This window comes from Pinus tabuliformis, chromosome 2_1 (genome assembly GCF_031772625.1).
Source record: "Pinus tabuliformis cultivar Carrire ecotype Pingquan chromosome 2_1, CPIR1, whole genome shotgun sequence".
Classification (NCBI taxonomy): Eukaryota; Viridiplantae; Streptophyta; class Pinopsida; order Pinales; family Pinaceae; genus Pinus; species Pinus tabuliformis.
Genome location: NC_142299.1, coordinates 97,305,898 through 97,377,986, shown reverse-complemented (window position 1 = coordinate 97,377,986; position 72,089 = coordinate 97,305,898). Strand labels below are relative to the sequence as shown.

The window sequence follows — 72,089 nt, the reverse complement described above, 5'->3', positions numbered from 1 at the left end:
ATCCTGCAAAGTCTGCATCATCCAAAGGAGTTGGGTGCAACAAGATGCAGCAGCAACATATTCCGCTTCAGCTGTAGACAAGGCAATCGAACTCTGTTTCTTACTGAACCAAGATACCAGTCTGGAACCCATAAAGAACGCACCACCGCTTGTGCTTTTCCTATCATCCACGCTTCTAGCCCAATCTGCATCTGTATAAGCATGAAGTGTAAGATCTGTATCTCTAGGATACCATAAGCCATAATTTTGAGTCCCTTGAAGATATTTGAAAATTCTCTTCACTGCCTGAAGATGAGTCTCCTTCGGATTTGCCTGAAATCTTCCAACTATTCCAACTGCATGCATGATGTCCGGTCGGGTACCTGTCAAATAAAGTAAACTTCCAATCATAGATCTGTAGGTTGGTTGATGTACTGCTGCAGATTCATCATTTGCACTGAGGCTACATCCTGTGACCATGGGTGTACATACTGGTTTTGCATCTCCCATGCCATATTTCTTCAAAATCTGTTTGAGATACTTGGTTTGAGATAAAAAGATTCCTCCTTCTTTTTTATGGATTTGCAAACCAAGGAAATATGTCAGTTCTCCTAGCAAGGACATTTCAAATTTTTTCTGCATGACCAAGGCAAAGCTTTGACTCATAGCTTCTTCATTGCTGCCAAAAATAATGTCATCTACATACACAACAAGTATTAGCAATTTGTCATTTTCAACTTTTATATAAAGATTTCTATCTTCTGATCCTTTTGAAAAGCCTTGTTGATGAAGATATTTGTCCAAACGGTAGTACCAAGCCCTTGGAGCTTGTTTGAGACCATAGAGAGCCTTTTTCAATCTGCATACAAGATTTGGATCATTTCCACGAATGAACCCATCTGGTTGTTCAATGTATACTTCTTCTTCCAAGTCTCCATTCAAAAAGGCTGATTTCACGTCCATTTGAAATACTTTGAAGTTTTGAAAACTTGAGAGAGCAAGGAACATTCGGATGGCCTCAAGTCTTGCAACAGGAGAAAAGGTTTCTTCAATGTCTATTCCTTCTTGCTGCGCATACCCTTTACAAACAAGTCTGGCTTTGTTTCTAATTACTTCTCCATTTTCATTCAATTTATTTTTGAAGACCCATTTTGTTCCGATAACATTCTTATCCTTTGGTCTAGGAACCAGCTCCCAAGTGTTGTTCTTTTCGATCTGCTCAAGTTCTTCATCCATTGCTTTCACCCAACATTCATCTTTGCATGCCTCTTTCACATTTTGTGGTTCAGTAGAGGAGAGTAATGCCAAATAGCTTGAAGCTTCTACAACTGTTCTTCTTGTTTGTACACCTGCTTCTTTCTGCCCCATAATCTGAGATTCTGGATGATTCTTCTGAACATATCTGGATGGAGTCTTTTCTTCTATTCTTGTTTGCTCCTCTGGTTCTTCTTGAGGTTCTTCTTCTTCATCATTCTGTCGTTGAGGGTAGCCTTCATCTTCTTCGATGTCTTCATGATGTACTTGCCTAGGAATGTATCCCTTCTCATCAACCACTACATCAATGTTGTCAACAATTCTGCCAAGTCTTTTATTGTAGCATTTGTATGCTTTGCTATGTGGAGAGTAACCAAGAAGAATGCCTTCATCTGCTCTAGGTTCAAGTTTGCCAAGCTGCTCATCAGTATTCTTGATATAGCATTTGCTCCCAAAGATTTTGAAGTGCTTTACCGAAGGAGTCCTACCACTCCAGAGCTCATGAGGAGTTTGAGTGCTGTTCACCCGGACATTTGTTTTGTTGAGAATAACAACCGCAGCATGTGCAGCTTCACCCCAGAAAGTTGCGGGAGTTCCTGACTCATCAAGCATAGCACGAGCCATTTGTTGGACTGTTCTGTTCATTCTTTCCACAACTCCATTTTGCTGAGGAGTTCTAGCTGTAGAGAATTCTCTTCTTATCCCATGTTCTTCACAGAAATCGAAAAATTCATTTGAGGTAAATTCCCCACCTCTGTCGGATCTGAGGCACTTAATTTTGTGACCTGATTCATTTTCAACCAAGGCTTTGAAGGATTTGAATTTTTCGAATGCTTCATCTTTGTGCTTCATAAGTCCTAACCAGACAAGCCTGGAGAAATCGTCAATGAATAATATCAAGTATTCTTCTCCTCGAGGTGTTCTTTTCCTGAAAGGACCACATGTATCTGTATGTACTAGCTCAAGAGGCATGCTAGCTGATCCTTCTTTCTCTGGAAAGTTAGTTCTGGTTTGTTTTCTAAACTGACATGATTTGCATATGGTGTTGTCAGGAATTTTGATATCTGGAAGATCGCGAACTGCCTGATATTTGCATGCTTTCCTTATTTGTGAAAAGCTTAGATGTCCCAACCTCCGATGCCATAACCAGTGCTCATCATCCTTGCTCAGATAGCATTGTTGTTGTCCTTCTTCAAATATGTACAGATTATTTGGAGTTCTTTTGCCTTTGATCACTGTTTTACCTGTATCAAGATCACGAACAAGACATCCATTTGATCTGAATATAACCTCGGTTCTTTGATCACACATCTGGCTGACGCTTAGAAGATTATGCTTCAATCCATCAACATACAAAACATTTCTAGCCTTGACCTTTTCTTTTAACTGAGCAATGCCTTTTCCTTTTATAGTTGCAGGAGTATCATTTCCAAAAGAAACTTTCTTTCCTTTTTCTAGAGCAGAATATGACTCAAGTTTTTCTTTATCACCTGTCATATGCTTCGAACATCCACTGTCAATGTACCATAAATTTTCCTGTCCCTCTGCATAAAATGCTATCCCACATCTTTCTGTTTGTGGTTCCTTTATTCTCCATGTTTTGGTGCTTGAGGCTTGTTCCTTTTTCTGCTGAAACCTGCTCCTGCATTCAGAGTCTTCATGACCAAAGTTATTGCAAATAGAACATTCAACTTCATTTTCAAGAACTGAAAAGTTGTTATAGGTCCTTTTTGTAATCCTGGTCATACTTCTTTGTTTTTGAGCTTCCCTAGTCATGATCGTTTTATATGCAACACATTGAGCTGCTTTGTGACCAAAGTTATGGCAAGAAAAGCATTGTCCATTGAATAAACTTCTGCGGTTATCGAATCTACCAGCCAATTGATTGTAATTTCTATTGTCATCTATTCTTGAACCAAATTGAGAAGATTTTACCTGTGGCTGGTTGTAGCTTTTGTTCACCCTTAAGATGGATTGCCCCTGATAGTTTCTGTTTGCAATTCGTCCCTGCTTTACCTGATGGTCTTCATTGTTCTTTTGCTCATTTCTTCTTGCTGCATCAAGATAACTTCTTGAGGTGGATGCTTGAGAAGTTTCTCCATTATAGCCCATACCTGTTTTGTTTAGTGGAGACCGCTGCACATTGATAATCTCATCCAAAGTTTCAGATCCTTTGACAAACTTAAGATTAATAGCTTTTGTTTTCTCAATCTCTTTTCTAAGACCAACAATTTCACCTTCTAATTTTTCAAGATGTTTTTCCTTTTCATCAATTTGAAATTGTAGAGTATCAATGATCATATTCTTTTCTTCTATACATCTCTTGAGTCTAGTAATTTCTTCATAAAGGTTATCCACATCTATAGCATCCATATAATCAACATCTTCAGATGCCATTAACAATTTATATTCATTACCTCGTTCATCTTCATCACTGTTTGATAGACCATCACTATCTTCATGAGTGTAGTAGCTTTTCTTATTTGCACTCTGTTTCTTGTTCCATCTAGCAGGTTCCTTTCCTTTATCCTTATAAGGACATTCTGCAGCATAATGACCTACTCTTCCACAAGAAAAGCATTTAAAAGGTAACTTACCTCTGAACCTTCCAGAACCCCTTTGAAGATTTCTGACAAAATTTGATTCTTCTTCCTCTTCTTCTGGGACGTGGCTTGCTTCATAATAATCTCCTTTGCCTGATGCCTTGAAAGCAGCTTCTCTTCTGTTTGATGGACCTCCCTTTCTCATTTCATAAGCAGTTAGAATTCCATGTAGCTGAGACATAGTAAGAATTCGTAGATTTTCTTTTTCTTCTATTGCAAATACTTTAGATTCAAACTTGGGGGACAATGATCTTAGAACCTTTTCAACCACAATAGCCTCTTTTATTTCTTCACCCAAATTTTTCATACAATTAACAATCTCATCTACTCGAAGAAAATAGTTAGCCACACTTTCATCATTATACATCTTGAGAGTCTCATACTAAATCCTGAGAGTTTGAAGTTTAGCACGCTTTACCTGTTCATCTCCTTCTTAGCTTGTGACAATTTTGTCCCATATTTCTTTTCCGGATTTATAGTGCATTACCTTCATGAATTCCAATTGGGATATACATCCTAATAGGGTACTAACTTCTTTCGCATTTGTTTCATACTTCTTTTTCTCGGCTACATCTGTAGGAGTAGCTGAAGGAAAAGTGTAGCCTGTCTCTACGATGTCCCAAACTTCTGTACCAAGAGATTGAAGATAGGCAGTAACTCTTACCTTCCAATAATTGAAGTTTGTCCCATCAAAAACCGGTGGCCTGATTGATGCTTCTCTCTCGTACTTGCTCATGATGAACGATCTACCTTCAAGCGATCAAGCTTCTCTGAAGGACCTGCTCTGATACCAATTGTTGGAAATAATACTGAGAGGGGGGGTGAATCAGTATTATCTAATTCTTTTAATAAATATTCCTTATTTGTTCTTTGAATTATTTTTGCATGTCAGTACCATAAAATAATGAACATGAACAAAGAAAACGGATAGTCACACCAAAGAACACAAGATGTAAGGTGGAAACCCAATGTGGGTGAAAACCACCTGCTGCAATATGTCTCTATCTTCTTTGAAATTAGAAACTCCTTTTACAATGGTTTTGTACTGGTGCAGTCCTTTACCAGTACGCAGGCTGCAACCTGTAGAGAGCTACAACTCTCTCTCTCGTTTTCCAGTCTCTCCTGGAAGGGAGCTACAACCCCCTACTTCTTTTCTTACAAGGACCACTTTTCATAAATTTTCAAACTGGATCCATAAGCATCAAATGATCATCAACTATAAGAAAATCACCCAGTCAACTGTAGTAACCAGATCAACAATAAAAGAATCAAACCCAGAACACCTTATCAACAGAAAAATACAGCCAAACAAAATGTCTTAAGACATATACGCAGTTCTTCTTTCTCTGGTCTGCGTGCGTACGCACTTCACCTTCTGCTCCCCTGTGTATACCCGCAGAGACCCTTCTGCCACACTGCGTGTCCACGCACTGTTTCTTCAACTGCGTTGCTTACTGTTACTGTAGGTACGCACCCAGAGACACTATTACGCTGCGTACTATTGCTGCAGGTACGCGCCCAGAGATACTATCGCGCTGCGTACAGTTACTGTGCATACACACCTGAACCTTCGTCGCTCTGCGTACCCACACAGTTCTCCTGTTTCTGCTCTGCATACCCACGCAGATCTCCTATTTCTTCTCTGCGTACCCATGCAGATCTTCTGTTTCTGCTCTGCGTACCCACGCTACTCTCCTGTTAAACACCTGTGTACTTCTGATTAGGGCCGAATAGGCAGTCCACCAGAGTGGCACAGATGCTCAAATGCCCAGATCTGATCATGCGCTCGAGAGATCACCCTTCACAGATTCACTTTTAACTTCATATAGATCAAGCTTTTAAGACCATAACCCAATATTTCAGATCTTAAGATATTCAATTGCAAAAGATACTTAGCCAAGAGATCTCCTTTGCTTTATATAGGCAAGTTCCTCCTAAAATCATGGATCAATACCACGAGCCAAAACCATAATAACACAAATACCGTCGGCTAAATACCAAGGGTTAAACATAAGAAACCCCACGTGTGCTTTTCTCTGCCTTGAAATGAATGCACTGGGGGTACGCACCTCCTGAATGGCTGACCTGCGTGTCTGGCCGCGGTCCCTTCACGGTGTATTGCGGGTACGCACCTTCTGAACTGTTCTCCTGCGTACTTCTTAATTTTTCAACATATTGAGAGCCTTGCCACGGGAGTTGCCATCAAGTACAACATCTGTAACATATAGCCATACCAGAAACATAATGCCAACAAGTTCTAGTGTCAATATTTACCCAGGACAACCTCCTGCTATCAAATATGACTATGCCACTTTCATTGTCGACAAAATCCATAATCAATTCTTAAATTTGGATAGAGAAGGAGTATTCTAGTATACATCTTTCATATACCACCTTCTATTATATTTAACTAAGAAACTCAAAGTTCAACTTAGCATTTCTCATAAAATGGAGTGAAGTAGGACTATTGGGCAGATCCCAAGGTCCTTGAGGGGATGTCAGTAAATGATTTCTGGGAGAATGAAAGGGGAAGTTAGTCATGCTTCCACTGTTCTACAACCAAACAACTGCCATGGTACTTGTGTTATTGATGAGATGAGTCTTTCTTGACAAGACAAAAAAGGTGACCACAAACTTGCTTCTACAACCTCAAACTGCCTACCCAGCCTAATACACACAGCATTTTTTCTTCCTTTTGATTGGGTGCATTTGGACTAGCAAACCCTAATTTTCCTCTTTTTCTTTGAATGCCTTCCTATCTAAGTCTACCCTTATCTCTTCCAAGGGCCCAGATTAAGTAGTTGGGCTCCTTTGTTTCTCTACCTATTTACTCATCTGCCAAGCTTGAACTGTTTGGACAGATCTTTATTCTCTATTCTAAAGACAAGTAAATTCAAACATGATCTAGCCAGGATTGGACTGTCTGGCTATTCATCAACTGTATGCAGAATCAACCACCTGTACACAATGAAATTCTGCAACAATGGAACAGTAGTGGCATTTAAACTAGCACACTTTCTTGGTCTCTTGGTTTGGGGTTCATTTTTATCATTTTTTTGACCAATCCATTCTTTTTGCCCTTTGATTTTTCTTTTAGGGCATACCCTCTTTTCATTTTTTAATTTCCTTCATTTGTTTACAAAATATGGAACCTTTGCAGCATGAAAGGATGAACATATTTGGCTCTTCTATAGTCAATCATGAAAAATGAAACCTATTGGTATAGGAACCTAACAGGCTCAACACTAACCTCCGGTTTGGAAGATATTGACTGCCCTAGTTTTGATGCTGATGTCGCTGATGCTGATGTCACTGATCTAGGGTTTCCTGCTGCTGATATAAATTAGATTTTTATACTATTTCTCTTTGCTGAATTATTGAAGATAAAAGAATATTTGATCAAAGGGTTTCCCCATATTGGGGTTTGTCCCTGGCTAGCCGCCACATCTTGTGTCTCTTGTCTTGGCTTGTATTCTGTTGATCGTTTAATGTTCTATTTGCACTTTACTTATATACATGTGATTGCTAATTTGTGGATAATAATAAGAAAGATAAGTAAACTTCTCTAAGCATAGAACATACCTAATCTTAACATGGTATTAGAGCTGAGGTGAAGACAAATCCTAAGCAAGAGCAAGAGAAATCGCCGAATAGAAGATTGGCAAGGCTATCCAAAGAAACCATGCGTTCCTCAATGCACTTCTCTGCTAAAGACAAACTCCTAGAGAAGTCTGACTACCATAGATGGAAGATGTCTCTCGATCTAACATTAGAAGAAAAAGAAGTGTTGGATCATGTGAGTGGCAGAATTCTTGAACCTCCATCAAATGCATTTGCTGCTGCTAGGAACAAATGGACAAAGGGGAAAGTAAAGCTAAGAATATCATCTAGGACTTTATCGACAAGCATTTGGTGGCCTACATCTCCAACCTGAACACCTCCAAGGAAATCTACGATAGACTGGTGAGTTTATTTAAAGTTAATGATGCAAATCATGTTTTGTTCCTTAGAAATAAGCTGAAGGAAATTAAGAAAGGCAAATATGAAAGTATGCAAGCATATTTCCTAAGGATCACCGAGATCAAGAACGATCTCCTATCTATGGTGGAAATAATTCCTAACAGGGAAATCGCACTTGTAGGTTTTAACCTCGTACAGAAATTACGTGCATACGAATTCTAAAACACAGAAAATAAACAATGTGAGAGCATAACACATAAAACACATATACACAGAGATTTTCCCTTGGACCCAAAACCGAGACTACCAGCTTGATTTTTCATTATGTTCCTTTCAATGTTATAATACATATTTATAAATGTTGAAGCATCCAATACGATGGACCGAAAACCATCACGTCCAAAAAACATGTGAGCAAATCATGCACAAAACATAGGTGGGTCCGCCCAACCTAACATAGGGTCCAAAAGACCCCATAAAGTGGGGTTACGAGTACACCTCAAACCCCCTGTGACCCCCCCTTCCCCGGCTACACAATCGACGCAATGAAGGGGGGCTCCGCCCCCCCTCTAACCCCCCGGTTAACTATGTGGGCTAGTCATGGAAAGAATATAACACAACCCAACATTCTCCCACTTGTTGTTTTCTTTCCAGAGGGCACCACAAGAGAGCTTAGTCATTTTTCCAACCCTGAAACGCCTATTGTCTCTCTACACCAAGAGAACTTCTCAGAGCTCACAGATTTTGTCAATGCATCTGCAGTATTCTTCAAAGTGTCCACCTTTACCAGCAACACCTTTTTGCCTTCTATCATATCCCTCACAAAGTGATACTGAACATCAGTGTGCTTTGTCTTTGAATGATATGCAGGGTTCTTTGCCAAGAAAATTGCACTTTGGTTGTCACAGTCTATCCTTATAGCTCCCTGTACTAACCCCATACTTGAACACAATCTCTGCAACCAAACTGCTTCCTTGCTTGCATGAGTGGCTGCCATGTATTCTGCCTCTGTAGTTGATAGTCCCACTACAGATTGTTTCTTACTCATCCAACTCACTACACCTCCAAATAAGTTAAACACATACCCACTTGTAGATCTTCTCTGATCCAGATCTCCAGCCCAGTCTGCATCAACAAAGCCATGAATATCCAACATTTTGTCCAATCCTGATCTTCCATGGTAACGCAAACCATAATCACTAGTGCCATGCAAATACCTGAAAACCCGCTTCACTACTATCCAATGCTCCTTCTCTGGTTAAACCTGCTCAATACTCCCACTGCATGTGCAATGTCTGGTCTAGTACAGACCATTGCATACATCAGGCTACCGACTACACTTGCATATGGAACATGGGACATGTCCTCTTCCTTTTCTTGTGTCTTGGGGCACTATTCAGTTGATAACCTCACACCTACAGGAATAGGAACCTTCACCGGTTTACTATCCTGCATATTAAATCTCTGCAGTATTGTCTCGACATACTTCCTCTAGTTTAACCAGAGCTTCCTCTTTGCCCGATCTCTTTTAATTTCCATGCCCAAAATATAGTTTGTAGCACCAAGATCTTTCATGTCGAATTTGGAGAAAAATTGGGTCTTCAAATCTTGGATAATTTCTTTGTCATTTCCAACCAGCAACATATCATTTACATACAAGACCAGATAAATAACACGGTCACCAGTTAATTTAAAATACACACAGTGATCTACTTTGCTTCTGGTGAAGCCAAGTCCCCATATAAATGTATCAAATTTCTGATACCACATCCTTGGTGACTATTTTAACCCATACAGAGACTTCTTTAACTTGCATACCAGTTCTTTCTTACCCTTCACCGCAAAGCCTTTAGGTTGCTTCATGTATATTTCCTCTTCCAGATCCCTGTGAAGAAATGTTGTCTTCAGTTCCATCTGTTCTACCTCAAAATAAAAAGCAGCAGCAACAGATAAAAGTAATCTAATAGAAGTTACCTTGGCAAGAGGAGAAAAAATATCAGCAAAATCAATTCCCGGCACCTGGGAATAATCTTTTGCTACCAACCGAGCTTTGCATTTCTCCACCTTTCCTTCTGCATTTGTCTTCCTCTTGAACACCCATTTGCTGCCAATGGGTTTCCTTCCAGCCGACAACTCCACCAGATCCCAAGCCTCATTTTTGTGCAAAGATGCCATTTCATCAACCATGGCCTCTTTCCAGAGTTTTCCATCCTCTGAATCTATTGCTTCCTTCACAGTTCTGGGATCATCATTAGTAATAGATAAAGCAAAATTTGAACAAAAAACCGATGGACTATACCTTTCTGGCTGCCTTCTTTCTCGAACTGATCTTCTCACACCCGGAGTTTGTGGCTCCTCATCTTCTAATTCCTCCTCTGTTGTAGAGTCTGATTCTTCCTCCTTAAGCTCAAACTCTATCTTGTCAGGTTCCTTTGGTTGGACTTTGTCATGTAGAAAGAGTCAATTTTGCGGACAAAACCGACCTCCCTAGAAGCTAAGGCTTTCTAGTGACAAACAAGACAATTAAACACTACCTTTCTCTAAATATGCATTTAGAATACAAGTAATCAGGTGTTTATAACATACCTTTATTCCAATGCTTTGTAGTAGTCCAACCTCGCCGATTCGGATGAGCTCCTCCTTCTCTTCGAAACCTGCATTCACTAACAAACAAACGATTACATAGCACCTGAATAACTTATAAAATAAAACATATTCATCATGCAGACCAAGGAGTATATGAAACAAATCATGTATAACAATCTGTTGAGAAAAGTGAGCTTAATTGTATTAAGTGGAAACAAAAGAAACCATTACAACCTGAGCCTTGGTGTTGTGCAGGTCCCTCCCAGGGTCCAGCAAGAGTTCTCCTTTACTTTGATCAGCTCACCCACTTCCAAATGAGGCTAAGAAAGGATGGGAATCTCTCCTCTCAATCTCTATAAGGGAGTCCTAATTCCAGCAGCATCTACCCTTAGGAATGTTCAGCTTTCAACCTCTCCTCCCTCTGGCCCAATGCCTGTATTTATAGTGCTTTAGAGGAAGTTAATCAGGTCCACCATCAATGGGATAAGCCCCTCTTTGAATGGGATAGCTCCCCTCTTGATGGGATAAGTTCCTCTTTCATAGGGATACATGAACCATCTGGAGGCGCTCAATACACATCAAACAAACTTCTAGAATGCTCTAGAAATGACCACAAGTAACTTTTTGAAGTGAAACTTGCGCCTTTTGACCTTTACAGGAGTACGCACCCACCCCTTTAAAGACAGAGCATACAAGTACGCAGGTATTGTGAACTTGAGGTGCGTACACGCAGGTAAGGCTAAGAGAAACTGCGTACCCAGAGTTATATAGATTTTTAAAGGCCTTCTCTCTTTCTTGGAGTTTGACATGAAGAGCAGAGGTATAAGACTTGCCAAGGAGGATAGTATGACAGTTGATGGAGGCATACTAACTGCAAATAGTCATGGTGACAAATTTTAGTGTAACAGATTTCCCCCTAAAGTGCGAAGCCTGTAGTATATTAGGGTTTCATATCATCTAGGAAGGGTGAAGTACTTTATCATTTCAAGGATTATCTTGTGGAGAGCCCAGTCGGAACCTGCAAGTATTCAACACAAAATACATATGTAAGATTATATCATCGCTGAGGTAGGCATTCCCATACTCAGATCAAAAACTTTAACTAACAAACTAACTACTGCTCTGATATAGGAATGATTTCGCAATACATCATAATCATAGACTCTTGTAGACACAGTATGGACGCAGCCATCTGTTTATGATTAGTCTACTGTATAATGAATACAAAACTCCTCGCAGCCTGGATGGTGGAAACTAGATCCAGGGTCTTCATTTCTACTTCCCGAAAAGGTACGATTCTATCCATGCGAATAAATGAGTTGATGTCGAACATGGTAGAAACCACTTGATTACCAGTCGATGATGTAAATTGTTAACAAGTGTGAGAGAGACCACTAGTGATGTCAATGGTTCTCAAAGTACCCAGTACAATCCATGAGATGTGAATGAATGAGTTGATGTCGAACATTTCATGGAATCCTTCGATCGAAAGTCAATGATGTAAACCGTCGTCAAAGGCGAGAAACCTGCCATTGATGCATGCAGATTTCAAGGTACTGACGATTTCTAGGTCATCTTTCTAGATAATGTGCTAATGTCGATAGAAAGCGACCCGTTGCAGGCAAGCCCACAACACGAAATCATAGATCAAGTTGAAGAAATGTAGCTGTAAGGACTGACTCAGGGATGGTCAAGATGGATGACAGGTATTTTACAGATGAATGGTTTATTTGCAGTGACCTATTGAACACATAATGACACGACAGATGGATTGGTGACAATTGACCCAAAGTTAATACCCGGAACCGGTTGAAGATTTTCAATGTGGTTTGATCAACTGTTAGGCAAAGGATTTCCCAACCCAGGTGAATGAAAAGTGTCGTGTTCAAGAGTGGTGATAAGGCTTCTTCTGAGACAAAGGATAACAAATAGGCTCATTTTTCTCTCTTTTCCCCCACCATTTCTGGCAAGTACCTCTTTATTTTTTACAAGCTTGAGGAGGATAACATATGCTTGATTATAAGCTCATCCTTCGGATGATTCCAACTTAGTTTTGATTTGAACCCTAAGAAGGAGTGGTCCGTTCCTGTTTGTAATCGAACGGGTCCTTTACTGTGAAATTTTAATGAGTCCAGTATAGGAGAAACTCGACGTTTTTCAATTTTAGAGAGTCTGAAAAACTTAAGAAGACTCCAGGGTTGAACTTTTTCGTAAATTTGTGTCCCTCAAGCCCGAAAAAGTATAAAATAATACTTGAGAGAACCGCTTGGTTTTTTTACGACCAAGGAGTACTTTCATAGTTACTGTCTTTGACCTGAAAAGTAAAAAGCGATCAAGGACACGTCGTTTCATTTCCAATACCGAGTTTGAAACGACAAAAACCCGACAATCTTTTCCTGTTTTTACGGTGAGAAAAGAGCTATAAGGGGACCGTATTTTAATTCCGTTTTAACGAGTGTAAAAGAAACGCTCGACAATCTTTTCATGTTTTAGGAGTCAGAAAAGGGCTTAAAAGATGACTCTGATGTTTTTGTTTGTGAAAAAATGACAATTTTCCCTGAAAATCCTTTTATCCTACACAAAAACCAACACATTACTCATACCTGTTTAAGATAGATAAAAATACTTTGAAAAATACCTTTTTATGGTGAAAAATAAACAAATTTAACATTTATTTACCCAAAAAACCTATAAAAAGGGCTTTTACCATTTCATTTTTACCATTTTACTGTTGAGGAGAGAAAAAGGGCTTTTGGCAAGAAACTTCCCGTGGTCATTGCGGAGAATCCGACCATCGAAATCGAACGTCGTCTCATCAAGTATTCGACAACATCCTCCCTTGCATTTTCATCCGTTTAGAATTTGTTTTTAAGCTTTAGTTTCATTTTTTGGAGGCCTTGGGGTTTCAAGGTCCGCTTTTCGGGGTACGCAGGTGCTCCACTGGTGACCTGCGTACCCCGACATTTTCTCAGTTGGGAAAATGTCGGGTGTACGTAGCTTGCCTTAAGAGAGCCTGCGTACACACGCTCTGTCTCTAAAGGCGGGCTGTGTACACCGCGGAGAGGATTTTCAAACCCCCATTTCTCCAAAATGAACCAAAATTTTTTAATTTTATGGACTCTAACAGATGTTTTATGGTGTGTAAATTTCCCACCATGCTTGATTGGCACGAGAGAGAACACGAAGATGTTGATTTGGCCGCCATTAATCATCAACCTTCCATTGATGCTTTGAAGGCATGCGGCCTTTACAAATACTGGGCCATACCTAGCATGAGGGCCCAGGTGCGCCTTCTAGAGTGGCTGGTTGAAAGGTGGAATGTTCAGGATCAGTGCTTTTACATTGGAGGGCACTAGCTCGAGATAGAGCCCTCAAACATTTATTTTCTCACTGGTTTGCCCAAAAGGGGCGAACAACTGACTCTGTCCGGGACTAGGCCAGGTGGCCAGTCCATTGCTAGTCTCCGACTAGAGTGGTGCAGAACGCAGAACCAGGAGAAGGGGATAGAGATCAAAACTATATCCCGACCTGAACTTATGGTAATTGCCTTTACAGTTACTAGACGTTGCGGGGTTGCCGCTTTTCACATTGCCACTGGATCCCAGATGCGGATGGCGATTGACTGCTATCGGGGCATCATTTTCGACTGGTGCGATGCTGTGTTGGCCAATTTAAAGGGCCAACTGACTAGGACCAAAAACGGACAGCTGAAGACTTTTGGTTATGGGCCTTTAGTTATGAGTTTTGCCCTAGAGAGGGTTCCGATGTTGATCCCACAGTAGCTCACTGTTGAGGTTGGGCCTCCCCAAGAGCCTAAGTTGACGCGATGGGTTGCGGTGATGGCCCGTCATCCTGACGAGGGCACGGAGGTTGTCCGATTTAGACCGGAGTATTTTCACTGGTTGGAGAACCAGATCTTCTCGATACAGGATTTTCCTTATGCCGGAGTTGATTTTCGTGGAGATCCGGACATGTTTCTTCCACCGGGAGAATAATGGGACGACACAGGTACTTCATTTTTCATAAGTTTTTAAATTATCTAATTTTTTTGTTTTTATATCGTCTCAAAACTAATAGTGACAATTTTCAAAATGCAGATGTAGGCCCACGACGTCCAGCTAATCTCCGGCCTTTCGAGAGGAGAGTACCTGTTGCACCGGCACTGGCCCCACAGGATGCGGCCGCAGAGACCTTAGCTGAGTTGGAACAAGACCTAGAGCGTCTTACGGCAGACATACCAGAGACTACTATAGACGATATTCCTATCAGACTTCAGCGCTATGTAGTCGCAATCCCAGGACCTTTTAGGAGGTTCTTGTGTAGGGTGGCGCATGCAATGGTGTCGTATAGAGAGCATCACCAGTGATTGTATGGACGTTTTTGTAGACACATGTGACATTTTGGTTTTTTGTACTTATCATTTTTGCCGATCATAAGGTGTTTTTCAACCTATGATCGAAGACGATGTATTTTTTGACACACTCCTATCTATATATATCATTATTACCGGCTTATCTTGTTAAACATGTGTGATGAAATGTTTTTAAATTTACATGTATGATTATCGCAAATGTCTGTCTAACATTCGAGAAGCAATTGCATCTGCTAATGTATTTAAAGACCTTGGAATATGCTGATATTCAATGTAATCAAATTCACGTTCCAAGAGACGCATTCTCAAAAATAACTTTAATAACACTGGATTTCTAATGGCATACACTCTATTAAGCTGTAATACAACGAGTTCAAAATCTAACCTCACTATCGAACTCCGAATCCCAAATGAAATAGATTCAGACAATAATTCAATCACTGCACTGTATTCTGCAATGTTGTTTGTTGTTTGACCGAGGCTCACCCCATGCATAGAAACTAACTTGTCAGAGGGCGAATAAATAACCCAAGCTGCGGAAGAGATATTCCGTGTACTATGACAAGCACCATCAGCAAATCCGATGTATGTTTGGAGAGGCATCGACATCTGCAAACATTAAGCGTAAAACCAAGATAAGCAGAATAACAACGAAAAACACATTTTCTAAGCTAAGCACACTGTCTAAACTAACAAACACACCAGCTAGAAAGAAAAACCTAACCTAACTAAAATCTCCATACCCATTATTTAAGCATAATACCTCTTTAGGTAAAGTCCATTTCTGGGTTTACCCAAAGAGTCCCCGTCAAAATCTACCAGCTCATAGGCCCCTTTTGCTAGCTTTCGCTTGACAATGTAGGGCCCATGCCACATAGGAACGAATTTTCCAGCACCTAATTTATCGTTAGCTTGATCATATAATAGCACTAGGTCTCCTTCCGAAAAATTTCGAGGGGTCACATTTCGATCGTATTGAGCTTTCATACGTTTTGTGTGAGTCTCGATCGCCAATGCAGCATCACGTCGAGTCTCATCTAATTGAGCTAAGTATAATAAACGCTTCTCCTCTTCGAAAGTAGCTAGAAGTAATTCGACAGCCATCTGAAGTGACGGGATTTCGCATTCAATGGGGAGCACAGCTTCCAAACCATAAACTAGTTGGAAAGGAGTGAACCCTGTTGATGTTTTCACTGAGGTTCGGTACGCCCAAAGCGCGGAAAATAACATGTTATGCCAATTCGACCGATGAATACCAATGATTCGTCGGATCATGATAACTAAAACTTTGTTGATGGACTCAACCAGACCGTTCGCTTGTGGATAATAAGGAGTTGAGCTATCGTGACGCTGTTGTGGGGGAAAGTATCCAACTCGGAATGACCCTAACCCACTCTAAGGGTGATAGTTCCTTAGCAACAGCTGAAAGCAAAGCTATCTAAAGTTTCTTCTTTATGACATGCAAGAGATAAAAGGGAGAGATCCACTTACCGATGTCTTGCGCAAATGGTCGATCCAATCTCCTTCGTTTGCCACTTGCTCCCAGCTCCAAGTCTTTTCACGGGCCCAGCTACACGAGGTCCTGCGAATAAGACAAGAAAAGGAAACTACAAGAAGCATGCATTCATAATCGATTCAAGGATTAGCATAAATCAAAGACGCAAGTAAGACAATACACCATTGAAACACATGCGAATAGAAGAACCTCAAATGCTTTATTGATATATGGAAGTAAGGTTCAGGCGGTGATACAACCATGAGAGGTCCAATCCAGCATCACCTTCCCGACGGAGAGAAATCTCTTCTTCACCTCCCTCAAGCAATCACCCAATGCTCACAATTGTAAACCAACAGCAATTCTTCGCACTAAATTCCGCCCTCCAGATCCCATGGGATGAGATCCTTATATAGAGTTTTGGAGTGAAGATAAGTCAGCTTGATGTGTGACTTGTTGTCCTCTTCAACCCCAGTTGTTCTTCAGTTCTTCACTCGGAGTTTCTACCTTCCACTTGGAGTTTTAGAAGCTCTTAACTCATCATTAGGCGAATCTTATGATCAAGTGTCTTTTTGGAAGCTTCCTGGGCACTGGCACATTGAGAAAAAGATTCCTCCACATGTCAAAGTACGCCCAACGCAGGTAGCCTTTGTTGCACTTGCAATGTAGCGCAGGTACACCATAGAGCTCTTGACATTCAGCGCAGATGCCTAGTGGAGCAGCTGCTTTGATCCAAAATTGACCTGTTTTTGAGTGTTTTTCAGTGGAGAACTGATTTGCAGTGCTGTGGTTTGCTGACCTTGTTCCTCTAAGGGTAAGAACAACTTGTTTAGGGACTTTGGATCCCTTAGATTATTGACATTTCATGCTCTATGCTGTAAGGCACAAAAATGTCTATAATAGTTTCCCCCTAAAGTATGAGGTCGTTTATCGGGTGAAATGCTTTATTAGGAGGATCCGAAGTTCATTCAATCGTCGGGAGGTGACCTGTAACAAAATACAATACAATACATTATCTTTTCATACTTTCTTTTCATGATCTAGCTGATGCGGGCATTTCCCATGCTCAGCTTTATAAATACATTTGTTGTACATACACAGACGATCGTCTGATAATAGACTGATAATTCTCTGCTTTTAATTATCATCCTTTTAGTAGGATGATCATCTACTGCACATGTTTATGTTTTTATCTCCTGAATACATATCGCAGCCCGGATAGATGAAACTAGATCCGGGGTCTTCAAACTTGTCCGATCTTCACTCTAGTACAAGTCGATCCATGTGAGAATTTCTTGAAGTCGAACATGGAAAGACATTGCTTGATTACCAGTCAATAATGTAAACTGTTAACAAGCGCGAGAGGAATCACCGATAATGATGATGACCCTCAAGGTACTGCAGCACAATTCACGTGGTGTGAATATAGGATCTGACGTCGAACACCACGCAAAGTCTCCTGGTCGAAGGTCATTAATGTATACCTATCGCCGGGAGTGAGAAACTTGCCATTGAGGCATGCAAGCTTCAAAGTACTGAGGGGGTGTTCCTAGATCAACTTCTTGGATAATGAGCTGATGTCGACAAGAAGTGATCCGTCAAAGGAGGGCCTTAATGACTCCCACATCAGTGACACGTAACGGAGCTAGTGATGATGGTGAAAACGATCTGTGAAATATGATTCAGGGTGGCGGTCATGGAAGCATGAAAGATGATGTACGGTAGTGGATGGGACCCGGTTGACACTTTCTGAATGACATCTCTTGAACATATAACGACACTGATGTGATGGATCAGTAGCATTACCCCATGTATGGATGGTATGGCGAGACCATGGTGAAGGGACCGGTGAATGATAATAACCCAACCCGATATTTACGGAGGCAAAAGTGTCATGTTCAAGAGCGACTTGCTACCATTAAGCTTTGAGGTTCTTCCTAATTTTTCCCCAGTCATTTCTGACCAGTACCTCTTTATTTTTGTCAAGCTTGAGGAGGATAACATATGCTTGTTCTATAACCCGCCCTTCGGGCAAGCCCATCGCTATGTTTTAATGAGCCTAGCGATAGGGAAACTCGTTCTCGTCTAAAGACAAGTTTGTCGCTATCTAATATTTTTAACGAGCCCAGCGACAAAGACAACTCGGTCCTTTTCATTTTTAGAGAGTCTGAAAAGGGTACATAAAGTGGACTCCAGTGGTCCTTTTTCGTCATCTAATCCCTTAAGTCCGAAAAAGTATAAAACAATACAGAAGGGATGAATGTTCGATATCTTTATCGAGCCGAACTAGACAAGCGCTCGATCTTTTTGTGTAATAATCCCTCAGGTCCAAAAAGATTAAAATCTAGAGGAGGGATAGCTCTTCCGGTCCTTTTAACGAGCTGGAAGGCCAAAACTCGGCAAACTTTTCATTTTTTACGAGTCAGTGAAAAGATCTCAAAGAAGACTCATATTTTGAGGAACGAGTGATAAACAGGGATAGCAGCAGATTCCAGGTACAGGTTGGAATTTTCCAATCATGGTAGTATTACAAGGATGGCTAGGTGGGATCACTCTTCGCAGCTATTCCTCAAAATAGGTAAACAATCAAGTGGATGTGAATGATCGGCCAAATGAAAAGTGGAGGTGACGGTGCACAAACATGACCAAGGCTTTTATGGCTGATGAATTTACGGTCTCAAATGGTTATTTACCCGTTCATTTTTTCTGGATGAGCTTGAACTCTGGGGGGAAGCTTGCTCACATGCTTATGTTTATTCTTTTTAACGAGCATGAAGTCCGCGTTAAAACTGCTCGGTTTTGCGTTTATTTTTTAACGAGCATGAACTTTGCCAAAACTGCTCGTTCTTTTGCATGCCCCCAGCATCATAATAACGCATGTCAAAGGAGGGTGCCCCCCAAGCTTCATTGCATTCAACGTGGTGGTTGGAATGAAGGTTTACCTTTGAATTTTGAAAAGGGGATTTGTTTCATTTTTTAATGATGTTGACACAGTAAAGGAACTATCCTCATGACTCCTTGTTTCATTTTTTAACGAGGTTGACACGAGATAAGAACCGTCCTCGGAGCCCACTGTATTTACAGTATTTCCATTAGGGCAATGATCCATGCTGACAAAATATTTAGGAATCTTCCGAATCCGTTAGACATAGAAGATTTCACATTGTAGGTTTCCACTGTGGCTACTTCCGCCAGATTACTCGCCGGCGGTAGGGAAAAAGTACCCATTAAGGTAGGGTCTTTTAGGAGACCTACTCCGATATTTTGGAGTGATTGATTACTTTCATGGATCATTGTGTTGCTTCCCGTAACTTGAGAACTGTTGGGGAGAAATGTTTGTTGGTCGACGATTGTAATTTTTCCTTGAAAAGGAAATACAATCCTCCTGAAGTAGGTCGACACAACTGCAGCCATGGCATATATCCAAGGCCTTCCCAGTAGGATGTTGTAATCGAGGTTTCCGTCGATTACTTCAACATCAACTTCTACTGTTTTTCCCCCCAGTTCAACTTGCAAGTTATTTAAAATCCCGTATGGAGTGTATGATCGTCCATCAAATGCTTTTAATGTCGTTGATGATTTTGACAAGGGTGGTGAGCCTAAATTTTTTCAGCAACTCATCGACATAAGACATGTAGATGCCCCCTCATCAATAATTGTTCGATGAACAGTTTTGTTGAGGGCTTTCACTTGAATAAGGAAAGCTAGTTGAGCTGGTAACTGAGGGTCATATCCTTTATGATCAAAGGCCACAAGATTGGAATCCATTGGGCCGACCCCACCTATTGCTGATAATAAAGTTTGCTCTTGGGAGGGGCAATTTTGCGCTACCTCAGGCGTCGACATAGCAGACGACGATTGAGCCAGGTCCTCTATTATATTATAATCCTGTGTTATTTTTTCACGAGGATTAAATGTAGATTTGTGTACTACTCCCTTTGGCGACTTTATCATTCATTCAGGAATGATGGGTGGCACGACTTTGGTCAAAGTTGTTGTTGAACTACTAGGTTGTTTATTTGCCTTGTTGTTCAACTGCTTTGGATTCCTGTAATCTTTATTCCTTGTCAAAGCATTATTCTGCTGCTTTGAGGTAGACAACATAAGCACTTGGGATCGGGAAGCATTTCGATTAGCAACCAGATTTTGACCTGGGTTAGGAAACGGATCAGTCAATACTGCTGGGGTTTTCGAACTCTTAAAGAGTTTCTTAACTTCAGCTATATGTGGACAATCTTTCGTCCAATGATCCTCATCGCATATATGACACCCTGTCGGGGGTTTCCCTTTCCTTTTCTTTTTCTTCTTGCCCCCTGGTTGCTTCAGTTGTTTGCCCTTGTCGGTCGACATGGCATTTACTTCTGAGGCAAGAAGTTCCTCATTTGCATTTTGACTAGAAATTTTGCGTTTGCCAGTCACGCCATTACTGGCGTGAGAGTCAGTATTCGATTTAGGAGGGGGAGGAATTGAAAATTCAGGTCTGGGGGCGTCAGGTATTTTGTCGTAGAGCGTGCCAGACTGAGTATATACTAAGTCCAGATATTGAGCACGAGCAATGACCTGCTCCTCTGTTACGACTCCCCCCTTGGCCACATCTTCCATTATAGCCGGAAGTAACGACTTTATAAACCATTCAGCTAACAGCTGATCGGGAACGTAAGTTTTCACCATCCTACGACGACATCGCCACTCATGTATATGATCAGATATGTGAGTGGCCGTTGTCTGTTTGAAGTTGGTAAGGAGTTCTGTTCTCGTTTCATACCTTATCGGTAATTGAAAATGGGTTAAGAAAGTCGTGGCTAAGGAGATGAAATTGTCGAAAGAGGCTCTTGGCAATTCAATGTACCATTTAGCCGCTGGACCTGTCAATGTCCTCTGGAAGAGGCGAAGTCTTATTGAATCATCGTTTAGAGTGTTCGATGAACACCACAGATGAAAAGTCATGACGTGATTCGACGGGTCTTCACCTGGATTTCCATTGAATTTAGGAATGTTCGATGGAAGTTTATGCAGAATCACTGGCCACCAAGGGGCATAAGCAATTGGATCATTCGTCAGCCGGTTTAGATCTGGCAATTCTAGAGTTGCTACAAAGGGCAACTGTTGGTTCAGGTTAGGCGAAAAATATCCAGGATAAGATGGTATCGCTTGAGCAATGGGCCTTTGCAGACCAGCATAATGCTGACAACTTTGACAAAGTTGATGGGCATAACCATCATAGCACGGTTGCCCATTACTCACAAAGACTTGTTGCTCAGGTCCTTGATATGATTGCTGGAATGGCGGTTGTTGAGATTGAACCAGCTCTGGTTGTTGGACCATTTGCTGTTGACCAATATTGGATGATTGACCAAGATGAGGAGTCACAGTACTTGTTTGAGCCTGAGCCGCTCCAGATAAGGAGGCACTACCCTGAGATTGTGATTGAGCCGCTGAGACAAGAGGTTGTTGTATTACAACAGGTAGCGCTTGTACTTGCCACGCATTCGCCATAGCAGGTGTGGTGGGAATATTCGACACAGGGTGCACTGGTTGCACTGAATATGCAACTCCTGATCGTTGAGGCAGTATTGGTACCCAACCGCTGGATGTAATTCCAGTTTGACCTGATCCTTGTTGTAAACTCTCATATGGTTGTTCTCTAGGAGGGAACAATGAAAGAGCATACTGCCCTCCACATGGTGGAAATCCAGTACTTAAAGGGTAAATTGGCCCTTGAAGACACATTGGATCAATTTGTTGAGTTTCAACATAAGAAGTACCAGATGATAATCCAGACGAAGAAATAGGAACTAACCATATTGTCATCCCTGATTGGACTCTGGCTTGTTGTTGACAATTTGCCGGGACAGATGGTATACCAGCGAACATCGTTGGAGTAGTAGCAGGAGGTTCTGCTACTGCTGTGTCAGACGACACAGTCCTAGATGTCGACGGTTGTTCAGACATATCTAGTCCATCCAAAAGATTTCTTAGCGATTCTACAAGAACTTACGATGCCAAAAGACTAACTTCGAAGATCAACGCAGGAATAGGGGTGATTATGTTCCGTTTAGAATGAATTTTATATGACGACGCTTTAGACACAACTTGCTTTTTCACTTTTTAAGAGTCGAGAAAAAGCTAAAGATGACTCTAGTCTCCTTCGATGTATTAACGAGCCCGAAGTGAAAAATGCTCGGATGGACTTTTCAATTATAGAGTTTGAAAAAGGCCAAAAGAAACTACTCTGGAGTTCTAGGCAGAGGGTGTGCCAAACCTTTCGCGAAACCACAGAATATGTTTTACGGTACGAGTGGTCGATCTTCGTGAATGCTGTGTTCACTGCATCGCGATCAGTAGGGCGCCGACACGGCTTCCTATGGATAAAGGCTTTGTTCCTATAGGGGTCCCCCAATATACGCGACGGTACGCGGGGGCACAAGTCCGTATTAGTGCTATCGTCCCTCAGGAGGAATCACCCACCTTCGTAGAGATCGACAGTCACTATGTTTAACGATGCCGGTTCACGTCTCTACCTAGACCTCTACTGTGTTTCGTTATGTTTCAAAGCGTTGTTATATAAATTCAGTTCGTTTTAGGTTGATCTTGCTTAGCAGTTTGCCTTTATGGATCACCACGTGATGTATGATACAACTCCTAAATGCAGTCTAAGAATGATAAGCAAGCTTTTTCAATTCTTTCAACTTATGAAAATCTTAACTACTGAAGGGAAAGAAAGACATCATCTTTTCAAACAGATCATAGAGCACACACTGATGCACTTTTCCTAAATCGACATGCAAACTGTCAAAATGCACATGCACAATGCAAGTATTTCTTTTCTTCTTCCTTAATGTTGATGTATTACAAAAAGAAAGCTGTTGTATAATTTCGAATTCAATTTCAAGCTAAAGCAAACAAGTGTTTGTCCAATAATCAAAAGAACACCTTAATATTCACTCGTTTCAACACAAGAAATACTGAAATTCGAACCATATAACGAAAGAAAATGCTCAAGCAGCTACGAACAACAATAAACTAGCTCTTAGAATCACAACGACACTTTCTCATAGGTCTAGATCCAAGAGGTCATAGCAAGACTAGTTCACTTTCGCTATGGGAAACTGTGAATGACAGCAAGAAATACAATAAGAACAATCACGGTTTCTTCATACAACTGAGGCAGAATGAAGGCAAAGAGAAGTGGTTTCAGCTGGGTATACAGGTTGACAACAGGCTGCAAAAACAATACTGAAAACTGGGCAACAGACAGTGGGGAATCCCAGTTGCACAAGGCAAAACTGGATCAGCGCAGGTGCTGCACTGTCAATCTGAGATGCATCGCAGGTAGCCCCTTCAGGACCTGCGTTGCAGTGCAGGTAGCCTTTGTTGCAGCTGCACTGATGAGACAACTCTCGTCTCTCTCAGATTCCGGGTCACGGTTTGCTCAAAAATCAACGGTTTTTGGCCAAATCAGAGGCTATCAGTCAAGTATACACTAGAGGATGATTAAAGGAAGATGAACACTATCACAAAGAGCTTAAAAGAGTCCTTGTGGATCAGCTCTTCAAATCATAAACATGCCCAGCACTGGGCTAGAGTAGCTGCCCTCTACTTTGCATTCGAAGGACTCGAATGCAGTTCGACTCGGTACTCTTTTGTTTAAGAAATGAATAGCAAGAAATACAAGCTACCAACCAGACACGCTCCCCAGCGGAGTCGCCAGTCTGTTGTGGGGGAAAGTATCCAACTCGGAATGACCCTAACCCACTCTAAGGGTGACAGTTCCTTAGCAACAGCTAAAAGCAAAGCTATCTAAAGTTTCTTCTTTATGACATGCAAGAGATAAAAGGGAGAGATCCACTTACCGATGTCTTGCGCAAATGGTCGATCCAATCTCCTTCGTTTGCCGCTTGCTCCCAGCTCCAAGTCTTTTCACGGGCCCAGCTACACGAGGTCCTGCGAATAAGACAAGAAAAGGAAACTACAAGAAGCATGCATTCATAATCGATTCAAGGATTAGCATAAATCAAAGACGCAAGTAAGACAATACACCATTGAAACACATGCGAATAGAAGAACCTCAAATGCTTTATTGATATATGGAAGTAAGGTTTAGGCGGTGATACAACCATGAGAGGTCCAATCCAGCATCACCTTCCCGACGGAGAGAAATCTCTTCTTCACCTCCCTCAAGCAATCACCCAATGCTCACAACTGTAAACCAACAGCAATTCTTCGCACTAAATTCCGCCCTCCAGATCCCATGGGATGAGATCCTTATATAGAGTTTTGGAGTGAAGATAAGTCAGCTTGATGTGTGACTTGTTGTCCTCTTCAACCCCAGTTGTTCTTCAGTTCTTCACTCGGAGTTTCTACCTTCCACTTGGAGTTTTAGAAGCTCTTAACTCATCATTAGGCGAATCTTATGATCAAGTGTCTTTTTGGAAGCTTCCTGGGCACTGGCACATTGAGAAAAAGATTCCTCCACATGTCAAAGTATGCCCAGCGCAGGTAGCCTTTATTGCACTTGCAATGCAGCGTAGGTACACCATAGAGCTCTTGACATTCAGCGCAGATGCCTAGTGGAGCAGCTGCTTTGATCCAAAATTGACCTGTTTTTGAGTGTTTTTCAGTGGAGAACTGATTTGCAGTGCTGTGGTTTGCTGACCTTGTTCCTCTAAGGGTAAGAACAACTTGTTTAGGGACTTTGGATCCCTTAGATTATTGACATTTCATGCTCTATGCTGTAAGGCACAAAAATGTCTATAACAGACGCAAACCAAGCTGGCCTGTAAGTTTTGTCATCATAACGTTTCGAAAATGGCGCCCATGGTCAGTGATTATCGCTCGTGGGACACCAAACCTAGCAATAATGTGATTGAATACGAAAATTGCAGCTGTCTTGCCGTCTGCCTCGAATGTAGGCATCGCCTCGGCCCATTTAGTAAAATAATCAACCGCAAGGATGATATACGCATGCCCCCCGGCCGAGTGAGGGTTAGATGTAATAAAATAGATACCCCATTTGGCAAAAGGACCAACGGCAATTATAGGGTGGAGAGGAGCAGGTGGTGCGCACATCTTGCGATCAAACACTTAACAGTTGTGGCATTTCCGGATCGCAATAATACAGTCTTTAAACAAGGATGGCCAGAAGTAGCCAGCGCGCAATATCTTTTGGGCTGTGGCATACCCAGACATATGACCGCCACATGCTCCAGAGTGACAGTCATTCAAAACCCTTTCAGCTTCCTCATGAGTTAAGCAACGTCGGAAAACCAAGTCTGCCCCACGATGATAAAGAGTATCTCCAATAATTTTGTACTGTTGGGACTGGAATCGAATTTTACGACGTTCCGACTTTGAAACTTCGGGCCGAAAGGATTGGGTTTGGAGATAGACGATTATATCTCCATACCACGGATCTAAAGTGCTGATGAGAAACAAAGATTCGTCCGCAATGGGATCCTCTACCACAGTTTCTGTGTCAGCACGCGGGAAGTCACACATTAACTCTGTAAAAACTAAAGATTTCTTAGACTTAGATTTTTCAAACTCCAAGTCGAACTCTTGCAGGATAACGATCCATTTAGAGTACTTGCCCCCTAGCAATTGTTTAGTCAAAATGTAGATCATAGGGTTGCAGTCTGAAATGACTGTAGTTTTGCGGAGTAGAATGTAGTGACGAAAACGTTGGACAGCTTGAACGGCTGCCAATGCCAATTTCTCCACATGTGAATACATGAGCTCAGTTGGATTTAAGGTCCAACTAAGGTAATATATCACATGTTCCGTTCCGAATTCGTCTTCCTGTACTAAGACATTCCAATGGTGGAATGAGCGGTGGCGAGGTACAAAAAGTAATCCTGGTTGTAGTTGGGAGGATGCAGCAACGGTGCATGGGTCAACGCGTGCTTGAGTGTGTCAAAAGATTTCTGAGCTATCTCATCCCAAGAGAATTGAGCGTTCTGTTTCAACAACCGGGTAAAACCCTTGGTAATCTCGGCATAGTTAGGAATGAATCGACGTAAAAAGTTTGCTTTCCCCTGCAAACTTTGGAGTTGGCGAAGACTCGAAGGAGGAGGCAATTTGATGATAGCTTCTACCTTTGAGGGATCGACGCGAATGCCGGCTTTTGAAACTACAAATCCCAGCAATCGTCCCACTTCTATACAGAAGACACATTTGTGTGGGTTCAACCGTATACGATAATGCCTACACCTCATGAAGATTGCTCGTAAATGGACAAGGTGATCAACTCGATGTAATGAATGAGCGGGCAAATCATCGAGATACGGTTGCACAATGTGTTTGATGTCATGAAAGGCATAAGACATCGCCCTTTGAAAATTGGCTCTGGCATTCTTAAGTCCAAAAGGTAATTTGCAATAAGAAAATGTCCCCCATGGACAAATGAAAGCCGTTTTTGGTTGATCGGCAGGTAGAATATTGATTTGGTTGTAACCGGAAAAACCGTCCATAAAGGAAAATATTTCACTGCTGGCACAATCATCAATTATTTGATCGATATAGGGTGTTGGGTAGCTATCCTTGGGACAAGCACGATTGATATCCCTATAGTCGATGCATATTCTTATTGTTCCCTGTTTTTTGTTAACCGGAACAATATTCGATACCCAATCTGTTAACGGGATCGGATAAATGAAACCTGCTTTCAACAGCTTCTCGACTTCTGCTTTAATCGCAGCCGCTTTTCGTGGGTGAATCTGACGCAAACGTTGCCGGACGGGTTTAGAGTCCGGGTAAGTCTTGATCGCATGGACAACAATCGCGGGATCAATTCCTGGCATTTCCTCATAGGACCAGGCAAACACGTTGCGAAATTCTTGAAATAGGGCCTTGTATGTCTGAATTTCGTCATCTGAACACGAGGCACCTATATGAATGTGCTCAACAATTCTGGGCTTGACTGAAATGTCAATGGGAATAGTGCGAGAAATGTTTCCCAAATTCAGCTCTGAATCAGGATGTTTCATTGGACTCTGAGCTTCTTTGACATATTCAGCTGTAAAGATTGATGAGAAATCGTTTTCAAAACGATCATCCTCAGGTAAAAACGAAGATCTATGATGAAGATCTTCCCATGGTAAATCGTCTACGCACAGGACTTCACAAAGTTGTTCGTCAGATGACACAACTTCGGGAAACGTTATTAACTACGAGGTTGACGTGAAAAGCGATTCCTCACGGACCACATTCATTTGGTCGATTTTGGTTGAACTCGGGTCGGTAAAAGACTGCACGGCTTCATAGGCAATTTCATATGGACTCAAAGGCATTGCATCACCAAATGAGTCTATCTCAGATTTAGAAGGAACGATCCAAGGATTGTCATAAACAATGGTGTCTGAAGTAATCATATGAATAGATGCAAATGAAGATACAGCGTTGATTGGAGGAAAAGGAAAAGTTCCCAGTAAACCGGAATCTTTAACTAATCCTACGCCAACATCCTTATAAGGGATAGTCGTTTTACCGACATGCTGGATACTTTCTGAAGAGGCTGGGTCGGATGAAAAGTAAGCCAGCTGGTCTATGGTTACGATCTTGCCATTATGTGGAAACTTTATTACTCTGAAGACCGATGAAACGACCGCTGTCACAGCGTAAGACCAACTTCGACCCAAAAGAAGGTTGTAGTCTAGAGGGGCATCAACCACCTCCACATCTAGACTAACGGTTTTTCCTTCAACCCCTATAGGCAAATCCTGTAGAATGCCAAACGGATGGAACCCACGACCATCAAAGGCCTTAAGAATGGTCGGGGATTGATTTAGTGAAGGAGAACCAAGCGATCTCCAACACTGTATCGACATAATACACGTGGAAGCTCCCTCATCAATTACAGTCCAATGAATAGGCCTGTTTTTTACTATCACTGGAATCTGGAAAGCCATTTGATGAGGTAAACGCGGTGTACTATTTTCTAGATCAAAGATTATTAGGTTCGGGTCCTGAACATCAACAGCTCCTATAGCCGACAAAAGTAATTTTCGCTGTGCTGGGCATGATGGCAGCACTTCTAAAGCCGACATTGCTGAGGGTGAAACAGCTAAATCCTCAACAATGTTGTAATTCTGGGCCGCTCTCGCATGTGGATTGAAAGCAGACCTTTGAAGTACACCCTTGGTGGGTGGTTTGATTACTAAGTCAGGGTTAGGTTTCTCGATCTGTAGTGGATCGGAACCGGGAGCTGAGGTTGATGGATTTGAATGAGAAGATTCTGCTTCTTTCGATCCATCAACAGGACTTTTACTACCATAATCTTGCGATCGAGTCGCAATCCTTACATGAGACATCATCAATATGGGTTCTTCACTGGCACTCGAGGAAGAACCTATCATCTTACTCTCCTGCTTTGGAAATGGATCTTTCAAAACAGCAGGAGTTGGGGAACCCTTGACGATTTTCACAACCTCGGCCCGATGAGGGCAATCTCTTGTAAAATGATCCACTTCACAAATAAGACAAGGATATCGAGGTTTGCGCTTTTCGTCATTGGTTTCCGACTTTTCTGTTTTCTCCTTTGGAGTCTTGTCTGATTTATTCTTCTTCTTACCTTTATTCTTCCCATCGTTTTTTGATTTAGCCGTAGATGACTCTACAGCGTGAATATCAGCGGAAACTTCAGCAGAAGATTCTCCTGTTGGGGAGTCTGGTAAGGTTATAATGGGCGAAGAATTCTTTGAAGATTTCTTCTTGCTTTTAGTATTTACCGTACCAATCATGCCATTAGCAGCATGAGATCTCGAAGGAGCAGCAGCAATTTGATTCGTCTTAGGAAGATCTGGGATCCTTTCGTGTAACGTACCTAACTGAGTGTAAACTAAGTCAAGGTACTGAGCTAGAGCAATCACTTTCTCCTCAGTAACTACGCCGGCCTTAGCTATGTCTTCAGTAATCTTCGGTAATAATGATTTAACAAACCATTCAGCTAAGATTTGGTCTGGGATAAAAGCTTTCACTAATCGCCTTCGACGTCTCCATTCATGTATATGATCGGAAATATAAGTGGACGTCGACTATTTTAATGAAGTTAGTAATTCCGTGCCATTATCATATCTGACCGGCAACTGAAAATGAGTTAGGAACGAGGTAGCTAACTGACTAAAATTATAAAAAGAGGCACGTGGTAACTCAATGTACCACTTGGTCGCGAGACCGATGAGCGTACGCTGGAAAAGACGTAAGTGGATCGAATCATCCGAGATGGAATTTGAAGCACACCAGAGGTGGTAAGTCATCACATGATTTGACGGATCCTCTCCAGACTTACCCTCGAACTTGGGAATGTCATTGGGCAACTTATTCGGCATTGGCGGCCAAAACGGAAGATAATTGATCAGATCGTTCGTTAGGCGCGTCAAGTCTGGTAAATCCAAAGTTGCGATAAACGGTAATTGCCTATTAGGATCCCTAAAACTCTGGATCACAAGACCAGTCCCAGGAGGAGGATATCCAAGATAACTTGGAATAGGAATCGCATTCGGGATATTGTATCCTCCTGGAAAACCAGGATTAACTAGACCGTACTAGGGTTGTTGAGGTTGTTGATAAGTGTACCCAGGATACGGTTGATACTGGTAAACTGGTTGTTGGACAGTAGGTCCGTATTGGTACTGTCCCTGGTACGATTGATAAGTGAATTGTGGTTGACTAGTGACAACCGTACTTAAACCAGGTTGTCCTACAGGCATCTAAACCGTAGTTTGAATCGTGGATCCAGACAATGGTAAAGATTTCTGAGGAGTAGTTGCAGAGACAGTAGAAACCGGAGCTGTCGATACTCCAGAAGTAAGTGTGGTGGATGGAACAGATGTTGCGGTAGTTGCAGCAGTCATTTGAGATGGAGTACTAGGCGCAATGGGCGACTGAGTAACTACCGAAGGTACATAAGTTTGAACATTAGACTGGATTGGTTGCTGGGGTGAACTAGAAACTAAAAGTTGTCCAGTTTGAGATGAAAACTGTACGCTTGGCTGCAACACCTGTTGAACTTGCGATGGATCCCACACTATGTTCATTCCGGGGTATTGACCCATGACAGGTTGAGGATATTGAGATCCATAACCGGATTGAGGGTAGGATTGATAATTGAAAGGTACATTTCCCGTACCTTGAACATAAGATTGACCTTGGGGTGGTTGATAACCTTGACTCGAGTACTGACCTTGAGGTAGATACCCTTGAGGTAAGTACTGATACTGGGGTTGACTTTGAGGCATAAATTGATACTGAGGTTGACCTTGGGGTACATATTGAGGCTGGGGTTGACCTTGAGGAATGTATTGCACTATGGGTACATACTGTCCTTGAGGTTTCCCCCCAGACGCAATTTGTGTACCTTGAGGTTGCCCCCCAGGCATTAATTGAGGCTGCCCCCCAGGCGATAACTGGCCACCTTGAGGTTGAGAACTGGGAATTGAACCTGACATCATGTAAATGTCTCCTACACCCAACGGTTTATTACCATTGTTTCCAGTTAATAACCCATGTTCAATGGGTTGAGGAGATGCTCCCGCAAAAGTACCAGAAAGTGACTGATACCCAGAGGGAACAGAAGGACCGCCATACAAGAAAGATTCAGGAGATTGAGTGAACATGGATGACTGACCAGACATATTTACAGGAGTATAAATACCTCCGGGTGGATAAGGAGTACGAGGTGGAGAAAAACTTGACCCTGAGTTGTCCAAATAATTGGTTAACGAAAGATACCAAGTAGTACTTCTAGGAGGACTGTAAAAAATGGATTCATGCTCTCTTAGATCAATAGTAGGTTGATCTTCAAGGATAGAGATGCCTATTTCTTCTTCTGGAGCAAGTTCTTCAATAGCTATCAAACCTGAAGGAAGATTTTCGGTGATGACTCTTTCTACCCTAGGTGAATCAGGAGCACTAGAAGTTGGAGTAACAGGTTCAGATATTTCAGGCTCTTCGCCTATATCACTAGTAGATGAAAAACTACCAGCAAGCTCGGAAACTGCAACAGCTTCGGGATTATAACCTGTTTCTAGACCTTGGTAATCTGGATGGACTACCAACGACGACTCTCCTTCTTCAGGTGAACCTACTTTACTGCCACTAGGAGTTACAAGGACTTTCAAACCTTCGTAATGACTCGGGATGTCTTCAGGAGGTTCGCCCCGAAGTCTACGGGACTTCCTCAACAAATCGACCACGGTAACAATCTCAAGAGACTGGCCCCGAAGTCTACGGGACTGTCTCGGTAATTCAGCCACAGTTAAAAACTTTTAACTACTGCACACGCAAACAAAGTAAAATCTCAAAGCAAACCACCTAAAGTCTCTAAAGAACCAAACAAATTCAAATCAAACGCCTAAAGAATCTAGGGCGTCAAACCATACACAAACAGTAGCCTTCCGGACCGAAAACACTAGTTGGTGACGAAACCCAACCTCGCCGAATTCAGTACAGAAGTGGTGGGTGGAACAGTTACCCCGGCAACCTGCTTAATGAATGGACCGGCACAAGTTCCTCCACTTTAACCATCTCGAGTGAAGTGAACCCCCCGAAAAATCCAAGTGAGTCTAGCCGACGTCTGCTCCAGGTATAGTGGGATCTTCCCTCCACCGTCACCTTGGGTAGAATCCTAAAGATAATGGTCACTAAGGTTACCAACAGCAACAAATATACCTGGGGGAACAGTCTACGACCCGATAGCACGCAAGGGCAGAGTAACAAGCTCAATCCCCTTGCCGGTTCCTTGACAATAATCCAAGGTTTACCGACAAGTGACCCCAGGCTCCTCGACAATAATCCGAGGTTTACCATTTGTAGTACGTGCATATCTGGCGTCTTTCCCAATGAAGGAGGATTGATCCCCTCACTGGTTCGGACACGGTCTCGTGCTTCTCCTTTAAGAGGAGCTTTCCCAGAGTACAAATGAAACAGTTGGATTTATCCTACCACAAGATGAGCTACTTTTTTGGTTTTACTGTCTTCGAGAGTTAATTACTCTCCTACTCCAAGACACTAGCCTGATCTATATTGGTGTTTCAGAGCCCTAGTAAATAAAAAGTTACTAAGTAAATTTTACTTTAAGCATTAATTTTTTATGGCTTTTCTTTAGGACAAAAGGTAGTGGAGATGAAACTGATGATATGTAGACTCGACTCAAATCCACTAAAAAGATGCACCTAGGATGATTTAAACTATTTTTCCTTTTCAATGAATTTCCTAGCTAAGAGAGTTGGAGAATGCAAAATTGATATAAAGACAACTTTCTTGGCAATGAAAATCAAAGAAACAATCTCTTTATCTTTTCCAAAGCATACAACACATGACCACTAATTATTTCACGAAAATTCCTTTTCTTTTCAAAGACTCAAATGCTACTAAAGCAAACTTTTCTTCAAAAGAGAGTTTTTTGTATTTTTCCCTATATTAACAAAGCATATAAAAATCAAAAATCAAATTTTAAAAATCTATGACAATCAAAACAACTCAATTTCACCCAAAAGCAAATCTAAGAGAAAATTCACCTAAAAGTAAATCTAATGAGGCAAAAGCCTACCAAGTATAATTCCAAGATGTTTTACTCAGTCACAATTCAACCAAGGACTCGTTCATGCAGAATCATAAACCAGTCAAAAACAAAAATCAAAATCTTTTGCTCTTTTTCTTAAGAATGAAATTCACAACTTTAACCAGCAAGATTTCTCGAAATTCCGCAAAGAGACAACACAAAGGTAGGTTTCTCACACGGGTAGATTTTATGAAAGGTCTGACTCCTAAGAAGACTGAAAAGACCAAGGAGATCCAAGGTTTTACAACTTCTAAAGCCAAAGTCACTACAGGACCAATGCAAAAATCAAACCCTAGGGCTAGAATTTCTATGAATTTCACTAAAACCCTTGACACTACTGAAACAAGCTTAGGTGAAGATTTCTGGCAGGTAACCAATGGATCTGGGCAGAAAAAACAAATTAAAAACAAAATCTAAGAGACAAAAAAAGGAAAAATTGAAATTTTCTCAATTTTGACAGGGTACGCACGCAACCTGTTTGGACAGGTGCATGTACGCTCTGTGTACAAAGCTGCAGTGCGTACAGGTACCCACTGTGCTCAACGCAGAGGCTGCGTACTTCTAGCAAAACCAAGAAAAACTAAAATCTAATTTAACCCTAAGCTAACCCACCCAAATGCACAGTCAAACAGCCAAAAACCAGAAAAGAAACGACTTTTCTCAAATCAAAGTTTCACACAAAGGAAAAATCATTCACATCAATGGAGTTCCCCAGTGGAGTCGCCATTTTGTCATGCGGAAAGAGTCAATTTTGCGGACAAAACCGACCTCCCTAGAAGCTAAGGCTTTCTAGTGACAAACAAGACAATTAAACACTACCTTTCTCTAAATATGCATTTAGAATACAAGTAATCAGGTGTTTATAACATACCTTTAGTCCAACGCTTTGTAGTAGTCCAGCCTCGCCGATCTGGATGAGCTCCTCCTTCTCTTCAAAACCTGCATTCACTAACAAAAAAACGATTACATAGCACCTGAATAACTTATAAAATAAAACATATTCATCATGCAGACCAAGGAGTATATGAAACAAATCATGTATAACAATCTGTTGAAAAAAGTGAGCTTAATTGTATTAAGTGGAAACAAAAGAAACCATTACAACCTGAGCCTTGGTGTTGTGCAGGTCCCTCCCAAATTCTAGTAGCATCTACCCTTAGGAATGTTCAGCTTTCAACCTCTCCTCCCTCTGGCCCAATGCCTGTATTTATAGTGCTTTAGAGGAAGTTAATCAGGTCTACCATCAATGGGATAAGCCCCTCTTTGAATGGGATAGCTCCCCTCTTGATGGGATAAGTTCCTCTTTCATAGGGATACATGAACCATCTGGAGGCACTCAATACACGTCAAACAAACTTCTAGAATGCTCTAGAAATCTACCCTTAGGAATGTTTAGCTTTCAACCTCTCCTCCCTCTGGCCCAATGCCTGTATTTATAGTGCTTTAGAGGAAGTTAATCAGGTCCACCATCAATGGGATAAGCCCCTCTTTGAATGGGATAGGTCCCCTCTTGATGGGATAAGTTCCTCTTTCATAGGGATACATGAACCATCTGGAGGCGCTCAATACACGTCAAACAAACTTCTAGAATGCTCTAGAAATGACCACAAGTAACTTTTTGAAGTGAAACTTGCACCTTTTGACCTTTACAGGAGTACGCACCCACCCCTTTAAAGACAGAGCGTACAAGTACACAGGTATTGTGAACTTGAGGTGCGTACACGCAGGTAAGGCTAAGAGAAACTGCGTACCCAGAGTTATATAGATTTTTAAAGACTTTCTCTCTTTCTTGGAGTTTGACATGAAGAGCAGAGGTATAAGACTTGCCAAGGAGGATAGTATGACAGTTGATGGAGCCATACTAACTGAAAATAGTCATGGCGACAAATTTTAGTGTAACAGACTTCATGTTTAATAACATCTTTTACCTCTTTGAACATCACATCTCGGTTGTACACAACCTTCAGTGTGACTAGGTTCCAAAGCTTATAACCCTTTAAACCATCCTTATACCCAATAAAGGTGCACTTTTCATATTTACTATCCAACTTGGTTCGTTTCTCCTTTGGAACATGTACATATGCATCACATCCAAATACCCTCAGATGTGAAAGAGAGGGTTGCTCACCAATCCATACTTGTTGTGGAGTCTTATCCTCCAACGCTGATGAAGGTGACCTATTGACCAGGTAACATGCAGTATCCATCGCCTCTGCCCAGAATTCCTGTCCTAACCTAACACCACTGAGCATGCTTCTTGCCCTTTCCACTGAGCATGCTTCTTGCCCTTTCCATCAACGTCTTATTCATTCTTTCTGCAACTCCATTTTGCTGAGGTGCATATGGAGTAGTCTTCTCTCATGCTATACCACACTTCTTATAGAATTCTTCAAATTCCTTGCTACAAAACTCTCCACCATTATCTATCCTCATCACCTTTATCTTCTTCTCTATCTGATTTTCCACGAGAGGCTTAAATTCTTTAAACCTATCAAAGGCTTCAGATTTCTTTTTAAGGAAATATATCCATGTATTCCTTGAAAAGTCATCTATAAATGATACATAGTACACAGACTTACCCAGTGATGGAACCTTCACAGGTCCAAACACATCACTGTGCACAAGTTCTAATATCTGTTTCGCCCTCTTACTACCAGAGGGGAAACTCACTTGATTCTGCTTCCCATATACACAATTTTCATAGAAATCAAAATCCAGAGAGCTATTACTCATACCTTCTACCATTTACCATGAAGTATTCGAAGGCCCTTCTCTCCAATATGTCCAAGCCTTTGATGCCACAACATGGTCTTCTCTCCAGAGACCACTAGATTTTCTACTCCACTTTCAGGAACCACAGAACTGTTGCACCCATCAATAACAGTGCTACCTTGCAGCTTGTACAGAGTTCCAATTCAAACTCCCCGCATCAATACCAGTGCTCCCCAAACCATTTTGTAGGTATCCTTCTCGAACACTGTTTTTACACCTGCATCATCTAGCTTGCTTACAGAAATCAGATTTTTGGCCAATGCAAGAATATGCAGAACACCCAGAAGTGTTCTAACCGTTCCACCTTGCAACTTCAATTTTACTTTTCCATGACCAATGATTCTAGCCTTCCTATCATCCCCTAAGAAGACATAACCACCATCGTATTTCTCATACTTGCAGAACCACTCTCTATGGGGAGTGAAGTGAAAGGATGCACTTGAGTCAATCATCCATGCCTCATGATCTACATGTGTACTTGAAGAATCCAAGTACACATCCCCACCTTCATCTGAGGTGGTTTTGGCCTCTACATAAGGAGCATCATCAGATCCCCTTCCTTTATCAGGAGCTTTAGATTTACAGTCCCTTTTGTAGTGCCCTTCCTTTCCACATTTCCAGCACACCACCTTTACAGGTTTTCCTGGAGATTTAGATCTCCCACTTGATGACTTATTTTTGTTTCTGTTCTGGGACTCTCCTCGTACAGACAAGGCATCACCATTTTGGCTCTCCCATTTTTCCGTCTCATCTCCTCCGTCAGCAAGGATGAGACTATTTCATCAAAATGCAAGGCAGTTGCATTGCTACCTATTGCAATAACTAGACTATCCCACGAATCTGGTAGAGAACATAACAAACTGATGCACTTATCTTCATCTGAAATTTTAATATCAATAGATGCTAACTGACTTACCATAGTATTAAATGTGTTCTGATGCTCTGCCACCGAGTCTCCATCTTTCATCCTTAGGTTATACAACTTTTTCCGCAGGAACAGTTTATTCACTAGAGACTTAGATTGGTACAAAGTCCCTAACTTGTCCCACAAAGCCTTTGCCGTAGCTTCCCCTAATACATTCAGAAATACTGAATCTGAGACACACAATCGTATTGTACCCTTTGTCTTCCGATCTAACTTCTTCCATTCTTCATCGGACACTCCCGTTGGTTTAGCACCCGGATCTACCGTGATCCACTGATCTTTATCCACCAACAGATCCTCCATCTTGAATTTCCACAGCTCAAAACTCTGACCATTAAATTTCTCGATCTCTATCTTTCCACTGCTCGCCATCTTATTTCACCACCAAAATCGATCTCGTAGATCTCCCACTAAACAAGGTCTACCATAGGCCCGAGCGAAACCCCTTAGCAACAAAGGCATCCCCTTGAAGCCAAAACAGCTCTGATACCAATTGTAGGTTTTAACCCCGTAAAGAAATTACCTGCATACGAATTCTAAAACACAGAAAATAAACAATGTGAGAGCATAACACATAAAACACGTATACACAGAGATTTTCCCCTGGATCCCAAAACCGGGACTACCAGCTTAATTTTTCATTATGTTCCTTTCAATGTTATAATACATATTTATACATGCCGAAGCATCCAATACCATGGACCGAAAACCATTGCGTCCAATACCATGGACCGAAAACCATCGCATCAAAAAAACATGTGTGAAAATCATGCACAAAACCATAGGTGGGTCCGCCCAACCTAACATAGGTTCCAAAACCAAAATTTTCCGGGGCACTGCCTCAGACCCCATAAAGTGGAGTTACAGGTACACCTCAAACCCCCTGTGACCCCCCCCCCCGGCTACACAATCGGCGCAACGAAGGGGGGCTCCACCCCCCCTCTAACCCCCTAGTTAACTACGTGGGCTAGTCGTGGAAAGAATATAACACAACCCAACAACACTCACAACTCTTGCAGGATTACCATCTAAAAGGTACGTGTTCAGGAATACTCTTCTCAACAATAACCTAATTCCTAGATTTAAGGAATTGATGGCAAGATGCATTCAAGAAGAAACAAGGATGGAAGAGCAAGAAATGCCAATACCTAAAGTTCCTCCTGCTGCCTTTTCTTCTCATGCTAAGAAAAGAAATAATTTTGGGGCTAAATCCAAAGGAAAGGTCGGACCTAAGGGTGGAAAGAAAGGACAATGTTATATCTGCAATAAAGCAGGTCACTACACAAGGGAGTGCCCTGATAGAAGGGACTCACACTAGGACGATGATCAAAATCCCTATCATGACAATCAAAGGAATGGTAGATCTTATAGAAAAGGCAAGAGAAGTGATGGAAATCAAGGAAAAGGACAACCATTCAAAAGGGCAAGAAATTCCAGGTATGAATCTAACACTGTTAACAATAAGCAAGATGAATATTATCTACCAGATGCTTTATCTACCTCTGCCCCTCCAGACTCTTTGGGAAATTGGCTTATTGATAGTGGTGCCTCAAGGCACTTCACTGGTTACAAACAAGTCCTCCATAATCTGATAGAGAAAGAAACCAACCCGGAAATTGTCCTTGGAGATAATATGAAATATCCCGTGAAAGGTGTAGGCAATGCCTTTCTTAAATTGAATCAAGGTAATACAATCCACCTACAGGATGTATTATATGTACCTGATCTTAAAAAGAACCTGGTGTCCATTTCAACGATGGAAGACAAAGGCTACAAGGTGACCTTCAGCGATGGCAAGGTACGTGTATGGAAAAACAATATTAAAGATGCCTTCACTCTTGGGTTTCAAGTTGATTCATTATATCAGGTCGGAGGAAGTCTGCTAGGTGTCATGTCTTGTGACACATCTCTTTAGTATGAACTATGGCATTGGAGATTTCCTCATCTTCATTATAAAGCTCTACCCGATGTAAGACAAATGGTGACAGGGATGCCCAAATTCTGAGTAGCGCAAGAAGATGTATGTTCGGGATGTGCCGAAGGAAAGCTCGAAAGGGGACCATTCCCCTCAAGCAAAAGCAAGACCTCTAATATATTACAGTTAATTCACTCAGACATATCTGGTATGATGCCTCTGAACTCCTTGGGACGATATTCATATTACCTCACTTTTACAGATGACTATTCTCGCAAGACTTGGATATACTTCTTGAAAAAGAAGGATGAAGTGTTCTCCTGGTTTCGACACTTCAAAGACTTGATCGAGAATCAAACTGAAAAGAAGATCAATATCTTAAGGACTAATAATGGGACTGAATATGAATCTAATGAGTTTCATGATTTTTGTAAAGAGGCTAGCATTAAGAGGGAGACTACTACACCATATACTCCTGAGAAGAACGATGTGGCAGAAAGGAAGAATCGTACGATCATGGAAGTTGTTTGTGCTATGCATCATGATCAAAGACTTCCAAAGTTTCTATGGGATGAAGCTTCAAACACCGTCGTATATGTACAAAACCAATTCCCTCATCAAGCATTGGGTTCCAAGACTCCTGAAGAAATGTTCATCGGTAAGAAACCTCACATCTCTAATTTTATAATTTTTGGAAGCCCTGTATATTTTCATGTGCTAAAAGAGAAAAGGAATAAATTGGGTGCATCTGGAAAGAAAGGAATCTTCGTGGGTTATAGTGAAAATACTAAGGGCTATAGAATCTATGTAGCCAGTCAAAGGGAAGTCGTGATTATTCATGATGTCACCTTTGACAAAGATATGGCCCTTAGCAAGGTGGACAATCTTCCTACTTTGAGGAGCTCTCTAGAAGCTGACACCAAGGAACCGAAAGGAAAAGAAGATGAGACAATGCCCGATGTGGAAGAACCCATGGATCCTATTGAGCCTCCTCTGCCTAAGCCTTGCCTCTTCTAGGAAGAGGCCTTCATGGCTTAGGGGGACACTTGATGATGCTGAAGGACACACCACACCCCTAGGAACCTTCCGTGAAAGTAAGAAGCCGAACAGATATCAAGGATACCTGACCATCATGAGCATGATCATCCAAAATGAGCCTTCATCATTCATAGATGCCATCAAGCATCAAGTATGGAAGGATGCTATGACCGAAGAATTTGAGTCTATAATGAAGAACGATGTCTGGGATGTGGTCCCCAGACCCCAGGACAAAACAATTATCACTTCTAAATGGCTTTCCAAGATAAAGCATGCAGCTAATGGAAGTACGGAAAAGTGTAAGGTTCATTTTGTCGCTCGTGGCTTCTCCTAGAAGGAAGGTATAGACTATGATGAGATATTTGAACCTGTTGCCCGATATACCACCATCCACTCAATCATAGCCCTTCCTACTACACAAGGATGGAACCTACATCAGATGGATGTTAAGACTGCATTCTTGCATGGTTCAATTAAAGAAGAGGTCTACGTGGAGCAACCCAAAGGATTTGAGATTTATGATCGAAAATATCGTGTGTAGGTTGAAGAAAGCCCTCTATGGGCTGAAGCAAGCACCCCAAGCATCGTATGAAAGGATCGATAAATACTTGATGAAGCTGGGATTCATTAGGAGTGAAGCTGACCCTAACCTCTACTTTAAGGTTGTAGATGACAAACCTCTCATGCTGGTGTTGTATGTTGACGACCTCTTTCTAACAGGTGCAAACCCTCTCATTCACAAATTTAAGAGGGAGTTGGCTTGTGAGTTTGAAATGAAGGACCTAGGACTGATGCACTATTTCCTACGACTTGAAGTCTCGCAGAAGCCAAGGGAGATTTTCCTATCTCAAGGAAAATATGTGGTGAAGACATTGGAAAGATTCAGTATAGCGGACTGCAAGCCCGTAACTACCCCAATGAAGCTTGACTTCAAGAAGTTAAGTGGTAATGTTGTTGGACCTATCTTACGAAATACCACTGAGTATCATCAACTTGTCGGAGCATTGATGTTCTTAGTGAACTCCCATCCAGATATATGCTTTGTAGTCAACACGTTAAGTCAACATATGGTTGAACCTCACCACATACATTTGATTGGTGCCAAGAATCTGTTGAGGTACCTTCATGGCACATTCAGTCATGGGTTAAGATACACTGCCGGAGATGTGAGACTACTTGGATATACTGATGCTAATTGGGCAAGTAGTGTGGTGGACCGTAAGAGCACTTATGGGTGTTGTTTCTCCTTGGGATCTGCTTCGATATCCTAGATGAGAAGGAAGCAGAAGTCGGTGGCTTTGAGCACTGCCGAGGCAGAGTACATTGCTACTAGCATGGCCACCTATGAGGCAGTCTGGTTACGAAAGCTCTACAGTGAGCTGTTGAATTTATAGTGCATACCACCGTGATCTTGTGTGACAACCAAAGTAGGATTCATTTATCAGAGAATCCTATATTTCATGATTGCTCCAAGCATATCAATATCAAGTACCACTATATTCGAGATATGGTGCAGCGGGGAGCTATAAGGCTCCAACATATCGGTATAGATGAATAGGTCGTTGACATTTTGACAAAGCCCCTAAGAAAGGTCATATTCCTGACTTTCTGAGAACGACTTGGTGTCATTCAGATACCCTCTAACGAGGGTCAAGTATGATATACTGAGTTCTGGGAGCTCCAAGGGGGCATGGGGTACTTCTTGGAGTGACATATGACCACAAGGTGACTCACCATCCCTTGTTGGTGCACTTTGTACAGGGTAAAAGGTTCAACCTTCCCCTGTGACACCCCGTGGCGACTATGAAACAAGATGATTAGTTCTCCTGTGGGTCTGGATGATGTGTCCTCCATGGCAGTTGTAGGACAGGATGATTAGTTCTCCTGTGGGCCTGGATGATGTGTTCTCCATGGTGGTTGTGGAACAGGATGATTCGTTCTCCTGTAGGCTAGGATGATTAGTTCTTCGTGGCATCCACTGGACAGGATGATTCGCTCTCCTGTGGATAGGATGATTACTTTTCCTGTCGAGGCATCCTACCCATGCAGTCTGGGACTCATGGGAAGTACCTCTCATTTGATCAATGAGCAGGGAAATGAGGATAGGACCATAGTAGTACAGATGGATGCATCATTGTATCTACCGTACTCCCTATGCTAGGATGACCTTCATTGATCTAGGATCAATGATACTAGTCTGGGACCAGTGAGAGTGGTACCCACTATGATACTGACTTCGGGTCAGTAGAGGACTCGTCTGGGACCAGTGGTACACACTCTGAGACTGACTTCGGGTCAATGGAGGATGGTATGATACATCCTCGATCACTTCTTCTTCTCCTTCTTCATAGTTCGAGCAGAGCATAACATAGCATAACAAGGCAGAGCAGAGCATGGCAAGGCAGAGCAGATCAGGGATCAAGCTGTACAGGGTAGTGCATTCGATGGATGAATAGTAGTGACGGTCCGACAAATTGCAGATGAAGTTCTCCCTAGTTGAGAGGGAGTGTTAAAATTGGCAACTAGGGCCAAACTTCATGTGGGTCACCTTATTCATGGTTGATTATATTTTTCTTGGATTCCTCTCATCGAGAGGTGTAGGATTGATCTAAATATCATCTAATTCCGATAAGTATTTATGGATATATGAATTTATTAAGATTATGGACTAATTTTCAAAGTTAGCCAGCAACTTATGTAGGCTCAGAAGCCCAACAGACACATCTATTCATCATCAACATTTTGCATATAAATACAAGGAGCATTCTCCTTATTTGCACACTTCACTTCTTATCACACATCTCTCTCTCCTGCGCAGAAAAAGAGTCTCTTCTCTCTCCTGCGCAGAAAGGTCTCTCGCTCACATGTGGGAAGGAAGGACGCAGTTTTTTTAGGGTTTACAAGCTGTAGATTGGAACTTTGACCAGCGTTGACTAGCATTCTCTCTCTCTCTTGATTGCGTAGTAGGTGAAGCTAACTCTCCTTTGAAATCTGCATTGTTCAGCATAGGAATCGAGGTGATTTGACCTGTTGTTTGGAAGATATTGACTGCCCTAGTTTTGATGTTGATGCCACTGATCTAGGGTTTGTTGCTGCTGATATAAATCAGATTTTTGTACTATTTCTCTCTGCTGAATTATTGAAGATAAAAGAATTTTGATCAAAGGGTTTCCCCATATTGGGGTTTGTCCCTAGCAAGCCGCCACATCTTGTGTCTCTTGTCTTGGCTTGTTTTCTGTTGATCGTTTAATGTTCTATCTGCACTTTACTTATGTACATGTGATTGCTAATCTGTGGATAATAATAAGAAAGATAAGTAAACTACTCTAAGCATAGAACATACCTAATCTTAACATAGTAGGACCGAAGCGACTTGCGATAGAGATGAGGATGGACCCGATAAAGGAATAGACCATATTTAAGGACTTTTGAATTCCGAAATGAACAGAGCTTGGCGGGATTTTCACAGTTGAATGCATTTCTCTTTGTAAAATAGAAAACAAACATTTGGTATTCGAAAGGATGTCAAAAGCCCGAAGACCCATTCCGTTACAGAATAGAGGCCGAGAGACAGATGGACGGAAGGGGAAAAAAGCCACAGCACATTGCAACCCACAACAGAAGTAATCATGGAGCATTTTTGGCACGAGCTAACCACCTAACAGTGCAACAAATTACCAGAATGCAGTTACTCTATTGTTAGAAAAAGAAACCTTCGAGTTCATGCGTGTCTAGTCATGGCATCAAGTCATTAAAGACAGAAGGGATAGATTAAGACCTCTTGACCCTGAGAAGGCTCGAGAGCATTGTAAAAGGCCTATAAATATTGGAAAGTTTAGTGTAACAAGGGTTCAACTTTTGGAGACATTGGAGACTCTGCTCCTCTAGCGTCTCATCTTCATTCCAGCAATATAAGCTTCTTTTGCTGTTACATGTTCAATTCTCATTTTCTCTTATGTTTTAACCTTGCACTTGAATAGGTTATTCATGTTTTATTCTGTGTCTAATGACAAATAACTGTCAACTTATCTCTGCGTTAGTAAATCAGATTTGCAAGCTTCATTTACTTCATGTAGCTAGCCATTCATATGTGTTTATGTATGCATCTGTTGGTACAGTCAGTATTGTCCATCTATCCATTGAATCTATAAACTATTGAGCATTAGTGGTCTAAAGCCTTGTAAAGCTGAGGGTGTTCATGTATGCCTTGAGTGAAAATAGAGTTGAAACAATCATCTTACTTGATCCAAACCATCATCTATTCCAATAGTTCCGAGAACAATATTGAAGATTTATATGTTACCATCCATCTCCGAGCTACGACCTAGGAGAGCTTCTTGGCGTGATAACAGTGCCCATGGTGTCCGGAGAGTCATACAACTTCTTAAGATAGTTATTCCAATTTTATAAGGGGATAAAATGAGTATCTTTAGTTTTACGAACAAGCACATTTTGCCAAAACTTTCTGGACGCAACTTTAGAAAGGTGGAGAAGTTTCTCTTGTCTCTTATTAATATATGATGTCTTCTTCCTCTTGATGAGAGCTTTGTATATACTTATATTTTGGAGCTTAATGATTTCATTAGAGGCGTCTCTAATTGCTTTCTTGGCAATTTTACAGTCTTTGTCATACCAAGGATTGTAAGTTTTATTATTCAAGGTAGCGCCAACAAGATGTATGATTTAATGGGTTACAAACATTGACTATGCTTTCATTATAATGAGGTTATGAAACATATATGGGAAGACCAACATAGAAATTTTGTGCAAACTAATGCTTAAATTTGCAAAATGATCTTATCTTTTTTTTCCAATGATCTAGCCAAGACTTGACATCTTTATGACACTCTTACTTGAGACGAGAATGCTGATTTTGATTAAAGTTAAAAGTAATTTTAAGAAATTCGGTGTCTTCTATGTTATTTAACTTCTTTTTATACATAAGATACCTAATCATAACCATATTTTTAATAAGAGAAAAACTTGTTTTAATAAAAATAACCTCTATATATAAATATATTCTTTTTATCCGGGGATTATAAATTATAAACTCTTTTATGAAAAAATTACCACACTATACATGAATGTAAAAAAATAAAAATAAATGAAATCTTAATTATTTTATTTTTATTTTATAATAATTAAAATCTTACCTTCAACGATCTATTAACTCACAATTATCAATTTACAACTATTTGCGATTAATATAAATGCTAACGAAACACTGATTCAACGGAAAAGGAAAAGAAAAACTTTAAAATAGTTTTAAATTAACATGTATTTAATCAACACATAGACCACTCATTTTATCCATGCAGCATTCAGTGGTCAGCGGAGCTTAACTTCCAACAAAGGAATGGCAGCCTCAATAAATCCAATCCAAGCACGATGTACGATGAAGGCATTACAGAAATGCTTCAAAGGCAACAGGGAAAAATTTATTCGTTATTAACCTGCTAGAATATATGTTTGCGTCAGCACCGAAGCAATCAGGCCATGATATTTCCATTTCATCTGAACAAAACTAATAGGTTTACGCCTACGATGCCAGCTGTGTGAGATAAATAATCATTACACAACCTATAATGATTACACAAGAAGATGTCAATAGATAAATAATACCCAATCAAAAATAAAGTCTAATGATAATATACATTTTTTTTTTTAATTTAAATAATTAAAACATATCTTATAATGTTATGACCAATACCCAATAAAAAGATTGGCATACTAGAATGTAGATTCTTAAATGAAACTATTTATTTCTTATTTAACAAATGCACAAGTAAAACATCAAGACAGTCCAACCTTGATAACCAAGCCAACCCTTGAGTTCAGGTTCAAACCTTCGTGATGTAATAGTTTTACTTTTGAGTTGTAAAGTCATTTGGAGTTTTATTTTTAGTGTTTAAAGTCATTTGGCGGGCCATTTTACAACTATTTGTTAACTGGATTTATCTAAAAATAGGTCCTTGAACGCCATGTTTGTCTGTTTACACGCAGTCGCTGTATTTCCCTGAATCACAACATCAAACAAGAGTTGTATTTCCCTGAATCACAACATCAAACAAGAGTTACCTTTCATATGTTAGATCATAGAAAGACAGTAGCTCAGTGTATCATATCAAAAAAGATAGGGGTCAGTGTTCTACACTAAGTGACCATGTCCACATATATCTTCGGATAAAAATGTAATGTTAAGTATTAAATGAAATAAAACCCACTGGTCAACTCTACAAAAAAGATTCTGAACCAGGAGAGTCTGGCTTTGCATAACGCTCTACATTGCTCATGTACATTACACAATATATAGTAATCATGGTTTTAGGGAAGTTAGAACAATAACCTAAGAAAGAGGAACTAATTCCTATCTGGAGGTCACGTGAACCAACTCACACTATTCTAGGATATTCTCCATTATCTTCAACGCTCCCCCTTAATGGAGAAGGGGTTCACAAATATGCCTAACATCTCCCTAAACATTTCAAACTTAATCCTGCCAAGAAGCTTAGTGAAAATGTCTGCAACATTATCACATCTGTTACATTATACCAAATGGATTTCTTTGGATTGCACTTTCTCCCTGACGAAGTGGAATTGTGTATCAATATGTTTAGTGTTTTTGTGGAACACGGGATTATTAGCAAGTTTGATTGAACTCTGATTGTCGCATCTAGTTGTTGTTGCGTCTATCTGTTCTTCCCCGACATCGTGGAGAAGTCTCCGCAACCAAACTACCTCACATGTTGCTGCACACATGGCTTGATACTCTGCTTCCGCTGAGGACAAGGAGATTGTGTTATGCTTCTTGTTGTTCCATGTGATCACCCCGGATCCAATGCTAAATGCATAACCTGTTATGGATCTGCAATCATCTACATTTCCAGCCCAATCTGAATCTGCAAATCCTGTCAATCTAACATCAGAAGAGTCAGTGTAAATAATACCGTAATCTACAGTACCTTGTAAATACCTCAAAACACTTTTCGTTGCATTCCAATGGCTTTTAAGTGGCTTGGACATATATTGGCTTAGCACACTAACTGCATAAGCCAAATCTGGTGTAGTGGTGGTTAAGTAGATTACACTCCCAACCAGCTGTCTGTAAAGTGTCGTATCTGCCTCCTTTGAGCCATCTTCACTCTGTAGTTTGATGTTCTGTTGTAATGGTACTGCTGCAGGCTTACACTGATCCATCCTAAATCTCTCTAATAGGCCTTTGACATACTTTCCTTGGGACATAAATGTTTTTCTTGAATCTCTCCAGATTTCAAGACCCAAACAGTATCTCAACTCACCAAGGTGTTTCATTTCGAATACCTGTGACATTTGTTGCTTGATTTCTTTGATCTGATATGTAGCATCACCTGTAATGATCAAATCGTCTACATACAGAGAAATCATCATTGTGCACCCTTGTTCATCTTGCATGGTGTAAAGATTAGGGTCATTTTTGCTTCTATTGTAGCCAAATTGTAGAAAAAATGAATCAATCTTTTCATACCAAGACCTCGGTGCTTGCTTTAGTCCATAAAGTGCTTTCTTCAGTCTACAGACTAAATGTTCTTTCCCTTTCTAGACAAACCCTTCAGGTTGCTCTAAATAAACCTCATCTTTTAGTTCTCCATTTAAAAATGCAGACTTTACATCTAGTTGGTGTATCATCTAATGTTTCTTAGTAGCTAAAGCAATTAACATTCTGATATTGTTTAGTTTAGCTACAGGGGCGAATGTTTCTTCATAGTTTATACCTTCTTTTTGTGAATACCCCTTTGCTACCAATCTAGCTTTTAACTTTTCTATGGTTCCATCCACATTAATCTTCAGTTTGTATAACCATTTACAACCTATGGTTTGTTTTCCTTTAGGAAGTTCAACTAGTTCCCAAGTGTTGTTCCTGATTATTGATTCATATTCCTATTCCATGGTTGTTTTCCATTCTCTACATTCATTTGCTTCTTTATAGCTAGAAGGTTCAACCACATTCATCATACTAGTTATAAAAGCATTTTCCCTATATCTTGCAAGCAATTGAGATTTCCTACCTGATCTCCTGAGAGGTGGGGTAGCCTTAAACCTTGTTTGATCATCATTCTCTTTTTCTTCCCATTGTTGTTGCTGTTGTGGTATCTGTTGCTACTGTTGTTCATCTTCTGCCTTTGTCTGCTGCTGATCCTGGTTGTTTCCTGTTTCTTCACTTTCTTCTTCCACCAAGTACGGAATGTCCCATTCCTCATTGTGCTTATTAGATTCTTCATGATCCTGCTCATGGAATATGACATCTCTACTAACAAAAATCTTGTGAGCAGAGGGATCAAATAATCTATAACCTTTATATTGTGAACAATACCCTATAAAAGTACATCTGATGGCTTTTGAACCTAGTTTTCTTCTATCTTCCTTTGGAATATGGGCAAATGATTTAGATCCAAATACTCTTAAATGTTTTACTGCAAGCTTAAATCCATATAATGCTTCATAAGGAGTTTTAAACTCAAGACTCTTTGTAGTACTCCTATTTTTCAAATAAATTGCAGTATTCACTGCTTCAACCCAAAAACCATTCGAAAGATTCTTACCTTTCAACATGCTCCTAGTACATTCCACCAGTGTTCTGTTCTTTCTTTTAGTTACTCCATTTTGCTGTGGAGTATGGGGTACTATGAACTGCTACAATATTCCAGTCTTTACAATACCTGATAAGCTCATCTTTCCTATATTCTCCCCCTTGATCGGATTGGAGAATTTTTATCTGTTTCCCTATTTGCCTTTCAATCATGTTTTTGAACTGCTTAAAGTATTCAAATGTGTGACTCTTCTTACTCAAGAAATACACCCAAGAAAACTTTGTGTAGTCATCAATAAACAGTAAAAAATATAGTGCACCTCCTAATGATTTTGTTTGCATGGGTCCACACAGGTCTGTATGCACTAATTCAAGTATATCCCTCTATTTCTTTTCTACTCGAACAGGGAATTCTTCTCTATGAATTTTTCCTAATGTACATGCATCACAATCATTATGTACTTTCTTTAGCATAGGGAGATCTCTTACCATTTCCTTCTTCTCCAGTAACAACAAATCATTGTAGTTGATATGACCAAATCTTTGATGCCATAGCTCTTATGTAGTCAAACTCACAGCTGTCAAGGCTCGAACTGGTGCAAGTCTTACATCCAACTTGTACAGACCTCTTGTTTGGATTCCTGTAGCAATTGTCTTCATGCCATCTAGCAGATCTTTAATATAATAGTTAGATTTTAAAAATTCAACTTTAAGATCTTGATCTGTGATCATGGATACAGAAATCAAGTTCTTTGTTACACCACACACATACATGACATTATGAATTTGTTTTACATTACCATTAGGTAGAATGATAGAAATTTTCCCACATCCTTTGATATGATGACTTCTATCATCACCTAGGTAAATCTGTGCTCCTTCGTTGATTTCTTTAAAATCTTCGAACCAATGCGTGTTCCCTATCATATGTGTTGATGCTCTCGAATCTACATACCAGAGGTTTGCATCAACATTCTCATCACAATCTGCCATGAACAATCTGAAAATTTTCACATGATTTTCATTCGTGAGATGAACTGCATGTTGTTTATGCTTCTACTGTTCTTCATGATATTTCCTTTTTCTGCGCTCTCTCGCAATATGACCAAGTTTTCCACAATAAAAACATTTAATTTCAGAGCTATTCCTATTCAGATTCATACCTTGGTTCTGATTCAGTCTTTTCTGTGAATGTCCTCTGTTTTGCTATTACGGATTTCCTTTCCCTTTGAAGAAGTTCTTCTTCGCCATCAATGCAAGATCGACACTCTGGGGCCTCAGAGTAGATCTTCTTTCTTCTTCTTGCATCAGTATTCCTATCAGCTCTTCAAATTTCAAGATTTTCTCTCTCGCATTTATCACAATGATGAACATTTGGTAGTCATCGGTCACACCATTCATGGTAATTGTTACAAAATCTGTATCATCAACTGTATGACGAATGTCTACCAATTTGTTCTTCAGATCTTTGATCCTTGCTCTGAAGGCAGCAACTGTTTCATTCTCCTCCATCTTCAAGGACAAGATCTTGCTCTTCAGAAACAGAATACGATTTGTATTCCTGATCTCATACAGATCCTTCAAAATTCCCCAAATTTCGCTTGCTGATTTACATTCTCTAATATGTGGTATGATGTAGTCTTTCACTGACATCTTCAGCAGTGTCCTTTCTTTACCCTCGCGCCTCTCCCAATCTGGGCTTGTTGCGGATCCAGCGGTTGGCTTTTGTTCATCCCCATTTTCAATCGACCAAGCACTCTGCATTTCTAGCAGAATCTGCATCTTAAATTTCCAATTCACATAATTGGAGCCATCGAGCTTGTTATGCTCATTCAAGCATGCTTCAAACATATTATTATTCATCTTGGAAATTTAGAAAAAAAATATTTCGACAGGTAAAAGAAGATGTTAGATTTACCCCAGATCTGTGACAAAGACAGATCACTAATCTTCAATGTTGTTTGATCTCGCAACACACTCGCAGATCACCGTGGCTTCCTTCACAGCCTTCAGACAATCTGTTGTCAACCTTTGCAGCCTTCTTCAGGATGCAGCCTTCTCTCGAAGCCTTTTTGTTGTTTACACAATCGTCGTAGATGTACATCAATTTTCTGATACGTCGTCGCAGGTGTACACTATTGTTTTGCGACATCGTCGCAGTTATACACCTGATTTCCAAGATGGTTGAGTGTGTGGACTGGTCGTCGTCACGTTTATTTTCCTAAAACCTACGACGATTTCAGTTTAGTCGCACCCTCCTCCTCTCAGTGTTTAGGTTCCTCAGCCTTGATGCTCTGATACCATGATAAAAATGCAATGTTATGTATTAAATGAAATAAAACCCACTAGTCAGCTCTACGAAAGAGAGTTTGAAATAGGAGAGTTTGGCTCTATAGAACGCTCTACATTGCTCATGTACATTACACAATATATAGTAATCATGGTTTTAGGGAAGTTAGAACAATAACCTAAGAAATAGAAACTAATTCCTATCCCGAGGTCATGTGAACCAACTCACACTATTCTAGGATATTCTCCATTATCTTCAACATCTTCGAGTGTTCCAAAAACAGTTATGAAGGAAGAAACATATAAAAGTGAATAGCTATCCAAATCGAAACAAAAATAACATAGATTAGCATCAATATAACATGGACACAACAGAAAAACAAAAACATTGTCAATTGTAGTGAAAATAAAAACTCAAGGGAAAGGCACAAAACCAGCATCTATTGAGCATTCATCCACCTCCAGAGTGATATGAAGCCCATCCATGGAGCCTAATAGACCCTGCTTAGACAAGGCATCTGCAACAGTGTTGTGCACTTTGTGGATGTGTTGTATAGTGACTCCCGGAAGTGTGTCCTGTAGATATGTGATGTTCCTTAGCCAGCCTTGTAGATGGGGGTGTGAAATAGTGGAGGTGCCCAAGACATGATTAATGATGGCCTCAGAGTCTCCATATATGCTTAAGTTGTGTATATCTAGAAAGCTCGCAAACCAGAACAACCCCCAAAGTGTCATAGCCTCCGCCTTCATATTAGTTCTACATCCCCAGTGTATCATATATTGCATGTTATAATCCATACAAATCAATCCAAATACAGCTTTGGCATCTACCTCTCTGTTCAGCTCCATAAAAAAAGCCACCAAGGTAGGAGATGTACGGATCAATAGACCTGTAAGAAAAACTAGCAGGGTAAAAGATTTACTGATGCATCAGTGATCTAATCCAAATAAGTATCCTATCAATGATCCTGTCAACATTGTGGAAATTATTATCAAAGATAATGTTATTTCTAGCTTTCCATATTTACCAAAATGTGATCAACAAAATAACCCTCACATAAATAAACTCTATTTTCTTTTCCCAAAATAAAAAATAGAATCTATCCATATAAAATGACCCTCACATAGATAAATTCTATTTGAGTTTATTCATGTCATAATACTATATATTAACATAAAGAAACTCTATTTGAGTTTATCCATGTCATAATACTATATATTCCCAAACAACCAAAATAAATGCATCGGTAAAGGACCTTCCAGGATGCTCCAATAATTCCACTGGATAATGCCTTCACCACTAAATATAAATCTAAATCACAACGATTCGATTCAATCTTCAGCACCACAGAAATCTCGAAATGAGCTTCTACCTTCACCAGCCATTACCGCCCCCAATTATTTATCAAGTGAAGGTTTTGTTTATCTACTTAAAGGATTTGGTGCGGTTAGATGGTCATCAAATGAACGGGATAAAAGGGTAGATCTGAAATAGAGTGCCAATAGGAAAATGGGTTTTATTCGCAGATACAATCTAGCTAGATTACCTTGATATCGTCGAGTAGATAGTTGCTTATTCTTATCTCAATTACAGATTTTAAGAAGACATGAACTCAGGGACTAAATTAATTTTATTCTTATAGATAATATTTTAAAAGATACCATCCAATGTGATGGTGCCATGCCCGAGTTGTTCAAATTTCAAGAAGCTTCAATCAAGATTTTTAGGTTAAATTGAATTTGAAAGTCAAATTTCAAGAAGCTTCAATCAAGACTTTTAGGTTAAATGGAAGGGATAAGGTAGAGTTGGAATTTGAAAACAGGAGGTTGCCCATACAGGGTGGTCCAACCCTTAGTATTATATTTAATATTTTCCATCACAAAGTGGGTATGGACCGTACTTTCCTTCACCCTTTTTACTCAACGTCCCCTTGGTAGGTCTGGAGAGCGGGCCCTTTAGAGCAGCAAGATGTATTTAGTTCCCCACGCCTTCTTCATTAACAATTGATTCAAGTGGGTCGACAGTCGATGGCAGAAGAAATATTTTTTTGTTTTGAGAAAAGGCAAAGTGAATGACAATGGAGGATTGCAAGTTGTCATACCCATAGGTTCATTCCATCCTATTGATACATGGCTCAGAGTAGTACCAAGTTATTAATCCATGGCTCAGAGTAGCACCAAGTTGTCTGCTGACCCTTCTTTGCAGCCTGGCTTGGTCTCTTTGAATTTGTGCCAATGATGGATAATGCCGTTTCAAAAAGGGTCAGTGATGCCCTGGGTGTTACTAAAAATCTTTTGCATGGGTGTTATTAAAAATCTTTTGCATGTATGATTTATGATTTGGATTAGAATCTCTTGCCGAGATTTCAATTGATGTGTGGTGGAAGCAAGGCTGCCCGGTGGGCATTTGTTGCAGCCAATACGCTGAGTACAATGACTGGGTATTGCGATTATTTTTGTTGTGGCGACGCAGTCGTGTCTTGGGTTCTTCTTCAACGAGGCCACTAATATTTTTGAAGGCTCAGTATTAAAGATACCGGAGATTGAGGAGAAGTTAAATGTAGTCTTCCGAAGTTATAATGAAAGGTCACATGGAGAAAAGGGCGGCGAAGACGTTAGGGAGCAGGCCGAATCCAAGCAAAGGATCAGCGCAAAGACATGGCCATATGAGCAGCTTTGTAATACCTCGAGGACCAGTAACTCACAATTTTGAATCTCCAGAATGAAAAAAGCTTCCGTAGGTCCCCCACCTACTATGGGCGCTTTTCCCAAACCCAGAAGACTTGGGAGTTTTCATCTTCATTTTCATCATCCATATTGAAGAAGAATATGACTGTCACAATGAGAAGGCCGAAGGCAGATCCCATTTGGGATCAGTGGAAACACACGGCTTGGCCGAATAATCCAGTGTATCAGGCATTAAACGCTAATAAGTTGCTGGTAAACGTGACAGTTGCATGGAGCATTGGTCCCCTGCGTGCATTACTTTCCAAAGATGCCACCGTGGAGGATGCTATTAAAGCCACTCTTGTTCTGTATGCCAAGGAAGGGCCTAAGCCACTTCTCAGCAATGATCCCGCTTCCTTTGGCCTCCATTATTCACAATTCAACATCAACAGTGAGTACCTTAATTTGCTTTAGGGAGCCATATGCCCATTAATGCGGTTGGGTTGTATATGTTTATAGCTAGATAATGTACTTGTTTAAATCTAGTGGTAGGGATATATACAACAGGACTGCATTAAGTGATGTATAGACTAGGAAATAAGTATCACCTTGTTGAGTAGAGAGGCTCATTCTACAGTGCACTATGATGTGTGTCCCTTTAACAAGCATGGGCCCTTTATGAAATGAAATGATATTTAAAGGTTCACGAGACTAAAAATAGCCTATGAGACCATTAGTTCCCTGTTTTTCGCTCTTTGCAATTCAGTCATTTTCTGATTCAAATTGATGATGAACTGACCCAACCTTCCAACAATCTCCTCGCTAAAAAAACAATTGCAAGAAATTGATGCTAACATGTTCTCATAACTTTCTCTAATGTCTTTGAATGCATCACATTCCAAAATGAAATGGTTTTCTGATTTCACGGCCCCAGACGTGCAAAATGTACACACCCTTTCTTCCCAAGCTTCTTTAGAGCTTTTCCACTGTCCTGTTTCACACCGAAGTTGATGTGACTCGGTCCTTAATTGAGCAATAAGAACCTTTTCCCTCCACGAAACTCTAGCTCCAATGAACTCTTTTTGTTGTAAAGCACATGTAGGGTTGAATTCCTCAATGTAATATTTCTTCTTTCTACCCAACTCTTTTCCCCATACCTTTTTACGAAACTTCTTCATAACAAAATCCTTTAGCTCCTTGCTATTTGTGGGACAGGTATTGAGATAGATATCCCTTTTTTGCATTTATATGTAGTTTTGTTTCATCCATGTTTTCTTTCTTTCACTGATGCCTTTCATTGAAGATAACATTAGGCCATCTACCTACTCTAATTTGTTCAATTCTCTTTAGGTATCTTATGAGCGCACCATAGCAATTGCTTCAATGGAAGTTGCCTCTGTTTCACTCAACATTATCTCATAAGGTACCAAACTTTTTATTTTGAACTTGCTCATGATAAAGCGTTTTTGGATTTTCTCAATTCGTTTCCATTTTGAGACGGGAGTGCTGCTAGCCCACAATTCACGCCCATATAGCATCATTGGACAAACTAGGAGTCCAAAAAGCACTTTAATCGTTTTCCAATCCCATAACTCTGCTCTCTACAAGTGTTTTGAAGAGCATATAATGCTTTCCACCCTCCTAAAATTCTCTTCTTTCTGCAATCCTCCCAATTGAGTTTGTTGTTGAAATCAATCGCAAGGTACTTGTACTCCTTTACTTCTTCAAGAATGTTGTCTTCAAAGAAGAAAATATGCTGGCTCTGCTTCCTTTTATTAGAAAAAATCATTATTTTGGTCTTGCTAGTATTGACTTGCATCCCCACTGCTCTACAAAAATGCTTAAGGGAATATAAGTGCGTTTGCAATCCATGGGCCAATTTAGAAATCAATACAATATCATCAGCATATAAAAGAAGCTTTATCACAAAGTCCCCCAACCGAACACCATCTCCACCTTGCAAATTTAGCCACTCTTCCAATTTATCAATATATAGACCAAAAAGAGTGGGGGATAGAGGGCAACCTTGCTTGACTCTAATATCACTTCTAAAGCTTTCTGAAATACCTGCTGAAGTTCTAATTTTGACTTTCACTTCTTCATAAAGTCTATGGACAACGGCTCTATAATGCACAGGAATTTCAAGTTCTTCCATTCTACGCCACAACTTATCCCTAGGGACTGTGTCAAATGCTTTTTTGAAGTCAACAAAGCAGCAAAATACTTCTTCTTTGTCCTCCCAAACCTTTTCAACTATGTGTCTCAACGTGATGCAATGATCCACTGTAGAATGTTTCTGCCTAAAACCCGCTTGTCCTCTTGCCCTCTTTTCTTTTACTTCTGCCCACTTGCTAATTTTGTCTACTACCATGCTACCGAAAAGCTTTGCAAATAAAGGATTGATCATAATTGTTCTATAGTTGGATGGATTATTAATGTCTCCACTTTTAAAAAGGGGTATTGCTAGGCTAGTTTTCCTGTCTCTTAGGAATCCTTGCTGAATAATGTTGTTGAATATTTTCATGATGTGTGGTGCAAGAGAGTTCATTCCCCATTTTAGATATTGTGCTTGAAGTTAAACCAAGTCCTTTGCCTTTCCTGTTTTCAGCTTCTTAATTCTATTCTCCACCTCCTGTAATGTGAAGAACTTTGAATTTGTGTCGATCCTAGGAGGGGACTCCGCCTCAGATTCTTTCTCATAGAGTTGCCTTGCATATTCAAACCATTGATTGGCTGTAATATTATTTTCAATTTGCTTCTTCCTTGGTTGTAGTTTCTGCCAGAAAAGCTTTGGATTATTCTTTCTTAAATATATTAACTCTTCTCTCTTTGTTTGCATGAACTCATCTTTTTTCCTTTTTAGTATTTGCTTATATAACTTTACATTCATCTTCACTTTTCCTATCTTTTTCAAGGTTTTCCTTGCCATTTTGCATTCCTCATCAAACCAAGCATTTACAGGAAAGCAATTTGATTCTGATTTCCTATTTTTTGCTCTTTTTCACTTCTCAAGTGCACTTTGGATTATATTTGTTAACTCATGGCTCCTAAAGCGTTTGAAGCTAGTTTTCTCTTTTTGAATTAATCTCTCTAATATTGTCTTGAAAATAGTACCATTTTCTTGTGTTAGAAGGATTTTTCCCCTTGATAGTGATTGTCGAGAGCATTGAATTTTCCTCTTATGTTGTCTTTCTTCTAACCATGATAACCTTATAAAAATTGGGTTATGGTCTGATTTAAGTCCCAAATATGCTCTCCAATACTAACTTCATCTATCTTTTCTATTAAGCTTTGTGAATACATCACATAGTCAACGACACTTGCCCCATTGTATGTGTTGCAAGTGAAGTTCCTAGACCTTTTCCATCTATCTAGACCATTGAAAATAATTAAGTTGAAATGTTGAGAGCAAGAAGACAAAATATAATGTTTTGTTGTAAACCTAGCTGAGACTTAGACCAGTAGGCAAGTTAAAGTTTAGATCGTAGTGATTAAAGGGAGGTGTTAGAACATTAATCATGACTGCGGCAAATGGTGCCGCCCACTGTTCCCGCATCAACAAGTTTAATGTGAGTTGAGAGCAGTCAGTGAAACATCAATTCAAGTTGGCGGAGATCATTATTGATTCTCCTCGGTATGTATCTATAAATAATTATATTTAGTAATGAAATATCAAGCTCTTCGTAAGAGTCTTCAAATTTTCTGTTATGGTATCATTACCTAAAAACAAAGTTCCCATAAGATGAAAATGGTTATATAAATCCAAGTTTAATGTTGATAGAACTATTGATAATCATAAAGATAGATTCACTGCAAAATGATATTCACAAAAGGAGGGAATTGATTATGAAGATACTTTTGCACCTGTAGCTAAGTTGAACACAATTAGAATCATGATTGCATTAGCTACAAAATATAATTGGAAAATGCATTAGTTAGATGTCAAATCTGCATTTTTGAATGGTGTGTTAAAAGAAAAAGTTTATTTGGTTCAACCTGAAGGGTTTGTAAAACAGGGACAGGAGCATCTAGTTTGCAGGTTAAGGAAAGATTTATATGGTTTGAAACAAGAACCAAGATCTTGGTATGTGAAAATTGATTCTTTCTTTTATGAAAAAGGTTTTATGAGAAGCAAAAATAATCCTAACTTGTACATCAAGTAAGATGAAGGTGGGAGTGTTGCTTTAATATCTGTATATGTTGATGATCTTATCATAACAAGGAATGCATGCAAGTTGATTGAAGAAATTAAAATTCAGTTGTCACATGTATTTGAGATGAAGGATGTTGGTGAATTGCATTATTGTTTAGGTCTTGAAGTTTGGAGGGAATCTGGTAAGACGCTAATCACACAAAGCAAATATACAAGGGAAATTCTTGAAAGGTTCAATATGATTGAATGCAAGGCAACATCTACTCCTTTAGAACAGAATGTCAAATTGTGAAGTGATGATGTAACCAAAGAGGTGAATGGAACCTTGTATCGTTAACTGGTGGGAAGTCTGAACTATCTCACTAGTACCAGGCCAGATATTGCATATTCTGTCAGCATACTTAGTCAGTTCATGGCTAAGCCTTGTGAAAGCCACTGAAAAGCAACAAAGAAAGTCCTTCGATATCTGAAAGGAACACTTAATCTTGGTATTATATATACTGACAAATTTGATGTTGAGTTGGCAGGTTATTCTGATTTGACTGGGCTGGAAATCTAGATGATAGGAAATCTACTACTGGATACGTGTTCAATATAGGTTCAAGACCAATATCATGGAGTAGTAAGAAACAACCAATTGTTTCCTTTTCATCCTCTGAAGCTGAGTATAAAGCATTATGTAGTGCTACCTATGAAGCAATATGGCTTAGAAGGATACTTGAAGATGTTGTAGAAACACAACAAGCACCTACAGTAATCAAATGTGACAATCAAAGCACTATCAAATTGGAAAAAAATCCTATATATAATGCAAGGACAAAACACATTGACACACAACATCATTTTGTAAGAGAGAAAGTGAAATAAAAAGAAATTGACTTATCATATTGTAATACAAATGAAAATGTCATTGACATATTCACCAAACCTCTTAGAAAGGCTAAATTTGAAATGTGTAGAAATAAGTTGTGTGTTGTAGAAAATCCAAATTATGTTGTAAGCCTAGCTGAGACTTATACCAGCAGGCAAGTTAACATGTAGATCATGATTAAGGGGAGGTGTTAGGTATTAATCACGAATGGCGCTGCTCGTTGTTCAGACAGCGTCGATCACTATTCAGTAGTCATCATAGTCGGCTAGTGTCAGTAGATAATAAATATCATTCAGCGTAGTTATTGCTCGTCTGTAGCTGAAGATGCCTATAAATTGCAATGTTTAGTAATGAAAGAAACAATCTTTGAGTGTGGATTCTATTCTCTGTTTATGTGTAATGTTGTTTGTCCATCATTAAAGTTGAAATTATGCTCATGTGAGGGTCATTCTACAACTCACTATGATGTGTAACATTGTTTGTCCATCACTAAAGTTGAAATTATGCTCATATCAGCCAAAATAAAAAAATTTAAAAATCTACAAAAAAATTAACTATACTAAACATTTAAATAATGTCCGCTTATAAAAAAATTTACATGTGAATAAATTGGATCCCTATCTGGTCATATTAGATCCATATTTAAGCTGGATCTATGCTAGTTTTAGTCCTCTAAATTGGGTTGAATTTTAGATACAACTTGTACCTCATATCCCAATTTCAGAGAAAGTTGTTGTGTTTGATATGCAAACAGTGGTTAATGGGTTGTCGGTTGGATGTACCTAGAATCTAGGTTGTTGCATTTGATATGCAAACCGTGGTTAATGGGTTGTCAATTTTCTTGGCAGGTTTAAATCTAGGTGATAAGGTCAAGGATTTCGGTTCCTGCACATTTTTCCCCGGTTCAAAGGAGACGAAGAATGAGAGTTGTGGACTAAGTTTCAATGACGAAGAAACTCCAACATTCTGATTTTTTGAAATTTTTTTACCAGATTCTAGCAAGAAATATGTTGTCCATGTGAGTTTGTGGTATTGGAAGACAACACCTTTTGGAATAACATAGTCTAAAGACCCCACAAATTAGCTCGGAAAATAAAAAAATTCTGGCCAAATTAATATGATAAAATTCACCAGGAATTTTTAAAAATATGGATTACAACTATCAATCTTCACGATTTTGCATGCCCCTGGGGTTCTTGATGGTGCTAAATCCATTTCCACCATAAAAAAAAAGATTCAAACACTCTACATTATGATTTTTTTGAAAAAAACAATCACCGGATTCTTCCAAGAAACCTATTGTCTAAGCAAATTTGTGGCGTCAATAGATAACGATTTTTGGAATAGCATAGTCTAAAGAACCCACAAATTAGCCCATAAAATAATGGAAATTCTGACAAGATTATGATAAAACTCGGCAGGTTTTTCTTTAAATCTAGGTTACAACTGTCAAACTTCAGGATTTTGGGTGCCCTAGGGATTCTTGAATGTGTTGAATCCATTTCCACCATTAAAAAAAAGATTCAAACACTCCAACATTTCGATTTTTTGAAATCATTTTTACTAGATTTCGGGAAGAAATATGTTGTCCGGGAAAATTTTTGGCATCGTTAGATAATGAACCCACAAATTAACTCAGAAAATAATGGAAATTCTGGCAATTTTATGATAAAATCCGACAATTTTTTTTGAAATTTGGGTTATAGTTGTCAAACTTCAAGATTTTGGGTACCGCAAGGGTTCTTGATGGTGATGAATTCATTCCCATCATAAAAAAAATGATTCAAACACTCTAACACTCTAATTTTTTTGTTTTTATTTTTACTAGATGTTGACAAGAAATCTTTCGTTCGGGTGAATTTGTGGCATCGGTAGACAATGCCTTTTGGAATAGTGTAGTCGAAATAACCCACAAATTAACCCGGAAAATAATGAAAATTCTAACAACATTATGATAAAATTCGACATAATTTTTCTAAAATATGGGTTACAACTGTTAAACTTCAGGATTTTGGGTGCCCGAATCTTTTTCCATCATAGAAAAATGATTCAAGCACTCCAACATTTTGATTTTTTTATTTCTTTTTACCGGATTGTGGCAAGAAATCTGTCGTCCGGACGAATTTGTGGTGTGAATAGATAACGCCTTTTGTAATAACATAGTTTAAAGAACCCACAAATTAGCTTGGAAAATAATGCAAATTCCAGAAAGATTATGATAAAATTCAGCATTTTGTTTTTGAAATCTAGGTTACAGTTGTCCAACTTCAGGATTTTGGGTGCCCAAGGTGTTCTAGATGGTGTTGAATCCATTTCCACCATAAAAAAGAACAATTCAAACATTCCAACATTCTGATTAAAAAAATAAAATAAATAAATAATAAAAAATAAAAAAATTACCGGATTCTGGCAAGAACTTTGTCATTTGGGCCAAATTTGTGGCATTAGTAAACAACGCCTTTTGGAATATCGTAGTCTAAGGAACCCACAAATTAATCTAAAAATAATGGAAATTTCAACAAGATTATGATACAATTCAGCGTACATTTTTTAAGATTTGGTTACAATTGTCAAACTTCAGGGTCTTGGTTGCCGCAGGGGTTCTTAATGGTGCTTAAACTATTTTCACCATCAAAAAAATGATTTAAACACTCAGGCCAAATTTGTGGCATTAGTAAACAACGCCTTTTGGAATATCGTAGTCTAAGGAACCCACAAATTAGTCTAAAAATAATGGAAATTTCAGCAAGATTATGATACAATTCAGCGTACATTTTTTAAGATTTGGTTACAATTGTCAAACTTCAGGATCTTGGTTGCCGCAGGGGTTCTTAATGGTGCTTAATCTATTTTCACCATCAAAAAAATGATTCAAACACTCAAAAAAATAAGACAGGAAATATGTCGTCGGAGCGAATTTGTGGCATCAATAGACAATGTCTTTTGGAATTGGTTTGCAGAATCTAAAATTTGTATTGAAATTAGAGTTGAAAATTTTTAATTCATTTTCAAACTAGTTGTGTGTTTTTTATTTTTTTCATATTTATTTAAATTCATTAATGAAAAAAATATCATAGGAAAAAATGTCATATGAAATGAGTTATGATTTGGTATTGGTTCATGGTATTATAACAAAGTTTATTTACAAATTAAGAATCTCCATAATAAAATGGGATGTATTTATGTGGTTAATAATTTTTTATATGTATTTTTTTTGTTTTTATTTTTTTTATTTAGTACCCCTAGTAAATATTTGGGTTTTATTGTGAATTGAGCTTTTGACAAACTAGAATTCAATTCATTATTTTGTTTAATAAAATTGATAAAAAATTCATATTAAATACATGAATTTAATAGACTTAGTTTTTAAAAAACATATAAATAATATGGTTTTTATAAAAATGTTGGGCGCGAGATCCCCCAAGGGAAGTTTTGGGGCTTAAAGCCCAGATTTTTACTAAATCCGATGTAAAGACTCTGCGTTTTGTGGGTGCGAAGCACGAACTTGTAAATAAATCATAGGGTTGTCCACCCTCATTTTTGTAATGTAATGTCAGCGTTAGAGATCTACCCATGGTCCGCGGACCATGGGATTGTATAAATAGAGCGAGGCTCTAAGTTGTAAATGACATAATCAATTGATGGATGAAGGATGAAGAATTGAGTCTTATCTAAGTGTAGAGTCGAGTCTTGGGTCGTAGAGTAGGAGAAGGCTCTGTAGCTGAATGCGTAGAGGCCTAGTAGTCTGCAGCTGAGTGCGCAGAGCAAGTTGAGTTTGTAACCGATTGAAGCATTAATAAAGAGAAGTTTTATACCATTCATGTGTATTTATTTACTGTTTTCTGCATTGAATGTATTGGGTATAAATTAAATTTCTGTTGTTTATATGATGCTTTTATGATTGTGTTGATTAAGTGAATATAAGATAAAATATCTGTTTACGTGAAGTTAACTAACGGTTATAAGGAGATAAGTCAAATCCGTGGTGTAACTTGGGGAAATAGCGCAGATCGCTACCTTAGCTGCGTGAAAGCACCTCAGCCCCTAGTTAGGGATGTGCGAAGGTGATTATAACAGATTGTGAAGGCCTCGCAAGTCAGTGCAGTGCGTGAAGTAACCTGCGCAAAGGTATTGACAGTTGGACTAAACCGACCACTCAGACATCTCAAGGGTGTAGAAACTTGGTTCCAGCATCCCCCCATACTGCTTCGGGTGAGACCTCAGTCCGCGCTTCGCGAGCTATTGCCAAAAGGGCCAGTAGTGTAGGGATTTGTTTAGCTAATTAACTTCGAACCTAGGTCAGGCCCCATCAAGCCAACAAAAAAAAAATTACAAATACGTTTAAATATATTTATTCTTTTAAAATTATAAATAATAAATTTATATTCATATAGATAGTAATAGAAATTTATCCCACATAACATATAATATACGATGACACACTTCATGGTGAAAGGTCACCGATTCAACATTCAGTGAGAAAAAATTTGGTCATAATAAGGGTTTGTGTGGCCGACCTAGTGTAATTCTTGGGTGATTTTGATAGCTTAAATACCCCTAGGTCATAATTACTGAAGCCACAAGTTAGAATTGCAACCATCTCAGGACTCACATTACCTAATAAACAAAATAAAAGTAATAATAATAATAAATTAAACATAAATAGACTTATGCATTTTATATTTTAACTTTATTTAGTAAAATATATTTGTGATGTAGTTTTGTTTTAACAATCATGTAATTAAAAAGCTTTGAGGTTTTTTCAAGTTTTACTTAATAATTAAAAGTTTCTTCATTAAAAGAGAACTTATCAAAAATTTGTCTTCATTATTTTGTAATATCTTATGTAATTACATGCTTAAACATATTAAACAATGGTTAAAATGAAAGAAGAAAAAATTGAAACAATGCACTGATAAGATTATCTTTTGACTCAAGGGCTCACTAGTTCATTGATATTGTGGTTGTTGATATTCCTTAAGCATATGGGTTTTTACTAAGTAGAGACTGGTTTAGTAAACATCAAGGATATTTCGCCACAGATTGGTCTCATTTATGGCTCCTCTATAAAGTAAAGAACAATAAGATTAGGGTCAATAATGAGCCATACATGAAGTATATAATTATTGAGCTTGAAGTGCCTATTGAACCAATCAACATCGCTAAGGAAGATTTGGGTAGCTTTTTTTTAGAGTTTGACATTAGTTGTTACCAAGTCATGTCGTCACTTGTCCCATTAGATACACAATCATAACTCCTTCCTTGTCTTCCAGCTAGTGGTAATGAACTGTTTATTGTTGATGTAAATAGGTCTAGTTTAGATTCTAGTTATGCTAACATGTTGACATTGTACTATGATGGATCAAAAACATGAGATGGAGTTGGCGCAGGCTGCATCTTGATGGACTCCCGAAAGAATAATTTTTTGATTTCTTGTCAATTAGAATTCCAATGTACTAGAAATATTGTAGAGTATGAGGCGTTCATTGTTAGATTAAAGAAATCCATTGACTTGAAGGTGGAATGTTTAAAGGTAATTGGTGATTATGATATCATAACTAGACATGTACATGATACTATTCAATGTCTTTCACCACATTTGAAGAAATGCCAACAAGAAGTATGGTGATTAATTTCTGCATTCAAAGCTTTTGGTATCAAATTAGTTCCAAAAATTAATAATGTTTCAGTTGATACGTTATGTAATGTTGATGCTAGGTTTACGTCGCTTATGTATGATTTAAAAAACATAAGTGGTTACATCTGGTAGAATGGTGGTATAACACTTCCTTCCATACTACAACAAAAATGACCCCATTTACAACGTTTTATGGATATCATCCATCGGCCACCACATCTCTTTAAGATATATTTCTAAGGTTCATGTAGTGGAAGATCACATCTAGCATCAACAATAAGTTCTTCAATTGTCAAAGGATAACTTGACTCTAATGCAAATTTGAATGAAGAAAGAGGTAGATTAACATTGTAGTGAAATAAGTTTCGACATAGGTGATTGGGTATTTTTATGGCTACAACCATAGAAGAAAATGTCCCTCAAATAAGCTAAGAAGGATAATAAATTATCACCCAAGTACTATGGCCCTTGCAAGGTGTTGCAAAATATTGGTACTATGGCATACAAATTGAAGCTACATGCATCTTCATGAGTACACCCAGTTGTACATTTTTATGCTTAAAGAAGGTTATTGTTTACAATATCCGAGTTCAAACTTCATTTCCAGAACTTGGCGAGGATGGAAAAATCATATTAGAGCCTAAAGCAATCACATGAACAAGAATTTGATAGCTACATAATCCATCAATTTCAGAATATCAAATTAAGTGGAAGAACTTATTTGATAAGGATTCCACATGGGAGGACTATTTTATATAGAAGCATCTACTCAAGTGTTGAGGACAACTCTTTTTTAAAGGAAATGGGCATGTTAATTCCATATAATACTAGTTTAGCCCCCATATTGTTACTGTTGTGCCCCATAGAATCTCATTATTGTTATTGTTCTGCCCTTATATTATTATTGTCACGTAAGCCCTAATTATATTTTGACCCTTTAGACTCCTATATATAGCAAGGAAGTTTTTCATTTGAATCATCCAAGAATTGTTCATTTATGAGATGTAAAGGGAGGTTTCCACCTTGAAGTGGCTTATTATCTAGTCACTGATCTATCTTTTCTTATGTTTATATGTTATTTTGATCTGGATACATAACATGGTCATTGAATATAATGGACCATACTGATGTTGGGGACCTCACCTAACTATTTGTGAATATTATTCCTGCTTTTTCTCCTTCAATATTTGTTGTGTCCTTCTGCTACTTCAATGTCTTCCTTGTTAACGTCTACATTATATCCCACTTTAACATCAATGGAAAAGTGTGGTTCCCTACCAATACTCCATGATTGTTCCTGAACCTTCCTATGGTCAAGATCTTGTTATAAATGGAGTCTCCGCCTAAGATCATGTTTTCTTTGTCCATAAGGTCTTCATTTGTAAGTGTCTGTCAATGCTCTCCAACTCTTCTTGAAATTTCCTATGGCCTTTATCGAGTTGTAAATGAAGTCTCCTTGTAACACCATACTTCCTTTATGCATAGGATCTTCATCTATAAGTGATTACCATTCTCTAAAATTGTTTTGAACTTACTTATTGACTTGAAAAATGGAATCTACCCTTGAGAGCATACTTCCTATTTGAGAATCTCCTCCTATTAGTATGCATTTATTTTCATCCAAAGACTTCTTTACATACATCTTCTTCTTATTCGCATGTTGCTTCTCTCATACCAATAACTACTCTCTTGCATCCTTCTTACATCATATTACTTCTTTAATATTCAATTCAAACAAGTATAAACTTAAAGAAGCATTCAAAAAGGGATTACATGTGAGAGGTCAGATCCCTCAAATCTAACCTGTGTTATTCCCATTTCATTCTTCATTCCATAGTGTTCATTCTTCGGTTAATAGAAAGTCCTATATTGTGCCATCTCAAGTTGAGTTTGTTGTCACATGTTGTGTGTCCTTCATTGGTGACATATGTAACATTCAATAGTGGGCTTAAACATTGGCATAAATAGCCAATATGATCAATTTCCTATATGACTCATATAAATGAGTCTGGGTACTTTATTATATCTTCTATACTTGATAAGATCATAGGTTCCACAATCCTATAATTTGTGGCCAAATGTTGTGCATGAAAAAAAATAACCAAAGAACTTATTTTGATATTTAGTGGCATAAGATGGTCTCTATTGGGTGTAGCTTTTCTACCTATTTCCTATACTTTCTTTCACCAGTTTTGACCATTTTCCCTCTGACCAACAAAACTTTACATGTTAACTTCCATTTTCCTTATTGTGAACAACATATTTTGCCATCATGTTAGTTTGTCATTTTTGCTAGATATAATGATGCAATATTCCTTTTTATGGCTAACTCTCAGGAGCAATGGAGAAGTATTTTTGGATCCTTTCCTCTTTTTCAGATGTTGATTGAAAGAATGAGGTTATGGAATGAACAGTCGCATTGATTGGTCTAAGGGTAGGGTGAAACAGATTGTTGTTACACTCTGTGTGTTGTTACAGATCTTGCTATTACACCACGATGCTGTTACAGATTATTGTTGTTACAGTTCGGGTGCCATTATAAGTTTGCTTTTGTTACATCCCAAACCATTACCTGACTGCAGAATGTTGTTACACCGTAGCTGGCAAAGTCGTGGGTACTATTCCACGCAACAGCGATTGGAAGTTATGAATTGTATATTTAGAATGTGACAGATCCAAGCAGTTATGATTTTAACTGATGTATTTAAATAGCATTCATATTTAGGAACTAGTTATAATAATTTCTATTTTATGATCAGCATGAGAATCGTGAGATTCTCATGGCTGATCTGTTCCTGATTTTTGGGCATGTAATTTCTATAAGAAAACTTAATCCCTCGGGCACGGGGGACGGCCTAGAGAGTACTGTTATTTTGATCCTGTAACTTTTAATTATTTTGAATATCAAAGACACTGTGGTGATGTTGTTGTTGTTTTCAAGTTGAATTCTTAACTAATCTCGTATTATTCCTACGCCCCTGCTAGGGAGGAAGGGACCTCCTCTTTAGCAGGGACTGCAACAATAGTGTAGCTTTATACTATTGTTCATTTCTTTTATTTGTATGGTTTTATGTTGTCACTGTATAATTTGTAGAATATATCTGCTTCAGTTCCAGAATGTTGTTATGTTGTTACACAGATTTGGTTAGCAGTATGGTGGTTGACCAACTGTTGTAGTTATCAATATAGTGTGTGGCGCGCCTTTGCTCTGGTAATTGTGAAGTGTGATTCCATTTCTATAGAGTGTTTTAATTTATGCATGGATGATTAAATTTCCACAATCGATTCAACGACATTCTTTACTGTTTTTTATTTTCACTCTTGGTTGTAGTGTATCGGCACAGATAGTGCAAACTCCATTGAAATAACATACCTACCCTGGGTTGACAATTAAATGGTGATAGTCTTGGTCAATTAAGATTTATTAAAAAAACACTACAGTCTCAATTTGACATGTATTCTAAATTTTTTTCCTGGAACAGCCTCATACCCTTGCTAATTTATGAATTTTGCTCCATTACTACATGCAGAAACTTTTTGAGGGTTTTATGTCATGTAAGGTTCCATAATTTAATTATGGTTCCTTATCTTTTGTGACCTAGGTGTACCCTACAAATTCATTGCATCATTGTGAGGATCATTAGAAATTTTGAAATGAACATGCTTAGGCTGATTACTCACTTTCTTAGGGTCTTCAAATGATTTGTTGTTCGATGCAGTGAATGTCTAATTGAGCTTGAACTTGGGATGATATTCATTTGTTGTTCTTGAAAGAGATTGATCTTTTAATGTCTCTCAACCTTCCTAAAAACCAAGACCTATTTGGATGAGAGGATATCTTTGAATGCTAAGGATATGATCCAGAGACTTATCCCCTTTAAGAAGCTTTAAGATGTGTTTGAGATGCTCCAATTCTTATTTCAAAGGAACAAATTCCTCTTCTAATATTTCACAAAGTTCTTCCTTCTTATTTAGCTTTTCTGACAACAACTCCTTTATCTTTTTGGCTTCTTCTAACTTAACCTTGAGAGTGAGAATGAATTCTTTATTTAGATCTCTGTCTTGGAGTTGTTGCTCTAATTGAACCACTCTCTTTCTAAGGGTTACTATTTTCTGTAATGCACTTCTAAGTTATCCTTCATAATCTATTTCTACTTTAGTTCTTCTATTTTAGCAATGAAAAACATTTCACCTTTTTCATCATCAATCACACTTTCATTGCTTTCATAATCGCTTTCTTCTTTTGAGAAGAAATTTTTGTTCTTGCTACCTCGTTTCTTCATTTCAATTCTTAGGCTTCTTGCTTTGTCATCACTATCATTCATTTTTGCATAAGGACATATTCTTCCACATTCAAAACACTTGAAAGGGAGCTTACCTTTGAATTTTATGGTTCCCCTCTCTGGATTTCTGATGAACTTGGCTTCTTATTCATTAGAATTATAATTGAAGTTTTCTTGATTTTTGTACTTTCTTCCTTCTTTGGCTTCTTGGAATGATGCTTCACTGGTTCCTTATTTGTACTTCTCTATCATTATCTCATATGCTGAGAGTGTAAAATAAAATACATCCATGTTCATTTTATTCGTATTTGCATGTTCTTAAAGCATTCATACTTGGGATTGAATCTTGATGGAAGAGATCTCAATATTTTTTGAACAACAATATCATCCTTGATTTCTTCACCGATACCTGTAATAGAAGTGAAAATCTTGTTTACTTGAAGAAAATATGAAGTAATATCCTCATATTCTTCCATTTTCAAACTTTTGAATTAAGCCTCGTAAGATAGTAGTTGTTGTATGTGTTTTTCAAAGGCAGTTCTTGGCTGTGAAACTGCACGAGAAACCAACTCGACCAATCTTTAGGTTCAAGCTGACCCTCAAACTAGAGGGGGTCCCTCAATATTATGAGGCTTTTTTTTTTGTTCATTGTCACTAGATAACAACCTATGAAGCACAACAGCCAGATCTAGGATTTATTATATAGGTAGTTACTGATGAGTCACAAATCCCTACTCACAAATAAAGCTCTCTCTTGCAGAAACCCTGATCACTTTGCCAACATTTAACTGTGAACAAAAAACATATATTGAAATGTTTTGATGGAGGAATGGAGGAGAAATCAAACAATTAAATATCCTTCCCAGATGTCTAATTATCTAACTAAGAATAGAAGCCGATGTAAAAGTATCTCTACAAAAAAAAAATGCATTTAAGAATTTGTATAGAAGCAACAAATTATTGATTCAGAGGGATCAACAGTGACATACCATCACCTTAATCTACTCAGTAAGGAAAATAACGTTGTGGTAGGCTTTCAGGGAGGTTGATACTGAACCTAGGCATGCCCAATGTCTTATACAACCTCAAACATATACATAAAAAGACATGTAATACCAGAATCACAAACATGTGAACAAGTTTTGTCATAAAACTGAAGCCAAAAATATTTGATTGAAAATTTTGTAGTGAGTTTTTTCCAAAAAATGTCAGGGTTTTGGCATCAAAAGACAACCCCTATTTATTAAAAATATTCAAATATATATACTCGTACAATTTACAAACTACTTCTAATTTTTAAGAAAAAAAGATTTTATCAAATAACTGAAAATAAACATAATTTCAAACAATTTGTAAGAAAACTTGAGTGTGTAAAAAACATCGAATGTTGTCAAATTTTGGAATTGATTTTCTTGGCTTCCATCTTATCTTTTGTTGACTCCTTTTGTGCCTTAGAATCAATATCTGATTGTTAAATCATTTCTCTTTGCCATATTTTCATGAAATACTTCATCCTCCAACTAATCTTTTTTAGTGTTGATTCATCCTGCATTGCTCAATCATCTTTATTCGAAACTAGAATTGAATATCAGTTGCTTGTCTTTTGCCTTGGAAAGATCAAAAAGGCCCTTGATTTGATGATCCAATGCTAGGAATACTCTACTAGCTACTTACTAGTTTCCATCTCACCTTTTGGATACTTATCAGTTGCCTAGAATATTGAATCTGCATGGTCTATCCACTGAAAGTTTGTTAACCTCCCTTTAAAAAGGGTAAACCTGCCACCTATTCAACTAATTGTGCTATTGCTCTATTTTGGAGGGGTGTATTTTGACTCTCTGTTTGAAGCATACTCTCATCTATACTTATTTTTTTAACCTCATTTTGAATTTTAAATATTTCTGCTAGATGTATCTTAAATTCAACATCTCCAACACCATCTCTATAGAGAGTTTTCAGCTCACCAACAATAATTGCTGCAACTAAAGGTGTAGTAGGTTTTCTAAAAAACAGAAATATAATCTAAAACGTTTCCCTAACAACATCAACATCTTGAAGAAATATTGGTTTTGCAACAACAAGAAGACTTTCATGTCTTTGTTGTTGGTCCATAACAATATGGCCTAATGCATCACTCTCCATGATAAATTCCAAATTGTCAATAGATGGGACATTACCAATTATTGTTGCTACGTGTTCATCATCCTTTATAAGAGCATCATTGTGTCTAGCAAATTCTCCTATGTGACCCCAAACATTTTAGCGTTAATGTTAGATCATCATGCAGATCAGGGAAATACTAAAACCTGAATAATTATATGTGAGATTGACCAATATTTCTCTGAGATAAAACTAATTCTTATACTCTCTTGTCAAGGTATCATAGGTATTTTTACCAGTATTTATACTTCCAATAAATTCAGTGAGAAGGTAGCTGCCATATGATTATCCTTGAAATTGGGTGTATATTTTTCTTACAAAACTCATTATCCTTCAAAGGAATTTTGACGATATGTCACACAAGACAAAATTGTATGTTAGGGACATGTCCTTGCTTCTCTTATCTTCCATTATTAGGGAAAATCCACTATTTTTAGAGTCATTCACAAGTTTACTCCTTTGTTATTTAAATTGTAATCTCTAATTCCACCTTATTTCCTGATGCATTGTCAATTTTTCGCTAGGTTTTACTTGGAGGAAATGACCCCATCAAAAACCAATTAAATTCCTTCTTCCTTCTGCTATGTTTCTCATGACCATTTCTGGAAATGTCTCAACTTGGTTTGATATTAAATACTATATCCACTCTAAGACAAAAATTACTAACTCTGGCTCAAGAAGAGAGAATAATCCAGAAAAAGTAACATCTGGTGAACTTAAATATGGAATATCCATTGCTCCAGGAAAAATTTTGATGAACAACTCAACATCATCTTTACATTCATATTAGAGACAACACGCATGGCCTCTAGTGTAGTAGAAAATTCCATAAAGCCTGATCCCTTGCCCTAATAGAATCATCCAAATTTCCAATGGCACATTTTGTTGAGTCTTCTTGCTCAAACTAAATAAAACCATTTTCTTTTGATAGACCATTATTATATGTGCCTATTTTGCAAGAAAGAATTGGATCAAAAGAAGAGAACATATCATGAAACACCCTGTTATCTATTGATTTATCAAGATACTTGATAACGACATTTGCAAACCCATTTTACGAATGTGGTGATCATGGTGGGAAAATATTATCCTTATTGGATTTCTATTTATAGGAGTAAGATTTAAAACATCCAGAGCACAACTAGCTGCATAACAAACCCATATTTGTAATATTTGGAATGACCTCATCTCTGAGCATCTCATGGCAAGCGTCCTTATGGTGGAGAACTGGCTTACTTAAAATTTGTTGTAGGTGCACTACGTTGGAGGATTTTGACATTTTCAACGCTGCTATATATGTTACTTCCTAATGAACAATCGGTGTTTTAAAACTTATCAATAGATTCATTCCATATAATTTGAGAGTCAGAATTCGAAACATACAATCATGATCTTGTTCTTCTGTCTATGATTTTTGCCAAAAGACATTCTAATTTCTAACACACTAGTCATCCATTCCATGCATTTTTCACTCTTTAATTAAAAGTTTACAGGTACTTGCAAGAATTTTCAAGTTCACTCCCCAAAATTTCCTAGAGAAATTTTGGTACTATTACCACCCCAAGAAACTCTCCTAGGTTTTATCTCAGAGATGCCCAGGAACATTACAAACTCAAGAAAATGTTGGAAACAGATGAATGGAAGGAATGATGCTTGTTCAAGCTAGATAACCACTTCTACTATGCTTAACTCCAAACATGGGCGAACACCCCCAGACTACAAGGCTTTTGGCCACCAATTACTCACAGTTTTAGGATTAGGTGTACATGGAGAATATTGACCACACCAGCAGATGCACAAGACCATGTGATGGCCAACTGCAACCAGTAAAGAGTCTACAAATCTATTTCCTAATGCACAGACAGGATGACAGCTCTCTGGCACTAAGTAAACAGAAACGTGCATAACACATTCAATGATACATAATAGACTTCAACACAAAGGTGGGATGATAGCCCCTCTAATGCTAAATATCAAGAGCACATGAACAAATGCATAACAGGCA

General features: G+C 39.0%; 1 protein-coding gene across 1 annotated transcript; it reads left to right on the top strand.

The window, feature by feature from the left end:
• The first annotated feature begins 52,723 nt into the window (after window positions 1-52,723).
• LOC149198955 (uncharacterized) lies at window positions 52,724-53,453 on the top strand. Its single transcript, XM_089400418.1, has 2 exons — window positions 52,724-52,990; window positions 53,034-53,453. Exons 1-2 carry the CDS (start codon window positions 52,892-52,894, stop codon window positions 53,451-53,453), a joined length of 519 nt encoding a protein of 172 aa, XP_089256544.1. The 5' UTR covers window positions 52,724-52,891.
• Window positions 53,454-72,089: the final 18,636 nt, after the last annotated feature.

Excerpts from the sequence above, each read along its gene's own strand:
- LOC149198955 (XM_089400418.1), top strand. The coding sequence starts at position 52,892 with ATGAAAGGTCACATGGAGAAAAGGGCGGCGAAGACGTTAGGGAGCAGG. Across the intron at positions 52,991-53,033 it reads ATGGCCATATGAGCAGCTTT|AATGAAAAAAGCTTCCGTAG; the intron begins GTAATACCTCGA and ends TTGAATCTCCAG.